This window comes from Tiliqua scincoides, chromosome 4 (assembly GCF_035046505.1).
Source record: "Tiliqua scincoides isolate rTilSci1 chromosome 4, rTilSci1.hap2, whole genome shotgun sequence".
NCBI classification, from domain to species: domain Eukaryota; kingdom Metazoa; phylum Chordata; class Lepidosauria; order Squamata; family Scincidae; genus Tiliqua; species Tiliqua scincoides.
Genome location: NC_089824.1, coordinates 103,243,396 through 103,315,484, shown reverse-complemented (window position 1 = coordinate 103,315,484; position 72,089 = coordinate 103,243,396). Strand labels below are relative to the sequence as shown.

Below are 72,089 nucleotides of genomic sequence, written 5' to 3'. Positions count from 1 at the left end.
TTTTATTGGAGAAATAAAATATTTTTATGTGCTTCCCCCCTAAAGATGAACTTACTTCTGAGTAGACATGCATAGGATTGGGCTGTCAATCTCCACATCCCCTTCCCCCTAGCTACGTTTTCTACACATGGGGAAAAATACTGTACAGGTGCACTTGTAGCATGTAGTATGTAGTGTGGCACTACTTCGAGGAGAGGAAGCAGTGAATGGATTCCAAAAAATGGCTTACATGAGTTCCATGTAGTAAAATTACTCTAAGCAACTGTGGGAGTAAGAACAAAAAAGGAATTCTTACATGAGAGGGGTCCTTAGGTGCACATAGAAACAACTACGTTTGCAAACAAGCAATTAAATATGGTTTAATTCAGCTATCAGAATACTCTGTGTCTTTGGGAAGGCGCTTGGCATGCAATTGTTTGTTCTCTGCTGCCCTGAGCAGCTACTGTGCATTGCTGGAGAGGAGCTGCAAACGCTGGCTGGCGGAGGGCATGCTTGTGGGGGAAGGACGAGGAAGATCTCTGGCAAGGCTGGACAGCATGTTGTACACACGTAGAATCCCTTTTCACCTGCCCTTAGCAGATATATATCTCTGCCAGGATTAAGAGCCCAATCCTAAGTATGTCTACTCTGAAGTAAGTTTCGTTCTAGTCAATGGAGCTTACTCCCAGGAAAGTGCCTAGGATTGCAGCCTAAGAGCCCAATCCTATGCATGTCTACTCAGAAGTCCACTTTAGTGAATGGGTCTTACTGTGGATAGGATGGCAGCCTTAGAGTCCAATCCTGTGCCTGTCTATTCTGCCTCTGTTTTGCTCCCTGCCCTCCTGGAATGCCTCCGAAGGGGAGGGGCCCCTGCAAAAAGGTGCCAGAACTCCGTCCCCCCGCGTTCCATTAGAAAAAAAGCCCTGCACATAAATATATCTGAGACATTTTGCTAGGAAGATTGCTGACTCAGTGGGGATGCCAGGCAAAGCTTTCATTTCAACTGCACAGTGAGTCCTATGCTCACACTATGCTCATTCAGAATCCTTTAGTAGGATCTCAGGACTATGATAAATCACTGGAGAAGCCATTCATTCTCATAAACCACCATGTTCCCATTGAAAAGCCATTCTGCTCCTTCCTGTGTCAGGATACTTGGCAGTTTAGGATCTTTGGGATTCCTGGGACAGTGTTTCTCAAACTTTTTAGCACTGGAACTCGCTTTTTGGAATGATGATCTGTCAGGACCCACCGGAAGTGATGCCACTAACCTGGAAATGATGTCATGACCTGAAGTGACATAATCAGTTGAGGCTTCAAACCTAAGCCATGATCGCTCAAAGGTTCCATTACACAGGACACTCCTGCTGTTATTTTGCATAGCTCGGAATTCAAACATTCCAGTTCAGAATTCAAAGCCCTGCAGCTCTGTACCCTGTATTTTCAGCTCTATATTTTCAATGCAAGGCAAGCTATTTAAATCCCCATAGGGATTTTTACAGTTGAAAGAAGGTTCTATCTTTCAAGAACCACAACATTCAGATGTTTCTTTCTGATCTGGTATCACATTCTGGCCTCCATCCTCCACGCTCAGAGCAGATGGAATAACTCGGCTCAGCTTTGTTAGCTGCTTCAAGGTCACACGGTGCCGGTGGCCTCGAACTGGCAACCTTGTGGATGTTATCTTCAGGCAAATGGAGGCTCTACCCTCTAGACCAGACCTCCTGCCCATTATCTAAACTGCATACCATTTAGAAGGGCCCGATTGTGGAGAATCTTGATGCTAGTGCTGTATGTTTCTGATGGCTCTTATTTTTTGTGTGGGTATTCTCAATTCCATCAGCACAGTCCATATGGTTAGCAGCTTATAACATTATTTTTCTCCTCTCTGCTCTTTGGAACTCTCACCAAAGCCAGAACATTTCTGGTAGCTCAGTGTTTCTCAACCAGTGGTATGGGTACCAACAGTAGTATGTGAGGTGGTGTCTGGTAGAGCTAACTGATCCCCTGGACACCAGTGAGACTAGGAATGAAATATAACCAACTGCAGTAGGAGGCTTGCCTTGGCAGGCAGAGCTCCAAAGCATGCTTTTCTGCTCTTGAGAAAGCCCTCCTGTCCACCCCAAGCCACGTTGAATCTGGCGTCTCAACCCAGAAGTAACTGGCGATGATGTCATTGCCATCCCATTTATGGTGGGTCACACAGAACCTCCAATGAAAAGGATCAGATAACATTGCTCCAAGCCCTTGGACTAGTCAAAAATCAGTTGCTAACTGCCCTGAAGAGCTGAGCCCCTGCAGTTTGCAAGCTTGTGTCAATATAGGGAGATGCTTGTCTGAGGCTGCATCTCAGAAGGAAAGAGAAGGAAAGAGAAGGAAAACTCTGTAAGAGAAGGAAAACTCTGATTCCAAACCTCCACTGCCTTGTGGCTACATCCAGTTGTGGAAAAGGCTTCAGGAGTCAACCTCGAGGCAAAATCAGGAGCCGGAGTCCCTCAGGCAGTTCGTGGCCGCACACAGTCACGTTCTGGCAACTCCTGCGACGCCGCTGGAACCAACCGTATTGGTTTCTGCCTTTCCATTGGATCATTCCAGCGACGTGGAGAGGGGGGATTTGCTGCATGGGTAACAGCCTGTCCTCCATACCTTCTTTACCCAGGCTTCGCGCACTGGAGAGGACACTCCAACTTCGCCATACGGCGTCGGCACAACACGGGAAGCAGCAGTTACCGGTTATAAGTCTTTGCTCGATTGGCGTAGGGCATGACGCCAGGGGCTGCTTCCGACGGTGGGAGAGATCATTGCATCTCATTGGGCAGCTACCGCCCGCCTTAAGCTGGGCAGTCCCCAGCCAGTAAGGTGTTTCCTCGCCACGGTCCGTTAACCTCACGGGGTGCGTGGGGTTTAGGGTGAAAACCGACAAGCGGATCGACAACTCTGCACCATGCAATAGAAAACAGAAAACTCCTGCCCTAAAGCTGGGCACCTGGAACGTAAGGACAATGACACCTGGCTTCTCTGATGACCTGCAAGAAATAGACGATGCACGCAAAACAGCTGTCATCGACATGGAGCTGAGCAGACTGCAGATGGACATCGTCGCCCTTCAAGAGACAAGGCTGCCAGATTCCGGATCTGTCAAGGAGCGAAATTTCTCATTTTTCTGGCAGGGAAAACCACCAAACGAAACCAGGGAACATGGTGTTGGCTTTGCGGTCAAAAATACCCTGCTGAAATCCATCATCCCACCTACTGTGGGAAGTGAAAGAATTTTGTCCCTGCAGCTCCAGTCATCAGCAGGACCTGTCACTCTCATCAGTGCTTATGCACCGACTCTGTCGTCTCCAGCAGAAGCCAAAGACAAATTTTATGATGACCTGGCCAGCACTATCAAGAAGATCCCCGTAAAAGAGCCATTGTTCATCCTTGGCGACTTCAATGCTAGAGTTGGTGCTGATAACAGTTCGTGGCCCACTTGCTTAGGTCAGTTCGGCACTGGGAAGATGAACGAAAATGGCCAACGCCTGCTAGAGTTTTGCTGTCATCACGGTCTCTGTGTCAGCAACACGTTCTTCAACACGAAGCCCCAACATAGAGTCTCTTGGAGACACCCAAGATCAAAGCACTGGCACCAGCTTGACCTGATTCTCACCAGATGCTCCAGCCTTCCCAGCATCAAGATCACACGCAGCTATCAGGGTGCTGCCTGTGACACCGACCACTCGCTGGTGTGCAGCACAGTGAAACTGCAAACAAAGCGACTGTATCACACGAAAAGGGAAGGAAGACCTTGCATTGATACGAGCAAGACCCGGGATCAGAGAAAAGTGGAGGAATTTGCACGAGCGCTTGAGGAATCTCTTCCAGGCCCGGTCGATGCAAACGCATCCAACAGATGGGAACATTTCAAGAATGCCATTTACAACACCGCCTTTTCCATATTTGGCAAGAAGACCAACAAGACAGCAGACTGGTTTGAAGCCCACTCTGAGGAGTTGACACCAGTCATTGAGGAAAAGAGGAGAGCTCAAGCAGCATACAAGGCCTGTCCCAGTGAGCGCAACCTGCAAGTCCTCCGAGGTGCTCGCAGCAAAGTCCAGCAGACTGCCAGGAGTTGTGCTAATGACTACTGGCTCCAGCTCTGTTCCGAGATACAGATAGCAGCTGACACGGGCAACATCAAGGGGATGTATGGTGGTATCAAGCAGGCCCTAGGTCCAACACAGAAGAAAATTGCCCCTCTGAAGTCTGCAACAGGCGAGGTCATCCAGGATCGGGTGCAGCAGATGGAACGCTGGGTGCAGCACTACTCTGAGCTATATTCCAGAGAAAATGTAGTCACCGAAGAAGTGCTGAACAACATTGAGTGCCTGCCTGTGCTGGAGGAGCTTGACAGTGAACCAACCCTAGAAGAACTTCACGTGGCCCTGGACTCCCTTGCCTTTGGCAAGGCACCTGGAAAAGACAGCATCCCTGCTGAAGTCCTAAAGTGCTGCAAAGACATCATCATCACTGAGCTGCATGAAATCCTTTGTCTCTGCTGGAGAGAAGGTGGAGTACCTCAAGACATGAGGGATGCAAACATCATCACGCTGTACAAGAACAAAGGTGACAGGGGTGACTGCAACAACTACCGTGGCATCTCTCTCCTTAGCGTTGTAGGAAAGTTGTTTGCCCGAGTTGCACTAAAGAGGCTCCAGGTACTTGCAGAGAGCGTTTATCCAGAATCACAGTGTGGATTCCGAGCCAACAGGTCCACCACTGATATGGTATTCTCCCTTAGACAACTGCAGGAGAAATGCAGGGAACAACGACAGCCACTCTTTATAGCCTTCATAGATCTCACGAAGGCTTTTGACCTGGTCAGCAGGGATTGCCTCTTCAAGATTCTCCCCAAGATTGGATGTCCACCCAGGCTCCTCAGCATCATCAGATCCTTCCACAAGGACATGAAGGGCACTGTTGTCTTCGATGGCTCCACATCAGACCCCTTTGACATCCGAAGCGGCGTGAAGCAGGGCTGTGTTCTTGCACCAACCTTGTTTGGGATCTTCTTCGCTGTCCTGCTGAAGCAGGCCTTTGGAACTACAACAGAAGGCATCTATCTCTGGACCAGATCAGATGGAAAGCTCTTCAACCTCTCCAGACTGAGAGCAAAGTCCAAAGTCCAGCTGAAATGTCTGCGTGACTTCCTCTTTGCCGACGATGCAGCTATCACTACCCACTCTGCCAAAGATCTCCAGCAGCTCATGGATCGTTTTAGCAAGGCCTGCCAAGATTTTGGACTGACAATCAGCCTGAAGAAAACACAGGTCATGGTTCAAGATGTGGACTCACCTCCCTGCATTACAATCTCTGCGCATGAACTGGAGGTTGTCCATGACTTTGTGTACCTTGGCTCAATGATCTCTGACACTCTTTCTCTCGATACCGAGCTAAACAAACGCATCGGTAAAGCAGCTACCACGTTTTCCAGACTCACAAAGAGAGTCTGGTCCATCAAGAAGCTGACGGAACATACCAAGATCCAGGTCTACAGAGCTTGCGTCCTGAGTACACTTCTGTACTGCAGCGAGTCATGGACTCTTCACTCACAACAGGAGAGGAAACTGAATGCTTTCCACATGCGCTGCCTCCGACGTATTCTCGGCATCACCTGGCAGGACAAAGTTCCAAACAACACAGTCCTGGAACGTGCTGGAATCCCTAGCATGTATGCACTACTGAAACAGAGATGCCTGCGTTGGCTTGGTCATGTCGTGAGAATGGATGATGGGCGGATCCCAAAGGATCTGCTCTATGGAGAACTCGTGCAAGGAAAGCGCCCTACAGGTAGACCACAGCTGCGATACAAGGACATCTGCAAGAGGGATCTGAAGGCCTTAGGAGTGGACCTCAACAGGTGGGAAACCCTGGCCTCTGAGCGGCCCGCTTGGAGGCATGCTGTGCAACATGGCCTTTCCCAGTTTGAAGAGACACTTGGCCAACAGTCTGAGGCTAAGAGGCAAAGAAGGAAGGCCCACTGCCAGGGAGACAGACCAGGGACAGACTGCACTTGCTCCCAGTGTGGAAGGGATTGTCACTCCCGAATCGGCCTTTTCAGCCACACTAGACGCTGTTCCAGAACCACCTTTCAGAGCGCGATACCATAGTCTTTCGAGACTGAAGGTTGCCAACCTGTCATTTTCAATGGCAGCTGAGCTAGGTACTATATGACCCACCTAGTGGGTCTTGACTGACAATTTGAAAAGCACTGTCCTAGGATATACGCACTGACTTTGAACCAAGTTCAGTAACTAGAAGCTATGCACCAAGAAACCTGATCATCCTTCAGGTTGCTCATGGGTTTGCTTCTGAAAGCAGGGGCTTCAAAACCTTAGCAGGCTCAGGTAACCAGGAGCTAATGGAGGTGGAGGCAGAAAACACCAGGAGAAGGCAAGGACTACTTGACTCATTTCTAGCACTTTGAGGGGGAAGCCATATATACAATCTGTTAGATTAAAAAACGTGTACAATTTTTTTTCCATATAAAACATTGCCTCAGGGAGTGGGCCAACCTTGCATAACATAACTAGACTTCACCCTTGACATCGCTAGAGAGAACGTTGTTTATTTATTTAGTTTATATTTCTAAAGCGCTTCTCCAAAACTCAGAGCTGCATAATATTACCAGAAGCCCCATGGGGTAACTGTTGCCAAGGGCGAATTTGCCTCCAGTCCTACACATAGAACATTCAAAGGAAATTCAGCAAGTATCACTGAGATAACTTCACAACAAGTTGGGTTCCTCCCCAGTCACCTCCATCACCATTCTCACCCTCTTCCCAAGTTACCCTCCAGTTTTCTTTGAACGTGTGGATAGCGGAACTGGAGCATGGCAGTTACACACACACCCACATCAGTGCATCTGCTGGTCATGTCCTCTGCTCTAAGCATCCATGTTCAGCATTTGTCTGTAAAGGGCAGCCCTTGGATACAGGGAGAGTCTTTCCATGTGAACTCTGGCCAAACTAGAAAAGAACCAACATCAGTGATTGAGAGCCCCAGCCTAGGGTCTAGTCAGAAGCAAGTCCCGTGATGTTCAACGTGGCTAACTCCCAAGAAAGTGTGTACAGTTTAGCATTGCAGCCTAACTTTTGTTCAGGTTCGTAGGTGACTGGATCTGAAAAAAAAAACGTTTCAAAGGCCAATGATGGGCTCTGGAACATAAGAAACCCAGTGCAGTGAATGAGTGAAGTATGATTTTTATTGACAGATGCAGGCACTTTCAAGATAGGGCACCTCAGACAATGCGCATGTGCTGTTACCCTGACAATCCAGTTATCACAAGGATTCCCAGGTACCTGTCGTGGGTTCACAGGGAGGGACATGGCTTCCCACCACATGTAACTTTGTAGATTAAGCACTCTTTACAGACCAGCACTAAGATAACTACCTGTTGCACTTTAAAAAAAAAATACTATGTTGTATTTTACAGTCATTTCATCCATTCATCATGGTTCTGATTATGTCAGTTATAGACACTACAAAAATGCTATTTAGGCTCTCAAGGACTGTAGGTGACTTACCATGTGAGAGAGTTCAGACCCTTCCATTGTTTGTGGCCGCATCCATCTCCTGCCCCCCTTTCCCTCCACAGTGAGTGGTGCTCCTGAAATTAACAATCCCTTTTCAGTCTAAAGAGAGTTGCTGCTTCATTGCAAAGGCAAACGATGTGTGAGATTACACGTTACAACAGCGCCACCTGGTGATTCCTGTCTTATCATAACATGATTTGTATGGTAATAACACCTACAATGAGAAATTGAGAGCCATAGATACCCCTTTGTGCTGCCCAGTGGTACCACTACAAGGACCCCTTCCATGCCAAACCTTTGCCCTTCTATGCATCTCAAATCTCCAGCTAGGAACGTATTTCTACATGGGATGTCTCACTGCGATCTCAAAGACAGTAAGTCCTCATCTGTATTGTCCACCATTCCTTCCAAACATTCCTCTTCTTGATTACTCTCCATACCCTCTGGCGTGCCACTATCTGTTTTCTTGACCAGGCACAAAACCTTGACTTTTTCTTGGATTCTTCCCTTTCATTTGCTCTTCAGATACTGATACTGATCTGCCTGGTGTTCGCCATTCTCTCAAATCAAACTCTCAAGATACAGGCTCTGATCACTTTTGTGACTTGACTTTTTGCCCTTCCATTGCCACACTTCAGCCTCACTTCACCACTATTTTAAAGCTCTGCTGCCAGAATACCTCCCCCTATATGGCTCATACCATGTGATACAAAAATACTCTCCTAGGTCACCCTGTATTCTTAATAACATAATTCATTGTGTTTAAAAAACAAAGCAGCATCTGTATTTTTACAGTCTGTCTCACAAAACATTTGCAGCATTACAAAGATTAGGACAGCTATAGGCATTTTCCTGGGAGTAAGTCTCATTAAATACAGTGGGCTTTACTTCTGAGTAAAAATGCATAGGCTTCTGCTGTAGGGATGATGTCAGTCTTTCCAACCAGGGAGAAAGAATGCTAGGAACTTTACTGAAAACTGACACTTTAAATATTAAGGAGCATTAAAATTAATTTAAAATTTAAAATTGTAAGCCTAAAAGCATAAGATAATAAACATAAAATTGGTAAAGTCAATATAAGTACCTTGTATTGCTACTGTGTGTGTGTGTGTATTCTTTAATTAGTTCAGTGATCTTTTTTACTTTCAATAGTGCAGTCAAAATTCTGATACATTTCTATGGTCATTCTGAACATTTTGGATTCATGATAACTTAGCAACAGTCAGTTCAGTCAATACCTGATGCTAGTCATAAAGTTTCAGTTCCTGGTGAAAAGTGTTATTTTGCCAGAACAGAAGTGATAAATGTTCATTTTCAATCTTTTTCTCTCCAGGCAAGACTTTGTGTGTAGTGTGTGGTGGGTAGTGTTATATCAGTTTAGTGAGTTGCTGGTAGACATGAAAGCCCCGGTAGACATTTACAGACTCCCAGCGGCCACTAACACATGGAGAATGTTTGGATGTCAATAATAAAAAGACCTTTATGCTGATCTGGATTTGACATATTTTGCCACAGAGGAAACACTCTTGACTCCAAGTTCTCTGTCCACTCCGTTCATGAAACAGAGCTGAAGGATGCTTTTCCTGATGTCTGGATAGTGTTCACGCAGTCTCCAGTGGGTGTGGGAAGCTCTATGGAGCCATCCACAGAACTTCCCAAGCCTCTACAAGTGTTAAAAAAAAGTGATTGGAAACCACTTCTGACTTTCAATCATGCCCCTGCCCCAAAGGGGCCAAAACAGAGTGCTTTCCTGGCTGGTGGGTTGCAACCCACCAGTTTGGAAACCACTGCTATATACACATTTACAGATCTTAGTATGCAATTTTATCAACTTGCATGCAAAATGTTCACCAAAGCAATGAAGTAGCAAATAAGGCAGTTTTTTAAAAAAAGGTGCTATATTCAAAAGTTGAACACATAGAGGTGGAGCACCGAAGATACTTCTAACCTGAGGTGCATTCGGGCGAGAGTCTGCCCAAGCTGAGGAGCACACTCTAAGGTTAGATCTGACTTGTGATCAGTCCTATTTGTCTTGTTTTTACCTCTACTTGCAGGCTAGCTATTTTCTCAGCCATTTCATCCATCATTCTGCCGCCAGGAACCTTTCTAATTAATCCTCTCCTTGCCAACACAGTCCCTGTAGCTTGGTGACAGGAAGATCAGAAAGACCCATGAGTTACATTCATGAAAGCAGCTAATCCATGACCTTCTGAATTTTTTTCTTTGAACAGCTGGTCTCCAGCAACGCCAGTGTCAGGTGTCTAGGGGCCCTGGGCCAAAGCCATGCACTGGACCCCTGCCCCCAATGATATTCCATTTGCCCCCTTATTGCCTGCATTTGAATTTTGTGCTGTTCAAAAGGGTTTGGGTTCCAGTGGGTGCAGTGGCGTAGCTAAGGGGGTGCAGGGGGTAGCAGTTGCACTGGGCATCAAGTTTTAGCGGGACAACAAGCTGAGCTTGACACTAGTGACCAAAATTGTGAAAATCTTGGTATGTATGAATAACACCATCATGTTATATATCATTGGAAAGGTAATTTAATGCAGAATGCAGTGCAACAAACAGCACTTGAATATCTGCATTCTGTCAAACGTTATGGCCAATTAACCAGAAAATGAAGACACAACTGCCTTGTGGAACAGAAAGTGGATTTTCTTAACTCCAAACTGACCTATGAGACTGATTGTTCTGAGTGCCAATGAGATGTTATTATGATACAGCATGGAACCAATAACTTTTTATTTATTCACTTAATTAAATTTGATTTTGCCATGCGGGGGGGGGGGGCTACAAAATAAGCCTGCCTATGTAAACCGCCTTGAATAAAGTCTTGAATAAAGACCAAGAAAGGTGGTATATAAATACCTGTATTACTATTATTATTACAAAATCTTCTTTGACCCCAGGTAGCAGAGATATGCCTTAGCTATGCCACTGACTGGTTGAAGGCAGCAGAGCAAGTGGATGGTGAGTTGCTGGGCAGAGGAGGTGGGTTCCTCCCAATTTTCACTTTTTTAAAAGCCCGGGCGTGATGTCACTTCCAGTTGTGACATCACTTCCAGGGCAACATTTTGAACTTGGCACCGGGCTACACGAACATTAGCTACGCCACTGAGTGGGTGTTCAAATTTTGTCAACGTATCTGGAAAAAGATAATCCAATTTGAGTCCCCTCCTGTCTGTATTGTCCCCAGTGAATGTAACCTCCTTTGTTTCCCTGTATTATCTCCTGCTTGAATATGCATCTCCTCCCCCCTTTGGATGCCAGCTCTGTGTTTTACCTGCCATACTGTAAAATATCTGCATTTTATCTGTTTAAATGTCACCATGTCACCTCCTGCTTGTACCTACTCTCAATGCAACTGTAGTCTCATACATCCCCCCTGGTACTGTATACGGGCATTTGCATTTTAGCTGTTCCCAGTTTCCAGCCTTGGGCAACATTCTCTGTCCATCCACAGTCTGCTTCCCTTTAATTGTAAACCAGGAACAAGCCCATGAGCTCTTATTGCAAACCTATTCAGCCACCAAGTCACACATCTGCACACTAAAACAGGGCACTCCAGAACCCATTCTTCCTTGATGATAGCACAGTTTATTAGCTTATCCCCAGAGCTGCAGGTAGCAGCAACTCTGAAACGCTTTAAATATAGGAAGATCTTGAACAGCAGCAAACTGGTTACTCTTCCTGTGTGCAATCATCTCCAATGTGTGTTGCAAGCGGACAGAATTCCCACAATGCCCAGAACCTCAGAATCTCCTTCAGGAACGCAGGTAATTACAGTGCGCTTGGAAAGCCTTTATTATCACGCAATATTTCACTTTATTCTTTTTATTATAAAACTGGGATCTTTGAGTGAAGTCCTCTCTCTCTCTCTCAGGCTTTTTCTGAAGGGAAGGGAATTTCTTGCAATATGCTGATTTTTTTATCCAGTCTTGGATCCCTGTGGATCTGTGCAGTTCATTAAGGGCCCAATCCTATCCAACTCTCCAGCACCGGTGCAGCCGCAATGCAGGCCCTGGACCCAAGAAACTTTCCTGTACCTTGAGGAGGCCAACAAACTTTCAACAAACTTTCCCATACCTTGAGGAGGCCTCTGTGATTGCCTCCCCACCACAGGATGCAGCACATGCCCCAGTGGCACAGCTGCACTGGCGCCGGAAAATTGGATAGGATTGGGCCCTAATTTTCCTTAAACCAACTCTAGTGGTAGCACATAGTGTTGCAGGCCTGCCCAATCTGTAACCTCCAAAGCTGAAGACAGGCTGCTAGCCATGTACCATGGCCTGCCAGGTGCTTGCATCACCCTGTTGGTGACGTTCCAGCCAGGCAACACACCCGGACATTTCTGAAGTGGCTTGGCAGTTGTCACCTTGTGCAGGTTTCAGGGCCTAGGAGAGGGGGGTAAAGGGGGTAATTTGTACCTGGGCCCAGGGTCAGAAAGGGGGCCCAGGAACCAAAGGAGGGGGCCAAGAAAGTTCCTGGGACCTGACATTTACCTATCCCACCTGAACTCGCTGCCAGCGCATAATGCTGGGGCCCAACCACATGCATGCAGTGTTAACTGCTGCTGCAAGCCATACACACCAGGCCCAGGAAAGCATCCATGACCCTCCTTAACACAGTGACAAATCTGGGAGGAAACTGGCCTGCTACAGTAGCTCTTTGGCTTGTGGACTGAGATCCACTTACCATGAAGGAGTGTATAGAAGCTCAGGGACCTTCCGTACTGTACTGAATTGGAGACTCCTTGGTCCAGAGGAGGTTTATAGCAGAGCTGACACCCCCAAGAAATGCTGCCCCCTGCGTGCTAAGCTTAGAAGCTTTAAGTTCTTTGCAACTGCAATTACAATTTGTGTCATATCATGTGTTCATAGTTTCTTAATCAATGCAACCAAACCCTCCACTTCCTGGCTTGACAATATATTCTGTATGTAGTAATATGTGTGTATGCCGCACACAGTTGTAGTGCATATATTAAACATGTGATGTGTACAAGCAACCATCACTAGATTCCTTTATTCCATACATACATTAAATCTTTTTTGGGGAATGTTTCAGATTAATTTTAATTGTGCCATAAGATTAATTATGTATATTTTAATAGCCTATTGTAAGAAGCTTTGGGTGCACTTTTGGGAGAAAAGCAGGAGATGATAAATATGGAATTGGTGGGGAAATCCTTTGCTGTCAGTCAGTCGTGTTAAAGTCATCACATTCTTCCTATCTCTCATGCCAATGCATCCTCCAATGTATCTTTCTATAGATCTCCTTGAGTTGCAGGCCCTGAGGCATATCTGAATGTGGCCAACTCCTTGTATATCTGTGCAAAGACTTCCTGCCACTGGAACCTCCCAGAAATCAGGGTATGTGAGCAGTTTGGGAGGAGAATTCAATCGGTGCAACTGCTCTGCAATTGCAAATGCTACCATCAAGGAAAACTCACCTGTCTGTCTAGGTTCAGGCAGTTGGCAAAGGCATTTTCTATATTTACACAAGCATTTACAATAATTGGCTGTTACAGTTTTAGAGTGTGGGAATTTGGGTTTTATTAATTTTATGTGCTTTCCTTGTTTTAATATACATTGCTCTGAGCATTTCAAAGAAATGAACTCCTTACCCAAAGAGCCTGGTGACAGGGTCAGCATTGTAGAACATTCTGGAACAGCTTTTCCATAAGCTTCTCTGGGCAGCTCCCTGGACCAAAACAGGAGCCCTCTACTATCAGAAAAGACAAGTCTCCTCCCTGGCTTGATCCCACTGCAGATTGCCACTTTCCATGTCCTCTGTGCGACTCAAAAATGACAAATACACAGCTGATGAACAGACCTTGACTGACTGACTGTTTGCCAGCTCAGCCACCAAGCCTGTCCCGTCTCCCTCCCGACTCACGCACACACACTCCTGAGTGTCAGGATAAATGCTGCATTTTAGAGCTGCTTGATTACGCACGGCTGTACTTCACATCCTAGAGGGTGAGCCGAGCTATTATTAGCCGTTGCTTACAAGACCCTGTTAACACAGCTGCAGAGGTAAGGCTTGGAAGGGGACAGCTCCAACTGTCAGTGTTCACTATGGTCAAATGCTGTTGGGTGCTCTGCTGCAGAGAGAGGGCTTTGTCCATCTCTTGCCCACAGGGATACCGCAGCTGTCTACACCAATAAATAGCAAGAAGTGAGAACGTCCCCATCCAGGTAAAAGCAGCAGAGATCTTAGCAGGCAGGGCAGCAGCAACCGTTCTGTGCCTTCAAGATGTCTGTACGTGTTCTCTTTCTGACATGAAAGATGAGTGTATTTGAAAGCAGGAGGAGGAACCTATCACAAAGATACCATGAGCATTGCCAGATGATTGCTTTTGTGCAACAATTGCACACCTCTTACACTCTTGTTCTCAAGGATCCAGACACTGTCCCTCCAAGTTGCGTATCAGATATAAGAGTGTTGCAGTTTCCCGGACACCATCTGTTGATGCTAGACTCATGCAGGGCTTCCGCTGGCCAATATGTAGCAGTGTAACTATTTCACTGTATGGAAATTAGGCACTTTGTATCTCTAGGCACCTACTATATATGTGTAACAATAACGGCATTATCAAAAAAAGTCATGTGTTTAGGTACTGTAATTGATTGTGCACTGACATTAGGCAAAGAGCCAGAGCTCAAAGGAAAGGCACCTTCCTTGCACGCAGCAGGGCCCAGGTTTAATCTGCAGCATCAGAGGATCAAGAATGTGGAGAAAAGGAATCCGGAAAAGCTCATCTCTACTTGGGACCTCCGAGAGTTGCTGCCAGCCACAGTAGGGTATATGGGGCTACGCGGACCAATGGTCTGACTCCATACTGTCAGGTCTATGTTCTGGATAAGGCAGAAACACAGCCAACAAGGTGGTTCAGGAACAGGTGCAGATTGCTGGAGTCAGCAGGATCAGCAAACACCTGTGACTGCCTCCCCCTGGGTGTGGCTTAGCCTACACTGATTGGCCTCTCCAACTACTTAATGTTTGGTCTGTTGAGCTTCCAGTGCAGCAGTAGGAGTCTACTGAACTGCTGCCAGTAACTTGGGAGGCTGGATGTGAGTATATACATGTTACTGACCATGGAATGAACTTTGACTGTGTATCTTGGAAAGCTGATTTGGATTTGTTGTTTATGGACTGACTGCTCATTGTGCTGACTAGGACTGTTTACTGATTACTCTACCTGTGATAACCCTTGCTCTGAAATATAACCACTGCATTCAAAGAACTCTGCTGGTGTATGCAGTTTTGTGTGCCTGCTCATCCAAGGTTCCACACAACTCTTTACCAGACAAAGGGTTGCAACCCTAACAATGGTTATGGGCCCAGCAACTGCTGAATAGGTGGGCTGGAGAGCTACAGGAGCTACTGTTGCTGTTAAAGCTACAGGTGGCTACAACTTGAGAGAGCATGGAGATGAGTGCAGTCACAGCCTCTGGGTTCCTGATAACCCGGTTAAATGGACATAACCATGCCACTTGGTCTCGCAAGGTCACATTGCTACTGAAGCGTGAGGCCCTGTGGAATGTGGTAGTTGCTCCACCAGATTTGGGAGCCCTTGATGAGGAAGATGATGCCTTATAGAGGCCTACCACAGGGACAATGAAAAGGCTCTGTGTATTATTGGCCTGACTTTGGAGGATCAACAGCTGGTCCATATAGATGGACTAACCTCAGCAAAAGACTGCTGGGATGCCCTTCGAGCGATTTATGTAAGGGACAGTGTCGGTGCACAGATACACCTAATGCAAAAATTGCTCAGGGCTCGCCTCCAAATAGGAGGAAACATGCTTAATCACCTGGAGTTTATAAAACGGACTTTAAGGGAACTCCAAGAACATGAGCTAATATTTACTAACCTTCAGCAAGTGTACATCATTCTGTGCTCACTAGACGAAAGCTATGGTCAATTTGTAGCAAACTTGGAAGTGATACCAGGAGCGGAATTGACAATACCCAGCCTCACCAGTCGACTCCTTGATGAGGAAAGGAGGAGACAAGATAACAGATAGCTCCGTGATAACAAGCTGCATTCCTCAGCCCAGCACAAAGTGAAAGCAGCTGTGGAATGTGACCTTGACCCTGTTGAGTCTGCAAAGGCTTACACCTTGAAAAGATGTTTTCGATGCCAAAGCACTTCTCACTTAATTAAAGTTCCAAGAAAGGCAAGAAACCCCTACATTCAGGCAAGGGAGGAGGGGTAAATTTGACAGTCACCAAAGAAACAAAGGACTGTGTTGATTGCTTTGTAATTGATAGTGGGGCCATTTGCAATATGGCCAAACATTTGCAATAGCAAGGGACTGTTTAAAATGTTTGAGGCAGTGAACAACCAGTGTGTCACACTTGCTGATGGAGTCACTGCCAATGTATGTGGGGAAAGAAAAGGTCTTTCTACCTATACTGAACAGAACCCTTGAAATGGTTTGTGCCTAACCTCACTTATAAACTCCTGTCTGTTGCTGCATTGACAAGGCAAGGATACACTCTGACATTCACTGAGGAGTATGTGATAAAGGAGGATGCTAGGCATGTGGCCACTGCTGAACTGCGTGGTGAGTTGTATCTGTTAAGCACCACTTCAGAGGCAACTGTGGGGTCTGTGTTTACTCATGAGCCAGCACATAAAGACTGTATTCATAAGTTACATCGCCAACTTGGTCATGCGTGTTTCCCAGCCCTCAGAAAGACTGTTGAACATTCTGAAGGGATAAAATTAAAACCCTGTGGCCTATACCTGGACTGTGAGGTGTGCAAAGCTGTGAAGTCTAAGGCTGCACCCACCAGGAAGCCTGGTAATTATGAAACTAAAGAGGTCCTGGACCTAATCTTCATGGACTTGATTGGACCATTCTCTCCCAGCATGGGGGGAGCAAGATTTGTATTGTCCATTGAGGATCATTTTTCTCGTTATGCTTTCTGTTATCTGATGCAAACAAAGGCAGAGACAAGCCAGACTGTAGAGTACTGGCTTAAGTTTGTGAAAAGAAAGACAGGCAAGCTGCCAAAAACCATCATTACTGATCGGGGAGGAGAATTTGTTAATCTGAAGTTTGAAAGGTTACTAAAAGACAATGGCATTGAACATCGTATGACAGCCCCGTACCGACCGCAGAACAATGCACATTGTGAAAGGCAGGGCCAGACATTACAAAATATGGCTTTCTGTATGATAAAGGACAGTGGGTTACCCTGTAAGTATTGGGGCGAAGCAATGATGTGCGCTTCGCATACTTTAAACGCAATCTGGCATTCTGGTACTGGACAGATACCGTACAAGCTCTGGCACGGGAGGACACCCTCTCTGGCCTATTTACATATGTTTGGTGTCCCTGCATATGTCCATATCCCTAAAGCACTGAGACGCAAAGGGCAACAAAAGAGCAGGAAAATGTATTTCCTTGGTTACAATGCAAACCATAAGGCTTACAGGTTTGGGTATTTGCACTCTAAGGCCATTGTGATCAGTGCGAGTGCAAAGTTCTTTGAAGATACTATGGGGTGGGAACGTTTAGGCCCCTGTGTCTCCACTTCCTACCCGATGATAGACCACAATGGAAAACCACAGAAAACTGTCCCTGTTAAAGGGAAATCACCTAAAAGGCAACTTCCAACGCTGAAGGAGGAGCCTATGGAAAGCAAGACATCCCTTGATATGGATGTAAGTAGACCCCAACCTGAGCTTGCGCCTGAAACACCAGCTACACAACCTGAGGAGGAGGAAATCACTATACCTCGTAGATCAACTAGGGAAAGGAAGGAACCTGACCGGTTTAAACCAGGGACTGTTTGTCAGGCATTCATTGAACCTTCCTCCTACGACTCCATAAAGGACATGCCCGTAGAGAACAAGCAGCCTGGAAAGAAGCCATGAACTCTGAATTAAAATCCATGTCTGAATTGGATGTATATGAAGAGACTGATCTCCCACTGGGGGAAAAGGCAATTGGGTGTAAATGGGTTTTCAAAGTAAAAAGGGATGCAAATGGTCAAACCAAGTGCAAGGCTAGGTTAGTTGCGCAAGGGTTTGGGCAAGATGCAACTGACTATGACGAACTGTTTGCACCTACCCTTCGAAACAGTTCACTGTATAGTGCTCTGGTAATAGCGGCAAAAGAAGATTATGTGATCAGACATCTTGATATAAAAACTGCTTATTTGCATGCACCTCTAAAACATACCAATTACATGCGAAAACCTACAGGAACTCCTGAAAATAAGAAATTCTGGTTACTTAAGAAGAGTCTATATGGGCTCAAGCAATCAGGGTTTGAATGGAACCAATGCCTTTCTAAGACACTGAAAGACGAAGGTTTCCACCAAGGTATAGCTGACCCATGTGTGTTTACCAGGGGTAAAGGCCAGCGAAAATGCATAGTGCTATGTTTCGTGGATTACTTAGCTATACTGTGCAAAACAACAGAACAAGCAAATGAACTAGTTGAGGTATTGAAAAAAAGGTTTACATTACGGGACATGGGTAAGATACGCAAATATGTTGGGGTGGAAATTACAGAGGTGTCTAATGGCTATAAGATCTCTCAAAGAGAAAAAATAGCCCTATTGCTAAAGAAATTCAACATGGAGCAATGTAATGGGGTGAAGACTCCTATGGTGACTGATTTTGATAAAGATAATACACCCAGTCCCATGTTCGATACCACAATGTACAAGTCATTACTGGGGAGTCTGATGTACCTTAGCCAATGGACGAGGCCTGATATCGCTATGGCATGCAATTTGTTAGCCAGAGCATCGAACCAACCCACGCAGAGACATTGGCTAGCAGCAAAGCATATATTAAGGTACCTGAAACAGACAATAGACATGTCCTTGTACCTAGAACCTAAGGGTGATCTGAGACTCACCGCATATGTAGATGCAAGCTTTGCCACAGACACTGAAACTAGGCAATCTACCTCGGGAATGGCACTGTTTCTAGCTGGAGCCTTAATCGGGTGGAAAACTGTGAAACAAAGACATGTGTCTTTGTCAACTTGTGAATCGGAATTTGCTGCACTGAGTCTAATGTGCACTGAGCTTATTTGGCACAACCAACTGCTAATGGATCTTGGCATACAAGTGCCAAAACCCATTAACGTGATGGAAGACAATCAGGCGGCCATACAGATGGCTACGACACCTGGCATAAGGGGGAGATCGAAACACACTGATGTGCGCTTCCATAACGTAAAGCAATGTGTTTCTGATGGTCTTATCTCCCTGACCTACTGCGAGTCCAGCCAAAACGTGGCGGACGCACTAACAAAAGTGCAATCCACAATTAAGCATCAAGAAAACTATGATGCTGGGGCTAAGGGTCTGAGCAGGATAAACTGTCCTGAACCAAGGAGGAGGATGTCAGGTCTATGTTCTGGATAAGGCAGAAACACAGCCAACAAGGTGGTTCAGGAACAGGTGCAGATTGCTGGAGTCAGCAGGATCAGCAAACACCTGTGACTGCCTCACCCTGGGTGTGGCTTAGCCTACACTGATTGGCCACTCCAACTACTTAATATTTGGTCTGTTGAGCTTCCAGTGCAGCAGTAGGAGTGTAGTAGGAGAGTACTGAACTGCTGCCAGTAACTTGGGAGGCTGGATGTGAGTATATACATGTTGTTACTGACCATGGAATGAACTTTGACTGTGTATCTTGGAAAGCTGATTTGGATTTGTTGTTTATGGACTGACTGCTCATTGTGCTGACTAGGACTGTTTACTGATTACTCTACCTGTGATAACCCTTGCGTTGAAATATAACCACTGCATTCAAAGAACTCTGCTGGTGTATGCTGTTTTGTGTGCCTGCTCATCCAAGGTTCCATACAACTCTTTACCAGACAAAGGGTTGCAACCCTAACAGATACATGGCAGTCTCATATGTTCATATGATGGATTACTCAATTTATGTCCTGCTGTGTGTTCTGAGAAACCTTGGGGCAGTCAACTACTATAAAGATCTTACCAATATAATACCACTGATACAAAGAAATATACCAACTGCCTTATCTGTCATCACCACCCCTCAAATGGCCAGTGAAGAGTAGTACATGTGAACTTTCCAAATGCCTTCATCCATCCAGCTCTTTTTTTAAATGAGAGATGGAGCCACCTTCTGCTTCTGGAGTAGCAGGTGGCAACTGTCTGTTTTGTAAACAAGCATCAGTCTAATTGTCATACTGCACTTTGAGTAGAGTTTGGGTCAACATGGCCTGGGTTGCCAGACTTCATCACCTGGGACTCCAGCATCTGCTTTGCTATTGTTTGAGGCAGATTCAGCTGACACAAAACTTATCTCTAGCAGGTACAAATAGAAGCTTTAGCAGAGAAAGTTTCAGTGCATGGGAGAGTTACATTCCCTTCCTTTTCCCCACATTCCTACTCTAATCAGAACTTGCAGCTGCTTTCCACTAAAACTAGAAATCACAAAAGATGAGAGCACAGGTCTGTTGTGTCTCATGTCTCATTCCTGAACAGGAAGCTCCCTTCATCCTCCACATTTGCTGAGTGCAAACAACTTGCCCTTGTGGTTAGCCAAGGTTTCAAGTACAGTCACTTGGAATATCATCCAAACAGATCCAATGAGACTTCAGATGCAGTATATAATTTGGCTCATTCTCTTGAGCAATCTGAGCCGCATTCTAAAAATCTCTGCACATTCGTTTGATTGCCATATGTGATAACAAGGACCTATACTCTAGAGTTGTTGCAAGGCACTCTGTCTCAGATTTGGACCACTACTCTCCATCTGTTTTTCAGTTCACAATGTCTAATACACTTCTTGAACCATTGGGCAAGATATGAAGATATCAAGAATTATAGGCAGCTAATAACAAAAAATGACCTACCTTACAGGGCCAATTGAAAACAATATACATGAAGTGTTTAACAATAAAGCACACTGTAAATGCTAATTGTATTTCTATCCCCAAATAACTCAGGGTGGTGTACAAGGTTTGACTCCCTCCCTTTATCTACACAACAAACTCACTCTGAGAGTGAGTGATTGGTCCATAGTCACCCTGAAAGCAGCTTTCTCAGTGTCCCTGTTAACCATGTCACGAAACTGGCTGGGTGAAATATACATCAGCTCTTTGAAAAAACTAAACAATCAGGCCAAAAAGCAGTGACATGAAAGTAGAAAGGCTTGTGACATTTGCATGTAAAAGTTCCAACACACATACCTGATCAAATACAGCAGCTAAACACAACAGTTTTAATTGGCAAATCCTCCTAGCTTTCCTCTGTTAAATTAACACCACTAAAGGAAGATAAGCCTGATTCAAATTAAGCCCCCAATGAATAGATCAGGCTTGTCGATAAATCCTAGTGCAAGGCTCTCATGGAGACTTTTTTTGAAAAGTGGTTTGCCAGATTTGTTGGCCTTTAGCGCCATCAAGTGTTGCTCTGCATCTATTGCAGCCTGCTCAGCTTTCAGAGCTAGTGCGTTTCCATAGGAAACCATGAAACCATTATTGACCATTAAGATGCCACCTTCTCCCCCCCCCCCCACTCTGAAGATGCTATTCACAGTGGGCAGTCAAAAAATAAGCAGGTGCAATGCCTTCAGGAGCAGCTCAGGCACCAATAATTATGTCACTCAATGTCACCTTTTGTTCAAACAGGAGTGGACTGGTCTGTGTCAGTGACAACCTTGTGGTCTCTGTAACAGCACCACCAGACCTTCTCTCTTGGCCAGTAACACATAGCAGAAGAAAATATCTAGCTGGATGGTGCCCTCATGCTCCCAGTTTTTCTCCTCCACAAGCAGCAGCCAATGAAGTGGGAGTTACGCTACATCACTTTTCATGTTACTACAATGAACCAGGCAGAGGGCAACAATTGCCAAGGTCTGCTCCTGCCATTATTACTGGAGTCACATACATCAATTTGTTTTTGGGTGTTTTTTGGGGTGTGTGTGTCCTATTAAGCGGTATTAACTGCTTTGCAAATTTTTGGGTTGAAAAGTACTATAGTATATAAATTTTTTGTAATCATTAGCTTTCTCACAGCTGCACTTGGGTTTTTTTTTGGGGGGGGGGTAGTAAAACATATGAGCAAATCGTAACAAATCACTAGGATTTCTCAACTACTGCTCAAAAAATACTGATGTCCAAAGCAGCTCAACACAAAACAAACTCTCTAGATTCTTTTTATGGCACAGAACAATATTACACACTAGAATCTGTATATGCCAGCATAAACAAGCATCCTAGCCTATCATCTGAAAAACAATGACATTTTGACAGGAGAGAGAAGGGCATGGAGCAATACCTCAAAGACACCACTCCCCATCTGACCCAACCTAAGAACAGTCTCTTCCCGTCTGTAAATATAAGGAACAGTGGCTTTAAAAAGGGCATGTTTGACACAGGCTGTATAGGGCTTTGTGGGTAACAAACAGCATCTTGAATTATAACTCAGTGGCAACAGAATGCCAATGTAAGGTTTTGGGGTGGTCTGGCAATCTGAATTGGGTTGCTGAATTGGGTCCTCACAACAATCCAGTGAGGTAGGTTAGGCTGAGAGTTAGTGATTGGCTCAAGCTCACCCAGGAAAATTGATGGCTGAGTGGGGATTTGAACCTGGATCTCCCAGGTCTAAGTCCACCTTCTGAACCTATTACACTAACCTGGCTTTTAAAATAAATTAAAAAAAACACCTTTGTAAGCTGCTTTCTCATGACTAAGAGGAAAGGTAGGATATAAATGTGTTAAATTATACAGAAGTTCCACATTATGTGGAGATTCCTTTATTAGTCAGGAGGCAAGTTCAAAACTAAGCTGAAAGACTTACCTGAGCTGTTTCAAGTCTAATTCAGAACAGCCAGAAGATGGTATTTGTCCACGTATGTCACCATCTCTACCAGATTAGCATTAGGGAAGAGATGGTATGGATGGCAGGCCACAGAGCAGCCAAGCTCACCACATGTGGTTTGGAAAGCAGCAGTATGTTATGCATCAGATTGGTTGAAAGGTGGCAAAACCCGGCTCTATACACTGGCAAAATTAAATGAGCAACACCAAAGCTTCAGTGACAGGACCACTTGGGCTCCAAGTACGGAGAGCCAATTTCTGTGGATGAAAGACCATATCAGTGCCCATAAAGTCGTCTAGACTTACCCCTTGCCGACCTCCAAGATCCAGCCATAGTCCATTTCAGGGAGAGACAGGGGTCAAGGTTGTTAAGAAAAGCTTCTGCAGACAAAGGGAATCAGGAGTGCCAGAACTCAAAGGGGTCAAACCAGATGGGAAGGAGCAGTAAGTACCGCAACAGACAGTGTTTATAAGCCAACCTCAGGAGGGTGCAGAACGCTGAATGAATTCAGAACATGAGGATAAGCCTTGGTGTGGTTGGGTGGAAGAAATAAATGGCCCTAGTATACTTTCACTGTTATTCTCAGGGCATCAAGGTCCAGCCTATGATTCTCTCTCCCCTAACCCCACTCTCCCCAGTTGTAATTTTTCTTTGGTATTATGAAGAATAGTGGAGAGAGGCTGAAGAACCTTACCAAAGGAAGTGCTGTCTTTACAAATTGTTTGTGATAATCCAAGACTCTTTAAAAAAAGCTGAGCTTTGATTTAATTACATCTAGAAGAGTAAACTCTCAGGAGTAAGAGAGTAGTAAACTCTCCCTATTTTGTAATTTTTAGTATATTAAGAATAGTTTTACTGAAAAATTGAACTTTAGTTTATCCTAATGTTTAACATACTTTACACAGCCCTGACAAGGCTGCATTTGTGGCTTGATTCTGGAGGCAGCAGAGAAAAGTGCCAAGTTCAACTTCCTTAGAAGGATTTCTTAAAGCATGTTTCTAGTCTTTATGGCTGCAAAGACATGCTTGAAAGTGTGTGGGTAATGTCTGATGACATTTCAACAGTTGTCAAAAGTTTGCCAAAAGGTTTCCAGGTCATCAAACTACTTTCCAGTATCTCAGCCTACAACTGGGTTACTCAGTGCCCTGCCCTCCATTTTCTTTCTTTGTTTCATTTGATGGGAAAGGTGGATGAGATGTCAAAAGGTTAATGCCTAGGAAATATTCTGCTGCCCACCCACACAAATGGCCACATTTTCTGCATATCCAAAAAATCATTGAAAACATGCATGCTTGCTTATCCCATTTCCTATTTTTCTGGCATACTTATAGTTTCCACATAGCTCACATGTTAAGAGATCTATTAGTAAGATGTTGGTGACCAGCTAAAGTGCACAAAAATACACATTAAGGACACGCTGCAGAAAAATCACTTCCATATAATAACTTCCCTACAACATGTAACACTTCTTAGTGCTGTACAGCAATCACATTTTCTCTTCTCCCCAATATAAATATCACTGGCTGGCACAGAAGAGGAATCTGATAATTGGACAATGACACAATATTAAAAAGCTCTGCCAACATGGGGGCGCTATTTATGCTGGCATCCCTGCATCACAATTCCTGTAGACAAGTGTTTAGGCATCATTCTTGCATGTTCAAAGATAACTTTAGGCTGCTATCTAGATCAGGGGTGCCCAAACCCCGGCCCTGGGGCCACTTGCGGCCCTCGAGGCCTCTCAATGCGGCCCTCAGGGAGCCCTGTCTCCAATGAGCCTCTGGCCCTCCAGAGATTTGTTGGAGCCCACACTGGCCCGACACAACTGCTCTCAGCGTGAGGGCGACTGCTTGACCTCTCGCGTGAGCTGTGGGATAAGGGCTACCTCCACTGCTTGCTGTTTCACATCTGTGATGCAGTAGCGGCAGCAAAGGAAAGGCCAGCCTTGCTTTGTGCAAGGCCTTTTATAGGCCCTGAGCTATTGCAAGACCTTCATTCATATAAGTTCATCTTTAATATGTAAAGTATCATTAATTCATTAATGATCATATAAGTTCATTAATTTATGTAAAGTATGTAAACTTATTCAAATTTTAAATGTAAATTAATTCTTTTTTTCCCCGGCCCCCAACATAGTGTCAGAGTTGATGTGGCCCTCCTGCCAAAAACTTTGGACACCCCTGATCTAGATTTACAGCTACTTATAACTAAAAGGACTGCACATTTAAGTGAGATGTAGAAGAATTCTCTAACTGCACTGTCAAAGAGACTAGTGTAGCATATGCAGTTAAGAGAATGAGAACCAACATCCAGAGCCCACAAGTCTCATCCCAGTGCAGACTTCACAGGGTAGCCTTGGGCAAGCCACACACACTTCTCAGCCTCACTCATCAGCCTTATGTGAATGACTACTTTTTTACAGATTTATTATGAGGACTGAAAATTATATGAAGCTCTTTGAACACTTCAACAAGTGCTATAAAACTCCTAGGAACCTTTGACAGGTTTGGAAGGCCAGATATATAATTAGGAAGAAGGGAAATATTACCAAAGCGCTATTAACATAAGTCTATTCTTCGCAACCGAGTCATTAAGATCTGCTAGTTTTTCCTCAACTCCCAAAGAGATGTCAGAATTCACAAGCAAGGGACATTCAGAGACAAATGTAACTCAAAAGTAGCGGACATTTATTCCTCAGTTGTGCAAGAGTGCAATGGCGTATTTGAAAAATAGATGGGGCAAGCACTGTGCTGAAAAACCCAGCATCTCTGCACTGTAGGTTCCGCTAGTTCACATTAAAGGAGGAGGAAAGCACGCGCACGTACACACACGTTTAACAAGTAAACTTCAAGCTACATTTTCACCACTTTTCTAATGAAAGCTGTTCAAAGATATACATGTACAATGAACATTTCCAAGTATTTAATGCAATGATCTTTAAAAGCTACATTTTGTGGCAGTTTCTGCTGATGCATTTGTTAAAATTTACCCTTTTAAACCCATTATTTTAATTATACAATAACCCCCCCTTACCTAGAGTATGCAGCGTAGATTTAAGTCCCATGCAAAGCAGAAGTCTGAAATATTGCTCAATCACCCAGGCTCCTTATCTGGTTAAACAGTCAACTTCAGATGCGTAAGGAGACGTATTTCCTATCCGTTAGCTTAACATGGAAGTCTGTATTCTCACTACCCTACAGGAAAGCCAGTCTTTTACTGACTTATTTATTCTGAAGTATAGCCTTTTGTGATGAAGTCTTGAAGATTCACGTTTCTCAAATGCACTAAAGAAATACAAGAACTAGAGGGAAAGTCCTTCAAATAGTCACCCATAAAAAATTAAGCCTATTCACACAGTTATATGTAATGACTGTAGTAATCAGTTTATTACACAGATTAATCATTCTTGAACGTACAAGCTCCAAGGGAGCAGTTGGGTCTTTAAATATACACAAGTCTGTCAAATGAATTTTTACCCTTACATCCAGAAAGACCTAAGCAGTTAAAAACTTAAGAAAATAAGAGCTATTAGCTATGTTAACTGAGAAAACACATACAAACCAAAATTATGAAGGGGAGGGGGGAGAAGAAGAGTTGAAACAAAATCAACATCACTTGATGCACTAATAGCTCCAATGCATTTAAATGCTGACCAGTTAAACCTAGACCTTTAACACAGGATGCGGGTACAGTTTGATCTTATTGGTCATACATTTACCTAAGTAGGTCCTTCAGAATAAAAGACAGAAACAGCTTCAAGTTCTTCACATCAGTTTTTCATAAGTTATGAGTTTAAAAGGATTCCACTTTTTATCTTGAAAGAGTTTCCTTTTGAGTCACCGAAAGTCCCCAGAAGCACATGAAACCTTCTACTCTTTACCCCCCTCCCCCCAATTTGATTTTATTACCCAGTTTAAATCTTAGGAATGCTTTTATGCTCACAACTTGACTTTGACTGAAGAACTGGCTTTTCACACACATTTCTTTGCTAGGAGTCAATGTTGGTATGGAATACAGTATTTCGTTGTTCCAAGTATGTACAACACGCAGCACTGCTGTATCAGGTAAACATGTGCACAGGGGAAGATGAGGCGTGGGCTCATAGAAAGCAGTCAAATGGAAATCAAAAGGACTTTCTCTTTCAGAGTTCCCCTATCTTTATTTGTAGAGGTTATCCAATAATTTCTTTAATTACATCGCATACTTCTGAGTCCATTCTCGAGCTATTCTGTTGTACCTGTATGTATATATATATATTTAAAAAGATGATTAATGAAGTGCAAGTTTAAAAGCAGTATTTAGCAAAAATCATATTAACAAAAAGATCTTTCTAGCAGTGAGTCAAGCCCTTTGGACAGAAAAGTGAAAGGAATTGGGAGAAGGCTAATAAAAATAAACACCTCTAACTTTGTTAATATTCTTCCCTGAGGTAGGCAAGAACATTCAAGAAAAACTCCAGAAACACTTGCATGAGACCAGATAATTTAACAAATAAGGACAAAATGTGAATTCTGCAAGTCAGTCTTGCAACAGCCTCCTTGATTTTTAGACCTTGCTTTCAGTTCCTCCAACCACCTAAACAGCTATTTCATACATACGCATTTCACTGGTTGCAAAATATGAATACTGGTAGATATTACACTGCCTTATTACACCTGGCAGGAAGAATCCTAGTGCTCCAACTGTAACCTGGGTTTGCATTTTTAGAGCATTGCAATAATATGAGCAGATTCCAAACTCCATTTTTAACCCTGTTTTACTATTATTTCTTGGTGTTTACTGGTCTGATGTAGAGAAACTCACGTTTCAGAGTATTATACTACTTTTCAATTTATGCTCATGTCTCACTTTTCCTAATCAGAAATGCTGAATGCTTCCCAGTTCAATCTGTTAAAGAAAATTACTGTTCGATGCTTTAGAAAAATCTTGTTCATATAAGGCAGTGAATCACTGAAAATTTTTTTTCTTCAAAAGGGAACCAACTGAATCTCAAGAACTGTTCATGAGAATAGTTTACCCCTGAGATCATTCATGAAGCCAAATGCTTCTATTTCTTGTTCACCTACCATCACCCAAACCAGGTTCTCCTGTGGTAGAAGTTTAAGTTGTTCCTCTCTCTGCAGTCTAAAAGCAGAAACTGAGAGGCTTCAGAGACAGTTGCAATTGCAATTCAGAGACAATTGCAAAATAGTAATCTGTGAGGGTATAGATGACAACCAAACACTTTTGTTGTATTAACTAGTCCAATTGAAAAGCAAACATTGTTGACTTGACCAGATATTTTTGAACTGGTACTATAATGCATGGTGCTAACTGAAATACTGGAAAGGCAAGTGTTTTCTGGCTCACAAAGGGAATAAGGGGTTGCCAGTTACCTAAGCTTTCACCAACCCCTCTGCTCCCTCCTTACTTGACAGGGTTTCTTCTGTGGTGCCTCTCCACCCTTCTCCCCTCTAGGAACACAGATGCTCCACTTCCATCTCCACTGCTAGAAGCCCTCAGGTAGGAAGGAAAGTGGAGAGACACTACCGAGGGAGCCCTGACAGGTGAGGAAGGAGGCTAGAGGCAGATGGCTTTGTTAATCAGCAAACTCAGTTAACTTGAATCTCTGCATGTCCAAGGCAATGGGCAAAAATTCTGGTTAACTGCTTAAGTGCTGGATAACATGGTTTTGTTTAGCCAAGAAGAATGACACTGAGGCCAAGAACATAGAGTTTCAGCATTTAAACACATACATCTTTCTCCAAGTCTTACAATTGTTCTGCTCGTTCTCATGTTTAACATTTTTAATATGCGTTTGGCTTTCATACTCACTTTTCTCTATCTGTTTTGTAGATCCGTGCAATCTCAGGCACTAAGGGATCATCTGGATTGGGATCACACAACAGAGAACAGATGGACAAAAGTACTAGAAGAAAGAAAACATACTTTGTTAGGATTTAAGTGCAGCTAAGTTCCCATAAGCAGCAAGCCAAAACGATTCCTCATTTAACCACTCTCCTTCCACTATAATCTAGCAGTGAAATGGTGGCCTACACAAGTTTTAAATCACCTGCATCTCAGAACTGTGTATCAGTCCCCTTCTAACTCAGAACTAGAAATGGTTGATGGTGTTCAACGCTTTCCAGGTTGTGGAAGAAAAATGGGCAATTAAACCTTCCCATCTACCATTCCTCCTCTGCAAATGGATCCCCACCATAGGAGCTAAGCATGGAACTGGGAACATTTTGTAAACTAATGCAGGGAAAACGTGACAACCACCTTCTCAGCTGAAATTTAAAATAATAGTACGCTGGCAGCATAAGAATACAAATCCTCACTGCACAAGAGTTCAGCAGCAAAGCAGAAAGGCTATACGTGCCCCCACCCCATATTTAAACTAGTCCTGATACCAAAAGCTCTGAAAACCTAAGCTTACAACAGGATTACTGCTATGATGCACTAGACAAGACTGACCATACTGAAGAGTGCCACATACAATTAAATGTGAAGGTTTTTTAAAACATTGCCTATTAAGACTTCTTTATTATAAATACATACAAGCAAGAAGAATTACAGACATGAGAATCAGTGCTAAATATTCCATATCACTTCCATAAAATTAAAACTATTGAACTCTGATATGGTGTCAGCAGTTGCAGCACAGTATTATTTCTAATTGGAAAAGTATTTTAATTAAAATATCTTTAACACCAAAATGTGGTGCTTTGTGTTTTTGTGTCGTTACCAACAAAAATACACACCTCTAAGGATGACACTTACTAGAAAGTCATAATTGTGGTCTGGAACACAGGTGGCAAAACCATGACATATAAGCCATGTGAGCCTCTCTGACATACAATGTTGGTTGAACTTTTCGCATCATAATATAAAAAGGTAAATAAGAAATTTTCCAGCTTTATAATTACCAGGTATAAACTAAGAGTCCACTGGATAATTTAATACCCAGTTTAATATGCTTAATATTCATTGTGAGTAAATATATTAAAGAATTTAAATGCTTCTTAAATATTGCAGCTCTCAAACATCTGACGTTTATTGAAGCAACCCTCAACTGCATGATTCAGGAGAGATTATATTTATTAGTGCATTAATTCAACTGACCAGCCAACATCTTATACAGTCATGCATCACTTAGTGACAGGGATGCAGACCGGCACCCCCATTGCCAAGTGAGGCTCAATGCTATACGAAGCCTCCAAAGATGAAGGGAAGCTGTGCTCTACTTGCCTCTGGAGGGGCCTTTTCAGAGCCTTGCAGAGGTAGCACACAATTACATGCTGCCTCTGCAAGGTTCAGAATGCCTGGATTGCACGAGAGACGTGACTTCTGGTTTCCCGAAGAAACATGAAGTTTCATCTCTAACGTGATTTGGGCATTCTGACCCTCACAGAGGCTAAGAAAAGCCTCTGGAGGCAAGAGGAGCAGAGCTCCTCTTGGCTTCAGAGGCTTGGGTGTACGCACAGGGACCAGCAGCAGAGTCACATATGCTGCCAGTCGGAACACCGCAAAGCAGCGCTCACCTTTATGGCAATACAATAAAAAATGCTTTAACATGGCAACCAGCATCACATGTTTTAAAGTTTTCCTCACACACCAAAATTTAACAGAACTCTTTACATAAGGCACTGCCTAAACATAATAGTTATTTTAAAAATACATAAAATGGTTCATCTGAATAATTACTCATTATTATGGTCTTATATGAAAATAACTTGTAGATGAACTCCCCATTATCTACAAGGCCTCTACTTTGCCACCTCTATGCAACATCTAACCAATACCTTAGTAGGCACTATTTTACAAATCTAGAAGAAAGCAAAATGAACACATGGTACTTTTTCACAACAACTAAATACCTGCATAACACCTTGTGCTAGGTGGTTTTACAGACTATATTATACGGCACCTGTTTAGAGGGTTTACATTCAACATTAGATAGGTGAAAGTAAAAGATAATGACCTCAACACAAAATAGGGGACAGAATTGTCAAGTAGGAAGGAAGGGTTTGGTTAAGAAGATGCTAGTAGGATGGGCAAATAAGCACTAGATTTAAAGTAAATTTATTAAATCAAAAGACTACAGAGCAGCCTTCATTATCCATGGGGGTTCTGTTCCTTACAGCACTTCTACAACACCCAGTGCCAGTAGTGCAAGAATATAGCTGGCACTGGGCTCAGTAGGATTGGGCCCTTAGTGACCAGTGCAAATATCATGGCATTTTCTGTCAGTTGCTACTAGGCATAAAAGTATACTGTATTCTAATTTTAGAGAGATAGGTACCATGACCATTTGAATCAGCATATAAGGTGGCTATGCCATACCTCCAAAACTAAAGCTGATAGGGCAAAACTGATGACATTTTTGGCATCAGTGCCCAAAATATATCCAAGAACAGGTCTAACTTTTAAGGCAGCAAAATGTGTGTTGGGCTATGTGATCTACACCTGGAGATTTCAAGGTATAGGCAGGCATTTACATTGGCCTGTTAAGGTGGATTGCCTTCAGCAGTATTAGAAGGCAGTCACCGAAAGGTGCCATTTGTAATGCGATTATGTCTGTATGGGGCGGATCAAGCAGAAACTACTGAACATGTTCTGCTGCGTTATAAGTTCTACAGAGATATTCGGACTGCTCATATTTTCCCATTGCTACATGGGTTGCCAGGTTATTTGAGGATACTCTAGATATTTGTTTTCATCACTCAAATTCTGATGATACATACAGGGTTGTTAAATTCTTAGCAGATGAAATAAATATCAGAAGATGGTAGATTGTGAATTTTTCAGCTAGATACAGGGGAGTTTCAAGTGGGGTGTGTCTACATACACATTTATGGGTGAATGATAGTTTTCGATGGTGGTGGGAGTCTATTTTAATTTTAAATTCCTAATTCTAAATTGAAATTTTAGGTGATATTATTCAGTATGTTATGACGCTCATGATAGTTTGTATTGATTACGTCTATGCTGATCTGAGATTATAATAAAGATTCTGAAATCTATGTAAAATAGTTATGGCCAAATTGGGTCAGACAATAGCATACTCTAGTATGCTTAGTATTTTGCACAAATACACCAAAATGGAGGTTCCTTCTGGCAAGCAGCCAGTAAGAAATTAATCTGCCATGAATTCATGTAAAAGGCATTTAAACCAATGAGTTCCACAGGTGTGTTACCTTTTGTCCAGTTTGCTTATCATTTTCTACCCAGAATTTCTAGATCTGAAGTGCAGCTTACATTTCCTTATCCATTTACTACATATACTAATATAAGGTCTATAAAACAATGTACCCTTTCCACTCCATCCTAGGCCAACCTCTCCCTTCTATACATTTAGATCAATCAGCTGTCTGTCCCTTAATTTCTTTATATATCATCATTTAGATACTCAAACTTCATTATCTTAGTTAGCAATAAAGATCTTATAATTAGAAAACAAATTATATGGTAATAATTATATACAAATTGATGTTGTCCAATAGATGCTGCAGAAATGTGATGCTATTTTGTCGTCACCACTAAAACAGAAATTTTTAATTTTAACCATGCACAATCTCAAAAAGCTGGATTCTAACTCTCCAGCATCAGTTTTCCGTCCACTTATAACTCAGTATCATAATTTGACAGAATAAGTTTTTTGAAGAATATACATTTCTGTCTTAAATACTGAATTGGGTATAAGTAAGAAACTGAGCACACAAGCAAGACGTACACCACTTTAGGAATGCAATGAGTTTTAGTAGTGCTCTCTAATGTTAATTCATTATTTACACCCAAAGCCAGTTTCTTTACCTTTTGAAATAGTTAACGCTGGAGACCACTGTGACCGTAGAATATCAAGACAAATACTGCCATTACTGTTAATATTTGGATGGTAGATTCTTGTTGTAAATGCAACCTGTAAGAACAGAAAATTTATCATGCAGATTTGTTTAGGGCAGTGGTTCTCAAACTTTTAGCACCAGGACCCATTTTTTAGAATGTGAATCTGTCAGGACCCACTGGAAGTAATGTCATGACTAGAAGTGACATCATTAAGCAGGAAAATTTAACAATCCTACCCACACTTACCCATGGAAATAAGTCCCATTGACTATGATTGTTAAAAGCATATACAAAGCAGCCTATTAAAAGTACAAAGCTGTAACATTTCCCCAGATGCAGTCACATATAGTAGCATCAAGTCTAATATATTAAAAATAAATATTGAAATGAAAGGGCACACACTTGAAATTGGTTTGCAACCCACCTAATGGTCCTGATCCCCAGTTCAAGAAACACTGGTTTAGGGCATAAATAAACAAAGAGCACAGTCCTATGCATGTCTGCTCAGAAGTAAGTCTCACCAAATTCAATGGGATTTACTCTCAGGAAGGGATTATTGGGTTGCATCCTCAGTCCCCTATCTAAGTACTGAATAGGTTCCAGGGGTCTGTATTTAAGTCAAAATATCCAATTCTTGCCAGCCCAGCACTATCTCACCTGCACTAAAACACCACTGAAAAACATACTGTGCCTGAATGAAAGCAGTAGTGCAGCCATCCATAATTTGGGAAGAAATTATAAAAAGAGAGGGTTAGCCAATTATTATCATTATGATTTGCATTTGTACTTGTGGCTGATACTGTAAAAAGAAGGTTGTCATGATAAAATTTAACAACTCACCTTAGGTGGTTTGAAGGGATAATCTGTTGGGAAGTGAATTGTCAAAAAGAACACCCCTCCTTGATAGGGACTGTCATTCTGAAAAGAGGAAAGCTATTAGAAGAAAGTTTAAGACAAGTTTACAGTAAATTTTTTTTTAGGCTGAAGAGCTACTTACTGGTCCCATTATTGTTGCTTGCCAATGGAACACTGGAAGGGAAAGGAAAAAAGAATAACTAAACTGTTTAGCATGAAGCAATTAGTGTACGTGTGCAATTTGCCTCAAGTACAACGTAGAAGACATAGATTACAGGTGTCAGTATTTCCACCCTTAGCTATATTGGGGTGTACGCAATATTGGAATTTAAAGGCCAGTTCAGACAATTAACTTTTATCACACAGTATGTCTCAAGCATGGAGTTGGTCTCAATATACCAGGGTATGTACAGAAATACTTGAATAGTGATCAGGGGAGTTCAGGGTTCAACAGAACTAAATGTGTGTTCTACTCATTCCATCTTTTAACTCCTCTTCTGGAAAGACACAGATGTACAATACTCAGCATTTCTATACAGATTAACTACTGGAAAACATACTTGTGGTTAAAACCCATCAAAGTTTGCTCCAGCGACTCAGTAAAATGCAACATTTAAAGAAGTATTTCTCAGATATAGACAAGCTGCCGAGATTCTCATCCCAGATTCACTTGCAATTTATGTCAGTTCTTCCCCTCAACCCTCAATCAGAAAGAAGTCAGATAATTAGCCATCCAAAGTTTTCTCTTCCTTGTCAATACACATCCCTTACTATTTAAAGGGGTGGCGGTGGCAGCAGCACCTGTGCAGGAAGGTGGGAGGCCTTCCTTCACCCTTCACTGAAGGAAATGCATCACAGGGAATTTAAATGAAGATTTTCCTCTCCATTCCCTGTTGCTCTAATGAGCAGCAATAGGGAGAGGGAGAATATTGTTTAATGCAACAGTTTGCCAGCAGCTGCTCAGTTTCTCCTGCTGTAATACAGCAAAAATGTGGGATAAGTGAGGGAAAAGTTTCCCTCGTCCTACACAGACACTTCTGCTGTTGCGAGAGAGAACATGGAGAGTAAGAAGATGGAGAGCTGGCTAACAGTGATGGGCAGAAACTCCCTGAGGAATTTCACTTAGGTTATGGAAACCTGTTTGGTTTCTCTTGAAAATTCTGCTCAGAGGAACCTTGAAGCCCTTTCTAATTTCATTTTAACATTTCAGTGCAATCTCTAATTGGCAACAGTAGGAGTTTCTCCCACTCTTACAGTTCCTATTCTCCAAAGAAACAAGATAAATCTTTCCCGCCTTCCCCCAAACCCATGTGGCAAGAGGTTGAGGTTGGCAGCAAGGACAAACAGAAGCTGAGCAAGTAAGCCAACCCAACATGTGGAATCATGTGCTCAATACAGATGCTAGTTTTATTCTCTAATTCTTTTATGCCATTTTGGACCTGAATCAATTGTGGCCATTTACTCTAAATGCTTTGCATTTTTTAAGTGTCACTTCAATTTTATATATTTAGATCAGTTCTGCCTGAAAAAGTGTTCTTGGTCTTTTCCATGTTACAAGTACTTACTGTCATCTCCAACAGGCCCTGCTGAACACTGTGCTGGAGGATCACGTGCCAGATCATTCAACTCCTGAAAATAAAGACAAATCCAAAGTTAATTCAAAAGCAAGGAGATAAAACAATCATATATGATTAATACATGATTAAATACATAAACATGTACATGATCATGATTAAAATTTATAAGTGAAAACTCTATATTTACAGAATCAAGAATGTATTAGAAAATTACAAAAAAAAATTCATAGAGCAGTCCTGTTTTAGTGAAATTACACTTTTCTTTCCCTTCACTGATACAAATACAGTTCTGACTTGATGTCAAGGATAGTTCTATATATAACTTGGTTTAACAAATTAAATTTTTTATAGATGGTGATTGTATCTTGCTTCCAATTTTTAGAATTTAAAAATTACATAATTGTGCTGAATTATGTTTTAAAATTAACAAAAACAGTTAAGACTGAGCTGGATTTCCACTTGTAGCATTTTTCTCCTGTGAGATGAAATCCTTCATTTATGAATAAGTAATAGAGTGTAAGTAACTGTTCCCACTAATTTTACTTAGCTTAGCTCAGGGATCTCCAAACCCCTGCCCGGGGGCCAGACGCAACCCGCAGCAAGCCTCTTTCCAGCCCGCAGCCAACCTCTTGTCCCCTAAAAACCTCTGGCCCACTCAACTGAACATGACCAGCACTGTGCTCTGATTGTGTCTGGAGGGTGTTCTGAGGGCCAGAGAGGTTAAATGAATGAGCCCATTAATTCATTTATTCACTCATCTAAGTTCCATCTCTAATTTATTTATTTAAATTTTATATTTACATTTTTTTGCCGGCCCTCCACACCATGCCAGATATTTGATGTGAACCTCCAAAGTTTGGAGACCACTGGCTTAGCTTATTAGTTATATTTAAGCAAGACTCTCCACCCCTGCACATATACACATGCACGCATGAGCACACTCCCAATTTCTCCTTATGGTTTTCCATAAGACATCCCCAAATTCCAAGTGGCATTTTAAAAGTTTTTATACCATCCTTGTCTCATAGGGTGGTTTGGGGCCCTTTAAGTCTTGTGCTCACTCAGTAAGATAAAATTTGTCAAAATATTGTGAATATAGGGAGGCACCTGTACCTGCAGATCGCAGATCAGGTCCTCAGGCCACCTCCTGCACACCCCTTCTGGAGGTAAGGAGAGTTGTGCTCCCCTTACCTCCAGAGGGTCTTCTGAGCTGCATGCATCTGCCTATGGCCTCTGCCAGGCTCAGAATGAAAAAGTAAGCAATGAAAAAACGCTATTTCCTGTTTTCATAGAAAACAGGAATTAGCGTTTTTTCCAGTGTCTTTTTGTGCTGCTGCTGGGAAGGTAAAGTTTTTTTTAATTTAACTTACCTGATCGTCACTATGGCTCTAAGGAGGGTCTGCGGAACCTGCAACCCTTCCGCAGCCCTCCCTGCACCTCACAAAGAACTGTAAAAAATGGGGGGGGGGAACTACTTTCAGTTCTTCTTGTGAAACTAGAAGTGGTCTTTTCCCCTTCTTTTTACAGTATTTTGGAAGTGTGGGGAGAGCTGCAGAGGGGGCGGTGGGCTTCCCAGACCCTTCGGAGAGCCACAGCGACCCCCAGATAAGTAAAACAACAGTTTCCTCCCCGGCAACAGTGTAATCGTGTTGCTGCCCCAACTCTCCCACAAAGATTTACAGGGTTCTCAAACTCTGAGTAGGACTTTGAGAACCACTGCTTTATATGACTTTGGGAAAAATATATTGTACCTCATAAGTATAATATCTGAAATTTTATTATAAAAAATGCCTTTATTCTAGTACTATCCTGAATACTTTCACAAGCATTTGCCTCTACAAATCAAGTAAAGAGGAACTCCAAGACTCATCTAAACATTGTAACATACAGTCATGCACCGCTTTCAGCAGCTTAGGGTTGTGCCCAGGTTCAACCATGTGACCAGTGGCAGCCGTTGCATATGCGACCCATCGCTGGACAGAAAGTCATTAAGGGGCACACGCCTGTATAACCTTCCCTATACCAAATTGCAATCCTGGTCCCTGTGAGCCCCCCAACCTAAAAACATCACTTTAGGCCACCAGGAGGCCTCGGAAGACCTTCTGGGGACTGGGGAGCTTTCCGGCCCTCAGAAGACCTAAAAACCGGATGTGGGGGAAGGTGTCATGGTGCCACCTCTGCTCAGATGATGCCCAGAGGCATTTGCCTCCTGATTCCCCCCCAAGTATGCCAGTGTTTATACCTAATGCAATCTATTCCACATTCCTGTTTCACAGTTAATAACATAAGAAGAGCCTTGCTGGATCAGGCCCAGGCCCAGGGTCCATCTAGTCCAGCTTCCTATATCTCAAAGCAGCCCACCAGATGCCTCAGGGAGCACACAAGACAAAATACTTGCATCTTGCTGCCACTGCCCTATATCTGACATTTTATCTAGCTTCGCATCCCCCAATGAAGACCCAGACTGCAGTTTGGGTTTAATTTGGCCACTTTATTAAGCACAAGTGACCAATTTTTTAAAAAACATTAAACCTACTGAACACACCATTGTCCCCCCTTGATAGTTTGGGGTAGGTGAAAAAACTGCCATTCAAACTGGGAGAATGGATAGCAAAATGACAGGTACAGTGTTTCAAAATACGTAAGTGTTAAGTAATGCATATTGGAGCAAAAAAAAAAAATCAAATTGCAACTGTTCTTTTTTGTCTAGTGTTCCAACTGATAACTTTCTATCAGTGGACAGTGCCCATATTAGCACCCCTGGTAAGAAGATAGAGAGGCACCTTTTAAAGTGGGGGCTCTCCTATTTAGCAGGGTAAAAAAACCACAACCTCTATTCAATCCAGTTTAGCATCCCTTTTAATGGCTTTTTGGTGGTGTGCCTTTTTATTTTTAAAGAATGGGAGCCCCTTTGAAACAAACCAACTTATTCATTTGCTACGATAATCGTTTTGAGAATTGTTTTGCTGAAAAGCTATTGCATTCCTAGGGGGTAAATGTATTATGGACACATCCATGACAAGTCCCAATGGCTAATATTCAAAGAACTGCTTTTGGCATAGCTAAATGTTTGGGCTCAGTGACATTTTTCCTCCTTAGAATGATGAGCCCCACTATGATATCGCAACTGTCTGGCACTTGTCTCTCTATTACTGAGTTTCGATGAGAAATGTTACTGTTGGATTCAGGCTAGACACATTACTAAGTTTTCACATTACAGACTGCCTGTATCTTATGTGAGGGTTGCAGTGCAAGTAAAGTATGTGTAAGTCAGGGGCCTACAGTACACAGGACCCTTAACTAGAATAGTGGATCGCCAAGACATTCTCTTCCTCAGTGGCAGACTCCTAGGCAGACATCCTAGAAAGGAGACTCCAACTAATCAGCCTTGGAGGAAGGCCCATTGGTCATATTTCCCATCTTCGCCTGTGGAACAGCTTCCCTCCCAGACTTAGGCATGATGCTTACACTTAGGACACAATCCTAACCCACTTTCCAGCACTGACATAGCTGTGCCAATGTGGCATGCATTGCATCTTGCAGTGAGGAGGCAGTCAAGGAGGCCTCCACAAGGTAAGGGCGTGTTTGTTACCTTATCTTGAGGCTGCATTGCAGCTAGGCCAGTGCTAGAAAGTTTGTTAGGATTGCGCCTTTAGAAACTTCATTAAGAGTCCTGTGGCTTAGGTACAGCTCTCTGTTCAAGCTGTCCAGATTTCCCAATACTGCGTAATAATGTTTTTCAAACTGTGGGTCAGGACTCAGTGTGCCATGACTCATTTCTGGCAGGTCCCACAGCTGCTCTGATGAAAATGGGTGATGGAAAGTTCAGTTAACTCATTGCCTTCAAGCCCAAAGGCTATTCAAAAATCAGATAGCTGCTAATTGCCTTGCAAAGAGCTGTGCTCCTGCAGCTTAAAAGCTTGTGGAAATATAGGGAGATAAATGTTCTGAGTATCTTTTCTGGTGTGTTTTTTCCCCCAAGTCCACCCATGACAGGTAGTGCAGGCAGGTGAAGACTAGGTCACATAACTAAGCCCCTCAAGCCTTGAAGCTAATCATTGGGGCTGCCTTATTATGAGAAATGGTTTGAGCTTTTTTGCAAAAAACAAAAACACTATAGCTTGTAAATAGATAAAAATACTTTTTTCCAGAATGCCTTTTTTTTTAGAAGTATCATAAACCTCAGTGGGTCCCAAGAGAGGGTCATTTTAAGAAGTGGGTCCCAGTGCTAAAATGTTTGAGAACCACTGCTATATAGTACTCAACTAGATATATGTGTTTGGGGGGCCGTTTGCAAAAACGGTAGGCCACGATAAAATAATCAACTAGAGAACTGAACAAAGTTGGAAAGTTTAGGTAACAAAAACAAGTATACAAGTGATTACAGATAGAGTGAATGATTCTCCTGGTGATGTAACATCTCCTAGCTGAATCCCAATGACTTGCCACATTCTGATTTCACTACCAAACCCATAACAAAATAATTGTATGACTTGCAAAAGAAAGTCTGTTTCTTTGTTCTAATGTGAAAGAGCTGTGTATGGAAGACCACCCCTGCTGAGATAATTTGCAACTTTATTCAAATGTGAGTGCTCTATGGGAATCCACCCATGAACATGTAGGTGCATTCTCAGCTAGAATGGTTACCAGGTGGTGCCTCACTACAAGCTGTGTCCACGTCAGAAAGCTAGTGCAGCACCACAACTACATTGTGTATGAAAGGAGCAATATTTGAATAATGATTGATGTTTTACCAAGTACTAAGTCAATAGGTGCAGTGACAGTACATTGAATTGTCCCTCTGATGTTCTAGATTTGATCTTTCGGAAATAGGACAAAATAAGTCATTTGAGAGATTTATCCATGTGCCTTTACTCTAAATGGTAACTTATTATTCCTACCCATATTACTACAAACTCAGTGAATTGAAACAAGTTTAACAATTTAAGGTACAATTCTACTCCAATGAGTAGTCACATTAAAATCCTGGAGATCCATGAAATTCAATATTACAGTGATTGCAAACACAAACAGACAAGAGAACCAGCAGCTTTCCTTGTATGCATACAGTCACATGGGGAGCAATCCTATTTTCCTACAGCAGTGTTCCTTAACCAGTGGTGCAAGTTGAGGTAGTGTTCAGTGGTACTCGTAGGACCCCCCAGACCTCCTTCACCTGGCAGCAAGACCAGTGATGCAATGCTACAAGGAGGCGGCTCAACTCGGCATGTAGAACTCCAACATGCACTTTCCATGCACTCAAAAAAGCTCTTCTGTGCTCCCTGAGCCTCTTACCAAGTGTTTGTCATGCTGCATCTGGCCACCCAATCTGGAATTAACTTGCAATGACATCATCGCCAATTACTTCCAGTGGTACGTCCAATAGGTGAACCATGAGAAGATGTACCATGGGGAACAAGTGTTGAGAAACAATGCTGAGACAATAAATAGCACCTGCCCGCTTCCAAATTCAAACCCAGCAGCCACAACCTGACCCATCACCCAAATACTGACTGGCAATTTGAACTGTTTTATGTAGTTTACTCATTGGTAAGCATTCCATTTAATCAGATTAAAGAGTTTTCAAATGAGATTTATCCCAAATTGGGAATTTAGAATGTGTCTCCAATTACTTTGGTGTCCTGGAAAATCAGGGTAGCCTACCCTGTCTCATACAAACAGCTTATTTTGCCTAATGCTGTTGCTGCCTCCTTAAGCTATTTCTGCCCAATGCTGGATATATACAACAGGGATCAAATGCGTACACCTGTGCGCTGGGCAGAAATGGGTTGAAAAGGTGAATACCAACAATGCTGTAAAGCAGAGGACGAGTGAACTTTTTTAAAAGACTGAACTCCTTTGGGATAGGACTACTACTTGGTGTTAAAAATGTATACTGTAGGCTTCCTTGGGCACCTTCCAGCCTAAAGCCTGGTTCAGATACAATGGAAAACTATGGTTTGTTATGTAAATGAGCCCTGGAGAGCTGTGGACTCCTACATACTACCTTTCTTCCACATGCCAAAAAAACCGAACTCTGGTTCAGGAACAAGACATAGTTAAAACCACAGTTTTAACCTCAGTTCCACAGTTCAGGCACACATGAAGCTTCGATTTAAAAATATCAAAAGTGAAAGCTTTCAAACTCCTTTAGTAAATGACTTCAATGGTACTTTCTTCCAAATCAGCATGAGTAAGCTCAGGCTGTAAGCATGCAGAACTCCCAGAAACAAGGGATGACAGAAATAGGTTCCTCCATGAAATGAAGCACAAATGTTTAACCTGCTTACTATCACACTGCAAAACTCAAGTAAGCAGCAAAGTGGAGTAACATAAGATCATGCACCTGCATTCAGCAGATGTTCTTGGTGAGATCCAAAAGAATCCCCTGAATCTGGTATCTGTAAAAACTTGCAGTCCTTGCTCTAGCTAGGAAGCCCACAAACAAGCAAGTTATACCTGAAAATGATTGAATTATCACTGAGGAAGGAAACCTATACCCAGGCTGTACCATGTCAAACTGAAAGTGAGAACTTACAAGACAGACTACTTCTCCATGCAAACAAAAAAAAAACTCCCCACCAAAAAAACTAAATGCAAGACAAAAGGGTTCACGCCTAGCCTTTTCCCTGAAATGTTAGCTGCCCATGTGCAGAAATATTCCACCCCCCCATGAGAGTGCATTTCATCATCATGCAAAGCCTCCAACTGCAGTCTGAAATGATACAATCAAGACACATGTTTACCAGCGAGTTTACCAGTTCCCCAGTGAGAGCCAAGCTTCACTGTGTCATTTTTATAATGCTTGATTACAAGATGTCAGACACTTTCCGCATGATTTGCTCTTACACAGAGGACTTTAACTCAGGGATTGGCAAGCTTTTTGTTAAAAGGGGCCAGATGTTCGGTAATGACATCATCACATTACCACCAAACTTCTGGGTTGCTGAGTTCACAGAAGTGACTTCAAGGAGTTTGGCTTTGGAGACAAGACTTCCTGCCTAGTTTACCACACACCAGACAGGGAATGGCAGAGCCATCCATCAGGGCTTGTAGAGTCCTGTACCATACGACAGCAGCACAGACTGGAGTCTGTGATGGGTAGCTCTGCCATTCCCCTACTGTCTTGAATTGGCAGGAGGCCTGGCCTCCCAAGCCAAGTTCTATGAGGGCCAGATTATTCTGGGTGGTGGGCCATTGTTGGCCAAAAGGCCGTAGGTTGCTAACCCCCCACTTTAATGTACCTTGACAGAGATAATTCATTTGTAAGTGCAGGTTTTAGTTCAGATTTAAATTTAAATTACCTTATTGTCAAGACATTTAATGTAACTGGAAAAGGAAAAAAAGAACCGACCCTTTAAACATGCGTTTTCATCCAACTGCCAGTTATAAAAGGAGGCAGATTTTCTTTCTAGCCTGTACTGAGGACATAGACTTTACTCACGCTATATTAAGGCAAAATACAGTAGAACAAAGTCCTGTGAAACCACAATCATTAGAACTGTACTACTGAAGAATTCAAGGAACTCTTCCTATCAAGTTTATTACGCTGATAAGAACAGATATTATGCATGATCTTAGCTGATAGGCTGAGAAGCGATAACTTTATCAAGTTTATGCATTGAAATATTTAGACTATGCAAATGAATAGTGACCCTGTTTCCCAGAGACATTACTATAGAACAAGGTATTAGGTCTCAAAGAACCACCAACATTCATGATAGGATCATGGACAGGCAAATGCATTTAATGGAGAAAACCATTTTGCAAATATGTACAGAGATTATTCTTTCAGACAACATCACAGATACAAGTTGTTCTTGCGAGGAATGCTTTTTCTTTCAAGTGTTTATGAAACCTATTCTACAGTTGAAAGACTATTGCTATCAACATGGCTTACAGATACAAAGCCCTTGCCATAAACGCTCTAGCTCCCAGTTTGGAAAGTGCATGCACCTTTGCTGAAGTTGCTCCCCCACCCCATTCCACTATGTTGGATAATTCCCAAAACATTTCAAACACAACAACAACAACAACTCGGTATTTATATACCGCCTTTCTGGTCATCGGATTACTCCTCTGACTTTATTCAAGGCGGTTTACATAGGCAGGCATTTCTAAATCCCTCAATGGGATTTTTACAATCAGAGGTTCTCTCTTTCAAAAACCAACAACATTTCAGAATGGATCTTCCTGGTTGGGTCTCACTTCTGGCCTCCAGTTCTCCCACGCAGGCTGACAAGCAGCTCCATCTCTCACATGGAGGGCAGCCAAGATGCTTCTTGCTCACACCAAGAGCAGGTAGAATCACTCAGCTGGGCTTGTCAGCTGCTTCAAGGTCTCGCCATTCTCAGCCGTTCAGGGTGCTGCCGGTGTCCTCGAACTGGCGACCTTCTGATGTTATCTTTGGGCTAACGGAGGCTCTACCCTCTAGACCAGACCTCCTGCCCAAGGACATATACCATATACTATACATACCAAGGACAAGGGAGTACATCCCCACTGGTCTTTCTAGAGCCCTCAGCAGCTTTCAACACAATTTGACTATGGTATCCTATCTGGATCATCTTATGGGGATAGAATTTGGCTGTAGCTCTACTCTGCCCTGGGGGGGGGGAGAGACACATTTCTGGAAGGTGACTGGAAGATTTTTAGCACCTCAGCCTTTGATATCCAATAGAGTTCCATTCTGCTCCTCAATGTTAAAATTTTTTGAAGGAATTTGGAGTGTAACTAATAAGCGGACGATGGCACGCCTACACTCTTCCTTCCATATTATTCAAAGGAGGCTGTTCAAGTTCTGCATTGGTGTTGGGAGATAATAATGGTCTGGATAAAGGCAAACAAACTGAAGCTTAATCTAGGTAGGACAGAGGTGATCCTGGTAAGGAAAACTGCAGATGTGGAAATAAGGGATTCGCTAGTACTGCATGAAGCAGCACTGTCCTTGAAAGCTCAAGCTTGTACTTTGGGGGTACTCCTAGGCCTAGAAAATATGCCCTAGTGACATCATAGTTGTATTTCTGCACTGAACTTCTACATGGGCTGCCTTAAAGGGCTGTTTAGAAAGTGCAGCTGGCCCAGAATACTAAAACCAGACTGCTGAGCAGCCCCTAGTATTGTTAGTGTGTAACCTCATTGCAGCAATGGCTGCAATAGCTTGACCTTTAAAGCCCTAAATAGCTTAAGTCTGGGACCACCTTCTCATGAATGAGCCTGTATTTTAGGAGCTGCTGGAGAGATCCTTCTCTGCATCCTGCCAATATTAGAGCTGTGTCTCTCCTCTAAACACAGCCAGACTCAACCCCTTTTCTAGGGAGACATTCTCACTTCTCTGCTTGCCTGCTACCATGATAGCAGACCTCTGTACTGACAAACTTTCAGTCTTCTGTAGAAATTGGTGTTTTATTACTGCTGTTTAATTTATTCAGTTTTCATTGTTTAATTATACTCTTGATTTTAATCACTTTTTAATGTGTTCTTTTTATTATGCATTAGAAAGTTAATGTGAGGTTAACTTATAAACAAAAAAGCAGAATATAAATATTGATAAATGGTTAGAACGGTGGTTCCCAAACTGATGGTCACAACCCACCAGGGAACCAGAAGCAGGGCATTCCCCCTTAAGGGGAGTGGCCCTGCTCCAATGACAGCAACAGTGCTGCAGAGATTGCAGTGCTGTCGTAGGGCTTTTTTTGCTTACAGGAGGGGGAAGAGCTGGCCTCCTACACGTCTTGAAGGCTCGCAGAAGTAGCTTTATATCTACTTTATATCTTCTATATCTATGCAAAAAGACATAAGGGCTTTTTGCAGCAGCTGCAGAGGAGATCAGCAGGGGCTGTGAGCTCCCAGGACTCTGCAGGAGTAAGTAAAAAAAGCCCTGTGGCAGAGGCAGAACTGCAATGGCCTCACACTCCCTGCCCACACAAACACCTGGTTCCCAACTCCCCTGTAGGAGTTTGGGAACAAATGGTTTAGAACAATGGGCAAGCCTTAGGCGATGGGAGCCAAATCATGTCCCTTTCTGCCTTATCTTGCCTTTCTCCAACACCTTAGGCACTTTTTTTCTTCTATCCAGCCAGGCTAGTTTCTGAAGTGCTGGTCTAGGGCAGGAGTCGGCAACCTTAAACATTCAAAGAGCCATTTGGACCCGTTTTCCGGAGAAAAGAAAACCTCGGGAGCCACAAAACCCTTTTGACATCTAAAATGAAGATAACACTGCATATATGGTTTTTTTTTACCTTTATGATCTGCTGTAAGCTCCCCTTCCTGTGCTAACCAGACAATATACTTATTGTCAAGATAGATATATCTTGACTGAGGGCCCAATCCTATCTAACTTTCCAGCACTGATGCAGCCCAGACGTAAGGAAACAAATGTTCCCATACCCTGAGGAGGCCTCTGTGACTGAATCCCCACTACAAGATGCAGTGCATGCCGCATTAGAATGGCTGCACCGACACTGGAAAACTGGATAGGATTGGGCCCTGAGACTGTACTCTGAGGCACACACAGGGTGACCAGATGTCATAACAATAAAAGAGGACAAGTCACCCCAAAATGTAGGATATTGAAGAAAAATGTAGGACCACAAAATAAAAGCTAAAAACACTCATTTATATTGCTTATATATTGATCAATATATAGATTATATATATTGTATTACTGTATTATCATGTGCCTAACTTAAAATTACTTATTATTGAATTTAAAACTGTATTACATATAATTTATTAATTACAAGAGGGGATGCGTTGCCTGCTCACAGGGAAAAGCAGGACATTTAAGTTCTTTTCCAGGACATGGGGCTATAAAATAGGACATGTCCTGGAAAAAGAGGACCTCTGGTCACCCTGGGCACACACTGGGACGGTGCATGCTAAGACGGCACCCTTGAATTTAGCACTCTTCATTTTCCCCAGGTCAACCCCCATCCTTCTTGCTCCTGAAAGAGCACCCCTTTCTAAGGCTCCCACAGCCCCATCTCTGCCCTCCTGTTCCCCATGGCACCCCAGAAAAGCAAGGTAAAGACACAGACAGCCCTTCCACAGCCTCCCTCTTCCCCACCCACCCACCCTTGCAAAGTCAACACTCCCCCCCTCTCCCACTGCTCTGCCTCACCTATTGCCCTACAAGACAAAAGTGAGGTCATCCCCATTGCCTTACTGTGCCAAGCCCCACCCCACAGCTGTGTGCACAGGAGATGCCCACAAGGGGACTGCAGGTGCCTTCTGTCCTCTCCTGGGAGCTGCCCCTGCCTCCCCCCACCAAGGCAGCCCTACCTGGGCTCCCCCTCCTGTCTCTGCGCCCCCCACTGACCCCCCACTGGAAGCCCACCTGCCTGGCGGCCCCACCCCTTGCCAGCCACACTCAGGGTGGCAGGAAGCCAGGAGGGGAGCCTGGCTGCTATCAGCCACACTCACCATATACACAACGTAGAGGGCGCACAGCGCATTACGGGAGCAGGCAAAGCCCCAGCACACCATCTTCCCAGGCAGGAGCGGCCAAGCCCCCTTTTCCCTCCCCCGCAGCACAAAACAATCTCCCACTCCCCCCAAGGGAAAAGCAGCAGCCGCCCGTCCTGCCCCTTTAAATTCCAGCCTGCAGGAGCCAGAGCAGATGGCTGAAAGAGCCGCATGCGGCTCTAAAAACACAGGTTGCTGATCCCAGGTCTAGGGAGAAAGCATGCTTGAAGTAAAGATAAGTAGGGAAGGGGTACAGTCTACCTTCACTCATAAGCACAACCAGCTATAAATATTATGTTCAGCCCTTCATACACAAATGGCAGGCATGCGACTGCTCTCATCACATCTAGAGACTAGCTCTCAGGGAGGGCTCCTGAAACAGGCAAGGAAAAGTTCTAGGCATGTCAACATCTGATATTCTCTTTACATCAGTTAATACATCATGGCTGGTAGCAAACTGCTCAAGAGTCAACCAAATTATCTCATCCTGGGCCTGTTAGGCATGCAAATTGTTTCCTAATTATCAAATATTTAATACTACACCAAATAAGTTTTTTACACTGAAAATTAAGCATCTGGACAATTCATACCCATCCTATGAGAAAAGGGGTGTCCAAACTTTTTGGTAGGAGGGCCACATCATCTCTCTGACACAGTGTCGGGGGCCAAGAGAAATTTACATTTCAAATTTGAATAAATTTACACAAATGAATATATTAGAGACAGAACTTATATGAATGAACTAATTTTACTGAGTTTATTTAGAATACACATGAGATTCAGAAAAGTGGGGTTGTTAAAATAATTCCTGACACATGTAACACACCTCTTCCTAGGGAAAAGTACAGAACAAACTTAAGAGGAGTCAGCATAGGCTCCTTCCCCCCCCCCCATGCAGGAGCATGTTTTTACTCTCTCACTCTCCCCCCCTCCATCCTGGCAACAAGCAGCAGCAAAGGAACACAATCAGTCAGGCATCTGGTGGGCACCAAACTCAGGACAGGACTTTGTTTCTCCTCATTCACACAGAGAAGGGAGCTGCCTGTCTCTCTCTCTCAGTCCCCCCTCCCCCAGCCTGCACCGAGCACCAAACAAACTTAGAAGCAGGCAGAGAGCCATTATGCAGGGGATGGACAAAGTGGATAGGGAGATGCTCTTTACACTCTCACATAATACCAGAACCAGGGGACATCCACTAAAATTGAGTGTTGGGCGGGTTAGGACAGACAAAAGAAAATATTTCTTTACTCAGCGCGTGGTCGGTCTGTGGAACTCCTTGCCACAGGATGTGGTGCTGGCGTCTAGCCTAGACGCCTTTAAAAGGGGATTGGACGAGTTTCTGGAGGAAAAATCCATTATGGGGTACAAGCCATGATGTGTATGCGCAACCTCCTGATTTTAGGAATGGGTTAAGTCAGAATGCCAGATGTAGGGGAGAGCACCAGGATGAGGTCTCTTGTTATCTGGTGTGCTCCCTGGGGCATTTGGTGGGCCGCTGTGAGATACAGGAAGCTGGACTAGATGGGCCTATGGCCTGATCCAGTGGGGCTGTTCTTATGTTCTTATGTGTATTTCCCCCTTCACAAATGGACCCCCATCTTCCTCCCTCTCTGCCAGCAACCCCAACAAACACAAGCAGTAAGTTTCCTCCCCATTCAAACATCCCGTGAGTTTTCCCCTGCAGTGCCCACCTCCAAAACCGAGCACCCACAGCCCAATCAACCCACACTTTCCTGGGAGTAAGCCCCACCGATTCTGTGGGACTTACTGCTGAGTAGACATGCTCTCCAGCTCCATTCAAGCATCCCTGGGACTTCTCCCCTGCAGTGCCAGCCCCTGACCCCAAGCACACTCACAGCCCAATCGGATCCACACTTTCCTGGAAGTAACCTCACTAGTCTGATGGGATTTACTGCCAAGTAGACATGCTCTCCATCAGCATTCAAACACCCTGCGATTTCTCCCTTGCAGCACCCACCCCCCAGCACATGCAAGCAGCACAAATACATCCACAGTTTCGCATCCCTCCTCTGTGCCTACCCCCACCCCAACCACCCCCAACCCAAACAGCAGGGCAAACAGATCCAGGACTTCTCACCCCCATCGGACCTGGACGCAGCTGCAGCCTCCCCAGCCTAATGGGAGGGTTGCAGATGGGCAGGGCTCCTGCTCTGCTGTGAGTGGAAATCAGTAGATTAGAGCAATATGCTTATTACAATGTTTTGAATGCAGGCAGCATTTCAAGACATTTTGAGTGAAAAAAAGCTCTTCAGCAATCACCCACCAAGTGCAGCATTCTGAAAAAAGTCTTTCAACATTACCCTTTGTTCAGGTAGGAGGAGTGTTCTGCAACAAGCAGGCACAGCTTCTTCCACAGCTCTGCACTATGAAAGAATGCCTTGGTGACATTCCCACTACTGTGAAAGGTATGCCAGCTTTGCCCTTACTGAAACTTGTGGATATCTACCCCAACATATAGAGCTACATGCCTCCAACCAAGTTCAAAATTCCCTTAGCATTTTTCATTAGGTCTTTTTTCACATCCACATGACCACATACTTACAAAGTATAATTTAACCAGATACAGGAACAAGCCAGACAACTAGGGTTTGGGTTTTGTTTTTTTAGCAGCCAGATTTGAGGGTCTCCTTCACATTACACAGTCATGTAAACAGGGTGCACTTAAGCTAAATGGACATTTCTCAACTGCTGCAAGTCACATTCGCCTTGCATTGGAACTATTACTGATGAGGCACACCAGGTCTCCTTGTGGGAGATTATGACAAATTCTGAGGAAAAATACTGATGAGGAACCAACAAGCAGCCCAACACACAAAACCCAGTTTTAACATCTCACTTGTGTAATCGGTACATGTAAATGGGAAAAAGTTAAGTCAGTCTTGTGAACAAAGGTTTAGTAACTCTTAAGAACATAAGAACATAAGAACAGCCCCACTGGATCAGGCCATAGGCCCATCTAGTCCAGCTTCCTGTATCTCACAGCGGCCCACCAAATGCCCCAGGGAGCACACCAGATAACAAGAGACCTCATCCTGGTGCCCTCCCCTGCATCTGGCATTCTGACATAACCCATTTCTAAAATCAGGAGGTTGCGCATACGCATCATGGCTTGTACCCCATAATGGATTTTTCCTCCAGAAACTTGTCCAATCCCCTTTTAAAGGCGTCTAGGCTAGACACCAGCACCACATCCTGTGGCAAGGAGTTCCACAGACCGACCACACGCTGAGTAAAGAAATATTTTCTTTTGTCTGTCCTAACCCGCCCAACACTCAATTTTAGTGGATGTCCCCTGGTTCTGGTATTATGTGAGAGTGTAAAGAGCATCTCCCTATCCACTCTGTCCATCCCCTGCATAATTTTGTATGTCTCAATCATGTCCCCCCTCAAGCGTCTCTTTTCTAGGCTGAAGAGGCCCAAACGCCGTAGCCTTTCCTCATAAGGAAGGTGCCCCAGCCCCGTAATCATCTTAGTCGCTCTCTTTTGCACCTTTTCCATTTCCACTATGTCTTTTTTGAGATGAGGCGACCAGAACTGGACACAATACTCCAGGTGTGGCCTTACCATCGATTTGTACAACGGCATTATAATACTAGCCGTTTTGTTCTCAATACCCTTCCTAATGATCCCAAGCATAGAATTGGCCTTCTTCACTGCTGCCGCACATTGGGTCGACACTTTCATCGACCTGTCCACCACCACCCCAAGATCTCTCTCCTGATCTGTCACAGACAGCTCAGAACCCATCAGCCTATATCTAAAGTTTTGATTTTTTGCCCCAATGTGCATGACTTTACACTTACTGACATTGAAGCGCATCTGCCATTTTGCTGCCCATTCTGCCAGTCTGGACAGATCCTTCTGGAGCTCCTCACAATCACTTCTGGTCTTTACCACTCGGAAAAGTTTGGTGTCGTCCGCAAACTTAGCCACTTCACTGCTCAACCCTGTCTTCAGGTCATTTATGAAGAGGTTGAAAAGCACCGGTCCCAGGACAGATCCTTGGGGCACACCGCTTTTCACCTCTCTCCATTGTGAAACTCATTGTGAAACTCTTCTTGCAACAAGGTGGATAAAGTCAATATTTCCTTCATTTTGACCTCTTGACACTATTAATCCACAGAACTACACAATTAGTTCTACACACAGTACTACTTGTAACAAGCAATTTTCAAGGCTATATTACTTATTGTTCAAATAATATACCAGTTCCATGTAGCTTATTTTATTCACAACATAACATTTACTGTACATGATGAAGTTTTGTAATATTTACTTGCATTAACTCAGGACCAAGCTACACATTCAACTAACTGATTTTAGAGGCAAGCTTAAAAGCAGCTTTGATCCCAATCCTGATCAGAATCACAGTATAAGGAGGATTACCCCTTCCTCTGGATGTGTTTACCAAGAAGCTGTTACTTGCAGCAAATAGCAACATATGGGGGGGGGGGCAATTTTCAGCAACCAAACAGCATGAAAGGAACAAGTCTGTCTGTTCTCATCCCCCCAAGCAGCACTTTGTCAAAGAAGAGGGGCTTCTGGTTTCAACCACACCTCTTAAAACTTTCAGTGTACTTTGGCGCTTAACATCATCATTTGCTAACAGGTTGGAGAGAAATTCTAAGTTTTTTAAATCTTCCAATGCTGGAAGTAGGCTGAAAGAAGGATTTTTGTTTATATGCTATGCCCACTGCTGCCTCTGGCAAGCAGGTGTAGTCTGTTTTTAAAACAAAACATTCAGACTTTTTTTAAAAAAGCTCTTCCTTTTACCCCTATCATGACGGTTTCTATTTAAAAAATTTTCCCACCTATTTATAACTGGCAAAAATTCAGGAGTTTATGTACCATTGGGTTGCAGGAGTTTGCTGTTCCATCTCCAATATCAGACATATTTGTAATTATTGTCTGAATAAAACTAAGGAATTTCTACTTTAGCATGCCCATCCAGTACAATTTTGCTGGATAAATCACATTTATGTTCATAAAGTAGCAAAGTTTAGATCCAATATGCATATATCCACCGTCCCCCAAAAATGTTTTCCCTCCATGGGAAAAAAAACATTTTTCTGCACAACTTCAAAATTTACAAAAATTCTACATCACTCGGAGCCCAATCCTGGGATCAGCGTGCCGGCTCACTGCCACCGCACACTGTCGCCAAAGAGTCATAAGGCACCTTTGTGGACACTACTGCTGGGTGAGCACTGGTGGTAGCCCAGCGCTGGCTGGCACTGGGCTACGACTGGGTGAGCCCCTGACCTCTGCCACTCAGCGGTTATATGGACAGCCAAGCTGTGGAGAGGTAAGTGGAAGTATGGGGGGAGGTGGGGCAGGGGAGGCATGTCAGGGAGGTGGGTGGAGGATGGGGGAGGGAGCAGAGAGGTAGGACCGGTGGAGCTCTGCTCTGTTGCTGGGCTCACCCCCTGACATGAAGGCACTTGATTCACCACCCACTTTTGGGATTACAGGGCTACTGTGCTTACCCAGGGGAAGGGGACAAAAGTCGCCTTCTCCGGAAGTGCTGCCTGAGGCTGCCTTGGGCACGCAGGATGCAGCAGTAGCCATTTTTGGCACAGCTGCGTGCCCCCAGGCAGCTCAGGACAGGACTGCCCCTACAACCAGTACTGGCCATCTGTTGCCGCACTATCAGAGAGACTCAAAAGCAAGGGGTGTTTGCTTTGCTTAGTCACTTCCCTCCACAAATTTTATGTCTCCTGACATAAAAATCTTGAAAACTGAAGACCTCGAAAAAATTTTATGTTCTTTCAGAGAGATAAGTGAAACACTTTAAGGAAGTGTTAAAGACTACTACTGGAAATCTCTTTAATCCAAGATTCAGAATTGTAATAATAAAAATAATAGCAGCACAACTAAAGCATGTGACTAAGTTACTAAACAACATTATTGAGACTTGACCTTGCTAAGACCATTTTTCAAAAGTTCTAAACTGCAGAACATCTTCAGGTTTTGATACAGGAGTGTTATCTGGGAATCTGTGGGCCCAATCCTCTCCAACATTCAAGCACTGATGCAGCCATGCCAATGGGGCGCACACTAAATTCTTGAGACCTCCTCAAGTTAAGGGAACATTTGCAGCTGCATCAGCACCGGAAAGTTGATTGGATTGGACCCTGCAAGCATACAGCTCCAACAACATCATGATAAAGACTTTGTACTGCCAAGCCTCTTGGTTCTCACATGGCTCAGGTTCCTCCATCTTCTACATCAAGTGAAATAAGCTGAGTGTATATGACAACACATACAACAAAAACATTGCATATGAAAAAGTTATTTCCATTCCTACAAGCCTTCCATTTTCTGAAGTCCACGAAGCAGAAAGTGAAAGTGCAGAACAAGGAAGCGACCATGGCTAAGTTGTAAGACAGCTTCCTCACATACAGGTTCAATCTCCAGGTAGCACAGATAAGCATTCTGGTCTGAAACCCTGAAAAACTGCTGCCAGGCAAGCATCAGCAGTACTGACTAGATGAACCAATTGTGCAACTTTGTATGAGGTAGCTTTCTATGTCCTGGCTAAGGACTATTCAGGTGTCAATCTGAATAAGAGGAAAACTTGCTAAGCTATTATTTTCCAAGGATATTGTCTGGGATGGAGCAGGTAATTAACACAAAATCAGCCATCCTTATTTAAAATTATGACACTGCTTGTGTATTTGGATAAAACCAAGAACTCATCAGTAGCATGAAAAGTTAAAATTCTAAATGCATTGCTACTTCTTGATTATGTTATAGTATAAATTATACTCTTTGATTAGAGATTTGTTTATTCTAAATTCTCTTTAAAATGTTTCTTCTATTCTGCGTAACAGATCTACATGTTCTTTTTAAGCTCAAATAAAATCTATCGTTTACAACAAAGTTAATGGGTTTTTATTTGCAACATATTTTATTCCAAATTTTCCTCCTGACAATAAGATATATTTGGATACTTAGGTTGCAGCAGCTTGTAATTCTGTTTCTTACACTGATATATTTTAACAGTTGTTTGAGAAACAACCTGCAACACTCAAACATCTAAGGCAGGGGTCTCCAAACTCCAGCCCAGGGGCCAGATGCGGCCCACGGCAAGCTTCTATCTGGCCCGCAGCCAGCCTCTGATCCCCTGAGAGCCTCTAGCCCTGTTGACCAAACACAACCAGGGTTGTGCTTATGGGATGGGGAAGTGGGGGTCCATTTAAGTGTGTACTTTATTTCTTGGTCTGTGTTAGTGCTTGGAGAAGTCCTGGACATTTGAGCCCATTCATTTATTCATTCGTCTAAGTTCCATCTCTAATGTACTTATTTAAATTTTATATTTAATTTTTTTCCCGGCCCTCAACACTGTGCCAGATATTTGATGCGGCCCTTTGGCTGAAAAGTTTAGAGACCCCCTGATCTAAGAGAAGCAACTGAAGAAATGTCAGAAACAATCTTCGTACATACATTGGTTGATATCTACAGATCCCTTAGTCAACGATGTCAGCAGCATATAGACACCAGTAAGAAACATTTTGAGCACTTGGGGTGCAATTCTATCCGATTTTCCAGCACCAGTGCAGCCATGTCAATGGGGTAAGCGCTGCATCCTGCAGTGAGAGGGCAATCATGAAGGCCTCCTCCAGGTAGGGGATTGTTCCCTATCCTCAAGCCTGCATTGCGGTTGCATCCGCACTGGAAAGGTGGATAGGACTGGGCCCTAGGTTTAATTCAGCAGTCTGAGTCAAGGACCCACCAATGGGTTGTGACCCAATTTTTTATTGGTCACAAAACGGACAGGGCAGATTATGCCATGTGCAACAAGGGATAAACAACCCTTTGGACATTGCTCCCAATCACCATTATAGCCACACCCCTTGGCATTTATAAACCAGTCTCTAGGGCAGTGATTTTCAACCTCTCTCATCTCATCCTGACAGGGCACTCCCATCAGTCTTTTGACAAATGACAAGGCACACCATGCTGCAGATAGGGGGCTCACATCTTTCAATGACTGTATTAATAAATATTTAATAAATAAATCCACTAAACTCCTGCAGACCATTCACAGCACACCAATGTAATATGCAGTACGTGTGTGAATTGTAGCATAATAAGTTTTATACTATAAAGCAGTGATTCCAAAACTGGTGGGTCATGACCCACCAGGAGAACCAGAAAAAGGCCATTTTCCCCTTACGGCAGTGGCCAAGAAATCAGCAGCATGTGATCACCCCGACTGCACTGCTGCTGGTTAGAAAGAGTTTTTCTAACTTACCTGGAGTTGCCACGGCTCTCCAAAGGACTGGGGAGTCTGCGACCCCCTCTGCAGCCTTCCTTGCGCCTCTGAAGTCCTGTAAAAAGAAAAAACCACTTCTAGTTTCACAACAAAACAGGAAATGGTTTTTTCTCTTTTTACAGAACTTCAGAGACACGAAGGTCACAGACCCTTCGCAGAGCCATAGCAACTCCCACATAAGTTAGAAAAATTCTTACCTTCCCAGCAGCAGCATGATTGTGGTGCCCCCCCTCCCGCCCACACAAAGACTTACAGGGTTCTCGGACTCCAAGTAGGACTTTGAGAACCTCTGCTATAAAGCATGTGAACTTTTTCTTGAATTGCCCTGTATTTCATATCTTTGGAAGAAGAAAGACAGTGCATATCATATTTCAATTTCTCGTCCACACACCCAATTTTCTCTTTCTAGGACTTCAAAGTTGCACATTTCTATAAATTATCCCACACCCATACAGCTGGAACTAGCAGCAGTAATGCCACTACACAAGGTTGTGTTTCAAAAATGAAATATCCACTCTCCTTTCATTTCAAGAAACTAACAAATGTTATGATGCTGCTATACCTTCAGGATAAGAACTGATCTAAAATTAGGGCAGCACTAAAGATTAAAACTAGAGTCGGCACTCAGGTCGTCAAATAAAGGGTGAAATCCTAACCAACTTTCCAGCACCAAGGTAAGGGCAATGCAGCTCCAAGGTAAGGGAACAAACATTCCCTTACCTTGACGAGGCCTTCGTGACTGCCACCCAGAATGCAGAACATGCCCCACTGGTACAGCTATGCCAGTGCTGGAAAGTTGGCTAGAACTGGACCCTTAGTCAATTGTCTGGTTAGACAATAGTTAAAACAGCACTAGCAATTTTCCAAGAAAAAAATTAGCTTTCAACATGATACACATACAGCACCCCCATATTGATCAAGCAAATGGAAAAAGGTGAAAATATACCCAGTTACCATGGGCCCACAGCATCCATGGGGGATCTATTCTCGGAACCCCCAAATTCCACAGGTAATTAAATTCAAGGGGGGCCACCCAGCAAATGGAAGTGCTTCTCTGAAGCACTCAAGAGGCTATCTGAGGCTATGAGCAACCTCCCCACACCTCAGAACACCTCCCAGTTGAAACCAGAAGGCACTTGTGGTCACATCCTGAGGTCCTCCAGATGCAGGCTCAGCACCCACACTGACTCAAATTTGTGGGTGCCAAACCTGCAGATAGAGGGCCCACTGTATTACAGCTTCATAACAGTCCACTGCAAGGGTAAGGCCAACAGGTCAGAAATGGCCCACCTCACTCTTTTCTGGCCCATGTAATAATTGGGCTCTCCCAGGACCAGACCACCATCAGCTGCTCTCAGCTACTTAGCTGCAAAGTGATGCAACAGCAGAAGCAGCACTGAAAAGGGCAGCATTATATGGGCTGCCCTTTCAGCAGCACTGTTTCTCCCATGGTGCTGGGAAGGACAGACAGGAGGCAGTCTCAGAAGGGAAGGAATGGTACAGGGGGAGGGGCAGGCCAAGAGAGGTTAGAAAGGGAGAAGGGAGGCACTGCAGAGGCACTGGGAGAGCCCAAGTAGAATGCAGGTTGCCCTTTCAACAGCACCACTTCTGCTGAGGTGTCACTTTGCAGAGCTCCTCTCAGTTGCTAAGAAGCAGAGCAACACCTTGACAGAAGCAGCATTGCTAAAACAGCAGTCCATGTGATATCTGAGCTCTCTCATAGCTTGAAAATATGATCAAGACTTTCATATTTTTTTCTTTTGCCATTTGTAGCTAATGAGTTCCTAGGTGAGAACAAAGTGCTTAATTCTAGTCATCACCTGCTTAGTGATGTCACTTCCTGCTTAATGATGGCATTCATGGCACCTGCCGAGGGCCAGAAAGTGCCATCAAGCTGCTGAATGAAAACAAGTTTTGACACTTCCGGTTTACTGAAACAAAATATGAACCTCAACTGAATCTATATGCCAAGAGTAAGCAACTGAATGTAGCTTGACAAAATCTGGCACTACGAGTGGTGTCATGCAGCCCTCTTCATTGCAAATCTCAGCAACTGATAGGACTGTCAAAGAATAGGATTTGTGACAACAGGCCATTTTGAAAGGGGGAAATGAAGTTTTGATCCTTAATTTCTCACTCCTCTATAAAGCATTTCCTACCAGCCAATCAGTACATCAAACACAAAACAAGACAGCACAGCACCATTTGCTTAGCAATATACATTAGCTAAGCAAACAAAAAAAGGTTTTTCCATATTCCGAAGTGAAAGCTGCAATTTTTGTTGAAGCTAACTCTGCGCTCTAAGCCAGGCGTGCCCAAACCCCAGCCCGGGAGCCACTTAAGGCCCTCTAGGACTCCCAATCTAGCCCACAGGGAGCCCTCAATCTCCAATGAGACTGTGGCCCTCCAGAGACTTGCTGGAGCTCGTGCTGACCCAGGGCAACTGCTCTCAGCTTGAAGGCGACTGTTGCATGAGCTGTGGGACGAGGGCTCCCTCCACTGCCTATTGTTTTATGTCTGTGATGCAGCAGCAGCAGTGAAGGAAAGGCTGGCCTTGCTTTGCGCAAGGCCTTTTATAGGTCTTGAGCTATTACAAGACCTTCATTCATTCATATAAGTTCCATCTCTAATGTATTGATTTGTGCAAATTTATGTAAATTTGACATGTGAATTAATTCTCCCCCCCCCCCAGTCCCCTGACAGTGTCAGAGAGATTATGTGGCCCTCCTGTCAAAAAGTTTGGACACCCCTGCTCTAAGCATTTGCAGACACAACAGATGCAGTTGTGTCTCGGGAAGGTAGGCTGGCTAGTCAGCCTGCAGTTCCAGCAACTGAACTTCGCTAGTATAAATGATCGCGTTCAATGCTATTTTCAGTATGAGGAAGAATGGGCAGCAAGAACCCACTTGACCCAAACAGGTGTTTTAGGAATTCATGTAGATAGCAAGGATCTAGAGATCGGTTTCTTAAAAACTGTATTTGATCAATCCAAATACAAAGCATGTAAGGCTATGTATAAATTGATTTTTCCTTTAGAAATACAAGAATTGAGTGGAAAAGGACTGAACTCCTTGAATGCGTTTTATTTTTACACACATCCTACTTTTTTAATGGAATATATAAGTACTTGAGTGCCAGCATTACCAGTGACTTCTCTGGTTTGTCAATACAATTCTGAAGACAAAAGAAGTTTCTTAGTAGTTTATACTTTACTTAGATGTAAGGTTTTTTCCCCCCAATACACTTCTAAAATTTTCATGTTCATATTTCCCATGTTTCATTTGTGAATCTGATATTTTTTGCAATCACAATTTGAATGTGCAATTCAAACTGATCAGCATCATCGTATCTCTCAACAAGACAAAATTACAACAGGAAGTGTTAATTCTTGAACTGGGATCACGTTCTTATAAACAACTAGGTTTTCATCCTGGTAAAAACATGGTATTAAAAAATACCATTCCAACCCCAGTCCCAATCTAGCTGACTCAGTTGTACCCAAGTTCCAACTAAAACTAATGGAACATGTTAGTGACATTTAAATTCCACTACTTTCAACAGTCATATAGGCAGCTGCCTTATACCAAGTCACAGCAAGGATCCATCAACTTTAGTATGGTCAACACTGACTGGAGGTGAACTTCAGACAGGATTTTTTTCCTCTGAAGATTGAACTCAGAATCTTCTGCACATCAAGGATATTCTCTGTCACTGAGCTACAGCCCCTCCCAATCCTATGCACACTTTCCTGGGAGTAAGCCCAAATGACCACAATGGGCCTTACTTCTAAATAGGCATGCATTGGATTGCACTGTAAGTTGCACTTTGAATTGTTCAGTGCCCTTGGTTAGGTATAAAATATCGAACGTACAACATATTTGAACTGCAGAACTTTTACAGAGTACCATGCCAGATCATACAGGATGCCTTCCACTGCAGAGCCAATGCAACAGCATTAGTCACAACTCCTAGACAGTTGTAATCAGTACCACTGAGGGTTATTACACTAGTTGCTTGTTTGGGTGCACATCTAAAATTGTAACGTGTAACACTACTGATGTGTTTAGAAACCTGGCTTCACAAGGACATGTGCCCATAACTCCCTAACAAGTAGGATGTGTTTGCTGACAAACCTGAGCTGGCAGCCACATACCACACAGAATGGTTTCATGACAGCTATCTCTGGATTTCCTCCTGAGATGTTCAGAGATGTCCATAGTTACCATACATGGCCAATAGAACCATGTGGTTTAACTGGAAGGAGAGCAGGCAGAATACCTTTGTGTGAGATAGACCAATTTCCCTAGGGCTGGGAAGCAAGAGGCCCATTATAATTAAATGCTCCCACAGTACAATTAAGAAGCTATGCGGCCATTTACATAAGGTTGATCTTGACTTCATGGAATGTTTGACCATGGTCAAGTGCTGGGCAATCAAATGTTTACTAGTTTATTAGCACATGCTCCAATTGTAATTAAAAAAACTAAGTGCTAAACAAAACCAAAAAGCACAGTATTCTGTGCTCTGTATTTTGGATGCATTTAGATTTCCAGGTATAGGTGGTGCCTCAGTATCCACGGGGATCCACTCCCAGGACCTCCACGGATACCGAAATCTGGAGATAACCTGCAGATCTCCCCAACTGCTGTCCTCCAAACATGAGCAGAAACGTGCTCCATTCATGTTCAGAGGCCCTTCTGAGGGCCGGGGAGGCTGTGCGTGACCGGAAGGTCTCCAGAAGGCCAAAAATTGGCACTGCCGATGTTCAACTTTCCAGAGACCTCAGAAGGCCTCCTGAGGGTCCAGGAGGTTGCATACAGCCTTCTTGGCTCTCAGAAGGGCATCCGAACACAACCAGTGCATAACTTCGATCACATTTGGAGGACAGCAGGTTTGGCGTCCGTGGTGAGGTAAAACTGTGGGTCTTGAATCTGCAGATAAAGAGGTCCCACCTGTATCTTAAAAACAAATTAACAACTTATTAGCTCACACAAATCTAGGGATCTGTGATTCCTCTCAAAAGTGGAATTATGCCACTCATATACCTTCTAACAAACCATTTGGGTTAACCAATTGTACAAACCCAAACATTTACATATTCACAAAAATGGTGGTGATCTTTGGATCATGGAACCTTTGAAAATTCCCTCCATAGACAGGGGAAAAGTCAGGTGAAAGGTACTCTGTTGGACCATGGTTTCAAGTCTGGACATTTTTAATTGGACACTGCAGTCATGAAAGCTTCAGTATGCATAACACAAAGCCTGTTGAATTTCCTGAATTTGTTGCTTCTCAGCCTTAATAAGAAAACTTTAAAGGGAGGTAGGCAAGGCCACTATCCTTATCCTTACCACTAAAACAAGCTGAAAGTTATCCCCTTTATGGTACAATACCCATTATTAAATATAACTAGCCATCACCATTTTTTTGTAAAAATCAATACTGCCATTCTTTCCATATTCCTCATCTCTGGAAATACCTATACCTCAAATACGCAGTGTGAATGGCATAATCAGGTCTGAAATACAAAGACTGTCCTTTCATTATTTGCATGGTTTTAAGAATCTGGTAAAAGTTGGAACATTTGCCAAATTCAGAATTGCAATTATAAAAGCCACCAAAGCCTTAGAAGGAAGGGGAAATTCACCCTGCAACAGGTTTTAGGCCTAGAGGCTATGCCCACCCTTGCTAATTGGGTAAGAGGCACTTTTTCAAGTGGGTGCTCCTCTTCTATTTAGCAGGGGGAAAGTAAGTGGCCCTCTTCACCCCAGCAGTGTCTTTTCTAGTGGCTGTCTGCTGGTGTTTTGCATTTTTTAGATTGTGAGCCCTTTTGGGACAGGGAGCCATTAGTTACTCAATTTTTCTCTGTAAACTGCTTTGTGAACTTTTGCAGAAAAGTGGTATATAAATACTGTTAATAATGCAGGCCTACAAAACTGAGGGTCAGAAAAGTTTTTCCCAAACTTTATGGTGGTTTGATATGAATTTGGGGTGCCAATTCCAAAAATGGCATCCACTTTGACCTACCGCGTCTAGTTTTGGAGACACGGCGTAGCCTCTTTAGTGATCAGTTCGAGTAGCTTCCTCATGAGGAAGCTGCTTGAACCGTTCACTAAAGAGGCTACGCCGTGTCTCCAAAACTAGAAGTGACATGGCAAAACGGATGCCACTTTTGGAATCAGCACCTCAAATATACCCAGGAATTGGCGTAATGTTTAAGGAAGCAAAATGTGTGTTGCCCTGTGTAAGTTATGTGCTCTAATGTGTAACTCAAGTGGCTGATTTTGTACTAACTTCCACATGCAGCCTTTCAACACATTTTGCCAGCTGCCCTGACAATGATTATACTGACCAATATTATCCAATTCAAGACAGGCAGGTAATGAGAAATCTAACTCCCACTCATGTTTACTTGGGAGTAAGTCCCAATGAGTTGAATGAGACTCCCTTGGGAGTACAGGACTGCAGCCTCACGTCACCTCGAGGAAGGAAAAGACTGTTGAGACAGATTGTTTAGAGGACATTTTTGCAGGTGAAGTGGAAGAATCTCAACCTGCGAGAGGCACAGAGGCAGAGGTGGAGTCCAAGAGATCAGAAGTGAGCGAGGGCAGCTGGAACAGAAGCGAAAAACAGGAGGACTACTGACGGGGGCACACTATGGGGTGGGGGTACAGGAGGCCGAGGCTGAGGCAAGTGTGACCCTCGTCTCTGGTGGCTGCAGACGTTTTTCCTTTGTGCCAGCAAAGCAGAGGAGAAGGTTCACTCCTTGCCTTGCAGGGGAAAGAGGAAGGCTGTGCAGTGCTGAATGGGGAAGGGAGGCCACAGCCCTGCGCAGTCCCAGGTAAGGAGGCCCCTGGGACACGGCTGGCCTCAGCGGATCTGGCTGCGGACCCCCCAGGCAGCACCCAGATTCCGTGCTGAAGGGAGGGCGGCCTGCCTTTCCGAGAGGGGGGCCACACCTGACTGCTGGGGAGGGGGAAGAGGCCACTGCGCGGCCTCCTGGAGGAAGAGCCGCCCTCCAAGCAAACAAAAGACCCCCCTGGAGCACCGTGGGGGGCCCCGATCCAGGGAGTGCGGGGGGAGCGTGGGCCCTTCCAGAGCCCCCCGAGGAACGCCCGCGGGCCTAAGCGGCTGCGCGGTGCCGGCGCCGGCGCCAGCGAGGGAGGGAGGGGACTTCGACGGGCCCAGCGCAGGAGAGCCACTCCGGCGGCGGCCCGGCTTACATAAGGCGCCGCGGAGGCAGGCCTCCGCTGCCGCGCTCCCGGCGGGGGGCCTGCGAGCCGCGCTCCCGGCGAAGGCTTCGCCCTACCTTGTGGATTCTCTTCAGCGCCATCGCGGCGGCGGAGCCTGTGGAGGGCGGCGCGCGGGGAGGCAGCAGGCAGGAAGGAGGAAAGGAAGGAGGGGGACTCTTTTCCGGCTGCGGAGGGAGCAGGCGGCAGTTCGGCGGAAGCGGGAGCGTGACCGTGACGACGGGAGCCGGCCTGGCGGGCGGGCGGGCGGGCGGACGGACGCTTCTCCTTCTCTCCCCACCGGCGCTGTTTCCCTCCTCCTGCCCTCCCTGGCGGCGCAGGCGAGGCCCCCGCGCTCTCCGCTTATTGACGCCGCTCAGCCCTGCAGCTGCGCCGGCCGCATCACCCCGCGCGGAGTTCTTTATGACGCTACAGCATCCCGAGCCGGAGGGATTCCTCCGCCGAGTCGAGCGGCCAGCGCCACGCATGCGCTCTCCTGCGACGGCTCGCTGGGGCGCTGCGAGATGGCGTGGCGGTTACAAGAACGGTCGGCGGCAGGGGGAGGCGGGTGACGGTTGGCAGGAAGCAGCTGCCCGCACTCAAGCGGGCGGGCTCGCCTCCCCCGGGCGCGTCCTGAGAGACGGCCGGCGGAAGGATATGCTATCCTATGAATCCTTCGCACAGCGGAGATTGCGGCTATTCTCGCGAGAAGAGGAGCTGGTCTCGCGAGAAGAGGGCGCAAAAGGTTCCGGGAGCTGGGTAACGCGGGGGGGGGGGTTTCGTTAGTCGGCTCGGAACCTGCAGCTGGCTCCGCCCTCTGCTTGATTGACAGGGAAGCCTGGACAGAAGGAAACCAGTGGTCGCCCAGCAAAGGCTACAGTCCTAGCCACACTTTCCTGGGAGTAAGCCCCATTGGCTAGAATGGGGCTTACTTCTGAGTCGACATGCACAGGATCGGGTCCTCAGAGCTCTGTGCGTCTTTCCCCACCTCCTGGAAAACGGAAGGGGGAGAACTCAAGCTGGAATTCTATCCACACTTACCTCAGAGTAAGCCCCATTGACTACAAAGGGGTTTACTTCTGAGTAGACATGCATAGGCTTGGGCTCTCCAAAGGGGCTTTGAAATTGGTGTATTTAATTAGGCTCTGAAGGCCACGTTTCATTCCAGGGTTCAAACTAGTATCTGTTCAAATGACAAACGGACTGACAACCTGGGGGGACAAGGGGGCAAAAGGCACCAGGCTTGGGGGCAACGCCGTGTCACCATCCACTACTCCCTGCAACACCCCCTGCGACACTTAGGGCACAATCCTAACCCCTTATGTCCGTGCTTCCCAGGGAAGGGAACAAACATTCCCTTACTTTGAGGAGAACTCCGTGAGTGACACCCAACTGCAGGATGCAGCACACGTCCCATTGGCACCACTATGCCACTGCTGGAAAGCACTGACAGAAAGGGTTGGGATTGTGCCCTTAGTTGGCCGGCATGCCTATCTGAGAACCTTCCCCCAGAGGCGTGACATCTCTGACCCTCTAAAGGCTTTGTCAAGCTCTCAGAGAGCTGAAAAAGATCACTTCCGGTTTCACAGAGGAAACCGGAAGTGGCATTTTTTTGCCCTTAGAAGGCAGTTTGCACAGGCTCATGTTTTGTTGCAATAGCTCGATGTTCAAGACAGACACTTCAGTACAGAGTGCTTTATGTCTTCACCATCTCCTTTAGAAACCAGCAGGGGGTCAAGCTGTTATTGACCTTTATGTGTAGGGTTGTGTCCTGATTGCACATACCATCTTTATTTCCTTCCAGTATCTCCATCTTCAAGAGAGATACTTTGTATTCTCTCCCCAGCCAACCACCCAGGCAGATGCCCCAGCAGTTGAACTGGACGGTTGCTGAAAGGTGGAACTGTGTTTCTAGTATATCAAATTCAGGTGCAGCACAGCCCAATCCTATGCATGCCTACTTAAAAGTAAGTCCCATTACAGTCAATGGGGCTTACTCCCAGGAAAGTGTGCATAGGATTGGGCTGATAGGCTACAATCCTATGCACACTTTCCTGGGAGTAAGCCCCATTGACTATAATGAGACTTACTTCTGAGTAGACATGCATAGGATTGGGTTCTCAATCTTTAGGGGAGATACTGTGTTGCAAGCACATATAGATGGAATACTAAGGAATAATAAATCTACTTTTTAATTTTTTTTATTTTAAAAATTTATATCCCATGTTTTCCCTTTCTGTTAGGGAGGCACTCAAGGCAGCTAACAGCACAAAGTTTAAAAACAATAAAATCACAAACTCTAAAAAAATGTAATCAAAATGTATAAATAACAAATACCAACAGCAGATCAAGAAGAAACAGATATAACCACCAAACCAGCACCACAATCAAGAAAGGCAGGCCAACTGAAAAAAAGATTTTCAGCTCATGTCAAAACTAAATTATGTTCTTTGAGAATGTGAAATGTTGAAAGTTATTAGGATTATGATATCTGAAATAGAAGAAAACAAAGCTTGAAAATCTGGGGTGCAAAGTAAAGCAAAAATTCTGACATCCCAATCACAGGTAAATCAAATCCTTATGCTGATGGAAAACAATATAGGCCCCATAAAAGCAAAACTAGAGGCAGATTTTTCAAAGGGGCCAGGATATGAGATATGGTTGGGCAGAATCTTGAGATATGATTGGGTAGTAATCTAAGATGATTACTGGGCTGGGGCACCTTCCTTATGAGGAAAGGCTAGGGCATTTGGGCCTTGTCAGCCTAGAAAAGAGGTGCCTGAGGGGGGACATGATTGAGATACACAAAATTATGCACGGGAAGGGTAAAGTGGATAGAGATGCTCTTTACACTCTCACATAACACCAGAACCAGGGGACATCCACTCAAATTGAGTGTTGGGAGAGTTAGGACAGACAAAAGAAAATATTTCTTTACTCAGTGTGTGGTTGGTCTGTGGAACTCCCTGCCACAGGATATGGTGATGGCATCTGGCCTGGATGCCTTTAAAAGGGGATTGGACAAGTTTTTTGGAGGAAAAATCCATTACGGGTTACAAGCCATGATGTTTATGTACAACCTCCTGATTTTAGAAATGGGCTATGTCAGAATTCCAGATGCAAGGGAGGGCACCAGGATGTAGGTCTGTTGTTATCTGGTGTGCTCCCTGGGGTATTTGGTGGGCCACTGTGAGATACAGGAAGCTGGACTAGATGGGCCTATGGCCTGATCCAGTGGGGCTGTTCTTATGTTCTTAGAATAATCTAAATAAAATTTTTACCAACTTTTCTTTTGTTTTTCTGATGAGTGCCATTTATGTGCCCAGTGTGCCCAGAGTAGCATTAGGACTGGAGACAGCTGGGAGACTGAGGGCCGAATCCTAACCAACTTTCCAACAGGGGTGCAACTACAATGCAGCCCCAAGGTAAGGGACCAAATGTTCCCATACCTTGAGGAGGCCTCTGTGAATGCCTCCCCAACACAGGATGCAGTGTATAACACATTGGTACATCAGCATCAGCACTGGAAAATTGGATAGGATTGGGCCCTTTATACGGACACAATAAGACATAGTTTTTGTAGCAGAATCAATTTAGTTTCATGATCTTGTTATTACATCCTAAAGGGAAGGAGAATATAGAAATAGGGGGAGATAATTGGGGGCACACAGCTGAGAATGGGGTACAGCAGTAGCAATATAGTCATTCCTGTAGATCAGGGGTGCCCAAACCCTTGAGGCCTCTCAGTGCGGCCCTCAGGGAGCCCCCAGTCTCCAATGAGCCTCTGGCCCTCCTGAGATTTGCTGCAGCCCACTCTAGCCTGACGCAACTGATCTCAGCGTGTAGACGACTGACCTCTCATGTGAACTATGGGATGAGGGCTACCTCCACTGCTTGCTGTTCCATGTCTGTGATGCAGCAGCGGCAGCAAAGGAAAGGCCAGCCTTGCTTTGTGCAAGGCCTTTTATAGGCCTTGAGCTATCACAAGACCTTCATTCATTCCTATAAGTTCATCTTTAATATATTCATTTATGTAAACTTATGTAAATTTATTCAAATTTTAAATGTAAATTCTTTTTTTCCCTGGCACCCGACACAGTGTCAGAGAGCTAATGTGGCCCTCCTGCCAAAAACTTTGGACACCCCTGCTGTAGATGATCACTGCTTCTCTTTTCTTTTTCCTGTTGATAGTTTTTTGTTTTGTTTTAAAATCTTGGTATAGATTTCTATCTGAGGCTTTTTCAGGTTCTTGGTTAGATGAAAGTGTACATGTTCTTACATGTGGCCATGACCGTCATGGCGGTCAGAAACTATTGAAGCTGCAATCATACACATTCTTACCTGGGAGTAAAATTCATTGACATCAGTGAGACTTTCAGTAGACTTGCCTACTCTGGCAAGCAGGCAAGTTTGAGTAGACTTGCCTAGGATCATGCTGTGAGACCATTAGGACTTGGAGGGTATAATACAGAGGATGTTCCACCTCCATACCAAAGCAAGGATGATAGGGCAGCATATGACTCCAGAGGCACCCACATCTGCAAATATCTCATGAGGTCCAACTTTAGTGATTGAGGATGAATATCATTTGTATGCCAGTGCACTCAGACACCTGGAGTGGCAGTACAGCTCAAGGCAGTTAGGAGATGGATGTGGGATACCCCTATGAACCTACAGAGCTTCCATTAACATTATACAGTCATCTTGCATAGGGAACACGGCACTGCCATACCAGGTATGCATAGCCAATTCCCAGGATATAGAACAAGGAGTAAGGCTAGATGTGTACTAGCTGAAATGGTTCCAGCCCTGGAATCCCAATTTCCTGATGTGTGCCCGTCCTTTCATGCTTCCTGCCACACCTGATGTAGGAGGTGATAAGTAGGGTATAGTAGGTCATGCCGAGTGGGGGAGCAGGAGGCGGGGTGTGGAATCTTAAGAACATAAGAACAGCCCCACTGGATCAGGCCATAGGCCCATCTAGTCCAGCTTCCTGTATCTCATAAACGGCACTTATGCTGAATCCCAACCCTCATTCCTGGGGAGTTTGGAGTGGTGTGAAGCCACTCCACTCTCCTCGGACCTCAGGTTCACCTCAGTGGTTCACCTCAGGAGCTGGCACAAGTCTGAGGAGACCCATTGGGGCCAAGGCGCCTTACCTGGAGGTAAGGGGGAAAGTTTTCCCTTTCCACTGGCTGAGCCGCCTTGGGCCCCTATACTGCACTGGATACAGCACAAGCCTCTTGGCTTGCCTGTTCCAGCACAGGGTAGGATTACACAGTTTGTGCATTTCTGCCAACAAAGAAGTGTGATTATGCGCAGATCACCTGGTTTAAATTTAAAAATACCTGTAAAGCTAAGGAGACTTTTCTCCTGCAGTAAGTTAGTTTCCTTCTGTGCTGAGGCTCCTGTCCTTGTCACCAGTCAACGTTGACAATCTTTTGGTTGCCACTGTAAAACTGAGGAACAGGATGAGGAATTGAGCACTGGGAACCATTAGTGGCAGATGCTTGAGTCAGGCCACTGGTTGGTGTTCTCAACACTGACTGGCAGTGGTTCTCTCAGACATTCAGACAGGGCTTTTTCTCTGATCTATCTGGAGATGTTGGGGATTGAACACTGGACCATCTGCATGCAAAGCATGTGCTGCTCTTCAGTTATACCATCTGTGTACAGCAGAAGTTTCAGGGGAAGCATGAAAGCATTTGGACCCTTTTTCTAAAAGTAACATGACAGGGCTGGAATGAGATTTCCAGGTCTTTCACTGTGCAAGCCCCTTGTGCTGTCCCATGGGCCTTTTGCTCCTCTTGCCTGGTTTTCTGCCAACAAATTTCTGGAAACAAATTTCTGGTTTGTTTCATAGCATCTTTCTGCCTGTCCTGGTTGGAGCAGGGGCAACCTGATAAAAATACTTTTTTTACCCAGAAATGCTATATTCAAATTACATTGATTGATAATTCCGTACATTATACATTAGGCACTATTGTTTGAGGGACAAGGCTTAAGTTCATGTGTGTGTGTGTGTGTGTGTGAGAGAGAGAGAGAGAGAGAGAGAGCCAGCAGCAGCTAGCAGACCAGTGCTGATTCTGTGCGGTTTCTGAGTGTGTTCTATGCTCACATCCCCCTTCCCTGAGTGGTAAGAAATTACAGGGATTCAGTGTTACCCAGGTTCAGGCTTTCTCTGGATTAGGGATTGTTACCAGGGAAGATTACATGGGGAATTATTAATAAATGGTTCCCTCAAGAAGGACACCTCCACCTAGAAGATAAAGCAGCTAAGGTAAGACAAACAGCTCCTTTGATAAGGGATCAGACGTGGTAGGAACAATCGCTCCCTCGCTAGAAGAGACCGAGAGAGAACTTTCTCCGAAAGAATGCAGTTTTATTCCAAGACAAGGTGTAGAAAAATACCCTTTCACCTACTTTAACATGAAAATATGATAAGTTCTTGACATGTGTTGGTGTCCCATGGTGGTGGCTGCGGGTACAATGTGTTCAATGCACAAAGGGGAGATAAGGAAAGGTGAGCACACGTGTTTCATGGAGAAAAATTATAGCCTTTTTACTCTGTTCCCAAAATGAAGAAGGGGAAGACGGAAGGGCCTAGCAGTAGCTTAGCTGAGGGGGTTCACAGGACCCCTCAGGAGGCCCTGTGCTCCCCCCGTGCCCCCTGTGAACTAAACCAGAGCACTGCTCCAAGGTCCAGGGAGGCTGCGCACAGAAGGCCTCCAGAAGGCCTTCTAAGGCCTTAAAACAGGGGTCTCCAAACCCTGGCCCCAGGGGCCAGATGTGACCCATGGTGAGCCTCTATCCAGCCTGCAGCCAGCCTCTTGTCCCCTGAAAGCCCCTGGCCCACTTTGCCAAACATGACTGGAACTATGCTCTGGTTGCATCTGGAGGGTGTAAGGGCCAGAGAGGTAAGTACTATCTCTAATTTATTTATATAAATTTTATATTTAAATTTTTTTTTCCGGCCCTCAAAACTGTGCCAGACATTTGATGTGGCCCTCTGGCCAAAACGTTTGAAGACCCCTGCATTAAAACATCACTTCTGGGTTTGCAAAAAACAACAACAAAAACGGAAATGACAGTCTAAGGACTTTTGGAGGCCTCAGAACACCCTCTGGATGCAACATTCAGAGGGTATGTGGGGGCAGCCCAGGTCAGGGGGCAGCCGTGGGGGTGGCCATACCTTCCAGTTATGCCCCTGGGGCTTAGAGAGGGATTTAGAGAGAAAACTCAGCAAGAAAGTAAAGCAGTAATAATTACTACTGTTCTAGATGGCAGCTTCAATCTTATGCACACTTTCCTGTGCATAAGCCCCATTGAACCCAATCAGACTTCTGGTAGACATGCATAGGCTTGCACTGAGAGCCATTTATTTATTTCAAAGATTTATTGCTGCTTCTTCCAGAGCTCAAAGCAGTGTACAATATAACAAGAAAATAATTAAAATACCACAAAATAAGAAAAATACAGGAGCGGGTTATAAAAATAGCAGTAAAAAAAACAGCACAGCATTAGGTTCGATGCAGCATTTGGAGACTCAAAATGATGCAAGGACGCAGAGGACTTTGCACCACAAAGGAGTTTGAATCACAAAATTTACTCTGGTAGCACCACTATTTATGAGGGTTTGGGGAAGATGTTTATATGCTGGCATCAGGTTACCTATTGTCTTCTTAGAGTCTTGATTGCTTCTGATAGCGCTTGAGAATGTGTTACATTTGCCCACCTATACTACCCTTTCGGACAGGTAATCTGGTTAATGTGTGTGCTGTTTGCACATGGATAAACTTGAGCCAGCAAGCAAGATGGAATTCCAACGCATATACCCAACCAAATAATCACACCACTTATTTACAATGACATCATGTTGTAGATAAAGGTGGTTCTTCTGCAATCTCATTCCCTCTTCCCAAAGTATGTGACATGCATTAAATGGCTTTTAGGTTGTAAGCAGAGTTCACAATGGTGTCCTTACCTCAGCTTGGGAAAATCATTGTGCCAAGTTCAGACTTTAGTCCAGAGGTCTCTAAACGTTTTGGCGGAAGGGCTGCATCAGATATCTGGCACAGAGTCGAGGGCCAGAAAAAAAAAATTTAAATAAGTACATTAGAGATGGCACTTGAATGAATGGGCTCAAATGTCCAGGATTTCTCCAAGCACCAACACAGCCCAAGAAATAAACCACACTCTTAAATGGACCCCCATTCCCCCATCCCATAAGCAGAGCCCTGGTTGTGTTTGGTCTACTGGCCCAGAGGCTCTCAGGGGATCAGAGGCTGGCCACGGGCCTGATAGAAGCTCTCCGCGGGCCATATCTGGCCCCCGGGCCAGGGTTTGGAGACCCCTGCTTTAGTCCAATGACATGTATTACATCAAAAATTCTGTTGCTGGTAACAACTGGAGGCTTCCCCTTTCTAGTCTGCTTTGCCAGGCATACAGTTCAAAGATAAATCATTGCCTTACTCAAAATACACATAGTCCTCAGAAAACTGCAAGCTGCAGTTTCAGTCATTCTCAACTCCCCACTGTCTGTCTTGGCTCTTCCCTTCACCCGCTGTTTCTGTTCACCTCTCTCTGCCCTCTGTCTCAGATAGCTCCCCTATCCTCTTTTCCCTTTAAATCAGAGGTTCCCAAACTGGGGCGTCATGATACCCAGCCTGAGGACCTCTGCCTTTGCCCCTTTAAGGGGCAGGGAAGGAGGAATGCAGCAACACAATCCCCAGGATCATGCTGCCACCAGAGACGCAAGGAGTTTTCTTTTGCTTACCAGAAGGAGCAGCAGCTTCCCAAGCTGCAGTGAATCTAAACATAATGATCGTGACCCATTTCTGGTTTCGTAATCGCAAATTGGAAGTGAGTCGTGATAGTTATTTTTAGATTCTCTGCTGCTTGGGGATCCCTGTGGAAGCTTGCTTGGGGCTCCCTCCCCCCCCCCCAGGCTGCTGTTCCCTCCAATATGTAAAAGAAAGCCCCTTGCGCCACTGGCAGCGGCGTGGTCCTGGGGATCATGTCGCTGCATTCCCCCTCCCCCGCAACAACTTATTGTGGTTCTCAAATTCTGGGACAGTTTGGGAACTGCAGCTTTAAACCTTCACCAGCCTATCCCAGGCCCTCCCTCAATTGCCACTGACTGTGCCATTGTTCACCCATGTGCCCATGCATCTTTGCTGCTGCTTTACTGGGAGCTCAGTAGTGAGCCGTCTCGCCTCTTTCCAGGACATTCAGGCCACCGGTGCGGCTGTCACAAGGCTGATAACACAGTAGACCTGTCAGTCTTTAAGGCACCACAACACTCTTTTGTTGCGTTCCGACAGAAGGGCCTTTTTCTGCTGATGTAGCAAGTGTTTTCAAACAGCTTTTAGTGACATTACATGAATGATTCATTTATATTGCTGTTTATTTTGCAGAGTCCATATGCATAAATTAAAATATTTACATTCTTAAAATATTTTCGAAACATGACTGATCAGTTATTTCATCAGTTTTAGTTGCAGATTGTACCAGTCACTTAAAATATACACACTTTTTTTTCTGAAATCCACAAGATGGCAGTGTAAAGTAAGAAAAACTGGGTTGCGCTTCAGTGACAATCTTTTCCCCACTTGTTTTTCCAGTGCTATGTATATGACATATAATATATGCTGTCACAATATAAGGCAAGGTGTGGCTAGAAGGCTATGTGTTCTTCTTTGCTATCTTTAAAAATATGACCACAGGATGACAGCGCACAAGAAAACTAAGCAGTTACAAAATGAAGGAAGGAGAACCAAGATCCTTGTAATAGCAGGGACCTGCTGTGGGGTGAGCCAATAACCATGTAGGTTATTGCCCTCTTTGTTTATTATTTTAAGGCCTCAGTGAGCATCTCCTGCTATGTTATGTACTTAAGTACACATTCTTGATCACAAGATATGGGAATACTCTGCACATTCATTATGGTACTATAGGAAAGGAAACTCCAGCAGGTCCCAGGCACCTCGCTCTGTGCTATCATGGAATTTTGCCAGAGGACACAACATACCCGGTTCTCTTCTGAGCTTCAGCAGCACGTTAAAGAGGGCAGAGGCTGGTACTGTAGCTCTCAACTTAGCAGGGCTGAGGTGACACATGGGGTCAGCTGAGGTCCTCCTAGGCCTATTAAGCTACTGACTTGGCCTGGCTCCTTAGGCTAAATGACTCATTGCTCAGGCACTGATTGACTCAGGCTGCAATCCTAACCACACTTTCCTGAGAGTAAGCCCCACTGAACAAAATAGGACTTATTTCTGAGTAGACCTGGTTAGGATTGTGCGCTCACCCTCTGCCTGCTCTCTTGCAACCCACTTACCATCAGATCACCAACCCTGATTGTCCAACCAGTTGTCCAACCAACCAGGTGTCCTCTTTTTTTATCCTTTTATCTTTTTATCCTCCTTATTCTTTTATCCTGGAAAAGAAT

At 44.2% G+C, this 72,089-nt stretch overlaps 1 protein-coding gene and 1 pseudogene across 1 annotated transcript; both read right to left on the bottom strand.

Annotated features, from left to right (window-relative positions):
• Positions 1–25,295: 25,295 nt before the first annotated feature.
• On the bottom strand, positions 25,296–62,268 carry UBE2D2 (ubiquitin conjugating enzyme E2 D2). The gene is made up of 7 exons (XM_066625187.1): positions 61,723–62,268; positions 34,637–34,700; positions 33,214–33,245; positions 33,057–33,134; positions 32,184–32,289; positions 28,203–28,296; positions 25,296–26,625 (listed from the first exon to the last, which is right to left on the bottom strand). The coding sequence occupies exons 1-7, from the start codon at positions 62,128–62,130 to the stop codon at positions 26,580–26,582; spliced, it is 828 nt and encodes a 275-aa protein (XP_066481284.1). The 5' UTR covers positions 62,131–62,268; the 3' UTR covers positions 25,296–26,579.
• Positions 42,078–42,249, bottom strand: LOC136650622 (U2 spliceosomal RNA; annotated as a pseudogene).
• Positions 62,269–72,089: the final 9,821 nt, after the last annotated feature.

What these genes read in the sequence shown, in the direction of transcription:
- UBE2D2 (XM_066625187.1), bottom strand. Translation starts at nt 62,130, where the DNA reads ATGCGTGGCGCTGGCCGCTCGACTCGGCGGAGGAATCCCTCCGGCTCG. An exon ending in AAGCAACAATAATGGGACCA is followed by an intron (nt 33,135 to 33,213) that starts GTAAGTAGCTCT and finishes TCCTCTTTTCAG; the next exon opens with AATGACAGTCCCTATCAAGG. An exon ending in ATCCCTTCAAACCACCTAAG is followed by an intron (nt 32,290 to 33,056) that starts GTGAGTTGTTAA and finishes CTGTTCTTACAG; the next exon opens with GTTGCATTTACAACAAGAAT.